The sequence below is a fragment of the Nicotiana tabacum genome, chromosome 5 (assembly GCF_000715075.1).
Source record: "Nicotiana tabacum cultivar K326 chromosome 5, ASM71507v2, whole genome shotgun sequence".
Taxonomy (NCBI): domain Eukaryota; kingdom Viridiplantae; phylum Streptophyta; class Magnoliopsida; order Solanales; family Solanaceae; genus Nicotiana; species Nicotiana tabacum.
In genome coordinates, this window is record NC_134084.1 from 31,420,325 (window position 1) to 31,492,413 (window position 72,089).

The 72,089-nt window shown below is 38.3% G+C and overlaps 2 protein-coding genes and 1 non-coding gene across 3 annotated transcripts; 1 reads left to right on the forward strand and 2 right to left on the reverse strand.

Annotated features, from left to right (window-relative positions):
* Positions 1 to 12,449: 12,449 nt before the first annotated feature.
* Positions 12,450 to 12,577, forward strand: LOC142181376 (U6atac minor spliceosomal RNA). The gene has a single exon (XR_012710044.1). It is a non-coding gene; the product is annotated as a U6atac minor spliceosomal RNA (small nuclear RNA).
* A 649-nt stretch (positions 12,578 to 13,226) lies between these two features.
* LOC107828661 (large ribosomal subunit protein eL20) lies at positions 13,227 to 15,760 on the reverse strand. The gene is made up of 4 exons (XM_016656021.2): positions 15,601 to 15,760; positions 15,379 to 15,494; positions 14,849 to 14,912; positions 13,227 to 13,796 (listed from the first exon to the last, which is right to left on the reverse strand). Exons 1-4 carry the CDS (start codon positions 15,613 to 15,615, stop codon positions 13,455 to 13,457), a joined length of 537 nt encoding a protein of 178 aa, XP_016511507.1. The 5' UTR covers positions 15,616 to 15,760; the 3' UTR covers positions 13,227 to 13,454.
* A 27,788-nt stretch (positions 15,761 to 43,548) lies between these two features.
* LOC142180739 (uncharacterized) lies at positions 43,549 to 55,140 on the reverse strand. The gene is made up of 4 exons (XM_075252805.1): positions 54,965 to 55,140; positions 54,849 to 54,863; positions 54,300 to 54,736; positions 43,549 to 43,697 (listed from the first exon to the last, which is right to left on the reverse strand). Exons 1-4 carry the CDS (start codon positions 55,138 to 55,140, stop codon positions 43,549 to 43,551), a joined length of 777 nt encoding a protein of 258 aa, XP_075108906.1.
* Positions 55,141 to 72,089: the final 16,949 nt, after the last annotated feature.

Below are 72,089 nucleotides of genomic sequence, written 5' to 3' on the forward strand. Positions count from 1 at the left end.
AAAATGACAAAAGGACTAAACAAAGAGATGACTGGAAATAATAAAAGACCGGATTTTGCATTAGACTGCCGGTGAAATGGTTTGAATAACAAAACAAACAAAACAAAGCGGAATAAAATCCTAAAACAAACTGGACAAAATTTAAACAAACGCTATGACAAAACGGAAAATTAAGACAGTCTGACACAAGACAATATCCGAATTATAACCCTAAAAGTCCGAACAACAGAATGACCACAAAATAAGCCACCAAATGCCTCTTTCTTGCTAACCAAGGAACGGAGCGTCCTCCCACTTTATCAAAACTGGCATCTTAGCCACTGAGCTTTGCATCAGTATTGTCAAGACCATGGCCAGCTTCAATATCATCAACCTCCGTCAACAAGTTCCCAATAGGATTTGAGTGCTTCTGTTATCAGGCCTGATCCCCGCAGAGTGTGCATCATGAGATGCAAGTAAAGGATTCTGGGTGTCATTGTCCGGCTTACCACAAACCAACCACCTTAACTTTCTTTGCAAAACCAACAGGTTGGAACGGACTCAGTCAGTCCTCATTATTAACAACATCTTTTTCTTTTTCTTTTTTTTCGATGTTTTTCTTTTTCTTTTTTTCCATTTTTTTCTTTTCTCTTTTTCTCTTTTTTTTCTTTCTTTTTTTTCGATTTTTGTTCTTTCTTTTTCGATTTTTTCATTTTTTTGATTTTTTTATTTTTTTTGTTATGGTCGAATCTTATGGAGATTGCCTACGTATCATGACTCCGCATGAATCAGACCTTGCGTAGTTCGGACCAATAAAGATAAACAATACTCAACATTTTTTTTTATTTTCATATTAAAACAAACTGGGTTTCAAAGGTTTAAAGATGACCTACAAACTTGAAAATCAAACAACCCGCATATTCTAATCAAAAGATTTACAAACTCAAAAACAAATGCTAGCTTCCTTTCCCCGTTTTTCAAATGCAACCAAACGGCTATTTTTGCAAATGTGGCCCCTTCCAAATTTCACATGAATTTTGAGGCCGAGGAGGATTATTTTATGGCACTTTACAAACTTGTTCGTTCTTTTACGAAAATAGCCTTTCGACAACTGAAAGATACTCTAAGGCTATTTCGGCAAAAACGGTTTAAGACGCGGCTGAAGCTGGCTTGGCTTATTTTTGACAAAACCCAAAGGTATTCACCTGACCGCTGACTTTTTTTCCAAACTACAATAAAAACGTGGTGTTGCAAACACGGCCCTTCAGCGCCTCGGGGACGAAGATTTATAAGGCTGTGTGGGTCCATATCTCAAAATGACCCAAAGGTGGCTGTTTATGCCAAATCAGCCTTCCGGCGTCCCTTTCGGGAACATTTGGCTATTTATGACAAAACAGCATCACCTGACTTATTTATAACTCTTTTTTATCTTTTTTCAAATTAGAAAAGTCAATATTGCAAACACGGCATTTCAACGTCTCGGGGACGAAGATTTTTAGGCTGTGGGGGTCAACTGGACCAAGTCTTAAAAATGACCCAAAGGTAGCTGTTTATGCAAAGTCAGCCTTCCGGCGTCCCTTTCGGGAACATTCGGCTATTTATGACAAAACAGTATCACCTGACTTATTTATAACAAAATTAAAATTTGACATATATTTTTCTTTTTATTATTATTTATTTGATTTTGGCTATTTTAGCAAAAGGTGGGGTTGGACCCGATGAGGGTTGCCTACGTATCTCACATCCGGTGAGAATCAAACCCGCGTAGTTCGGGCAGATCATGAATAAGTAAATGAACTAACATTTTTTTTTAATTGGAATTTATGAAAGAACTGCTTCAGAAGAAGAAAGGAAGTATTTTTTTTTTGATTGATTTTCTTTTTTGAAAGAAAGACTTGTAAGAATTCCTTTTCTTTTGATTTGAATTTTGAGAATTGCAAAAGTAAAAGGAAGATATTTTTTGTCTGAATTTTCATTTGTTTTCTCTTATTCTAAAGAAGAAAGAAAATATTTTTTTTTGGAATTTTACCTTCAATAAAAGAAATCCTTCTAAAAATATATATATATATTTTGAATTTTGCATTTTCTTTTCAATTTATAAAGAAGAATCAAAATATTTTCGGATTTTCTTTTTTTAAAACGAAAATATTTTTTATTTTTATTTTTATATTTTTTTTTAAAAAAAAAACAATTAAAAAGACTTTCTAAAGAAATCAATAATGGAAAATAAAGATATATATATATATATATATCTATTTTTTGCAAGACATATCTTTTTGAAATTTTACTTTGAATTTTTTGGTAAGACAAATATTCTTTGCAACAAATAAAGATATATACATTTTGGAAGTAAAGAAAAATACTTTTTGGATTATATATATATATATATATATATATATATATATATATATATATATATATATATATATTAGAACAAATAATAAAATCACGTTCAACGCACGACTCATTTTATTGGCCTTTTCATAAACAAATAAAAAATCTATTTTAAACATAAGACTCTTTTTCATTTTCATTTTCATGACAAACTATTTTTCTATGTTTTTTTTTTAGAAAAAAAAACAAACAGAACAACGACCTTTTTTTTCTTCTATTTTTCCTTTGCTTTTAACAAAACAGACTAATAAGACATTGTTTTCATTTTCTCAAAATTTCGGCTGAGTTTTGATAGTATTTGGGTATTGTTTTTTCAAAAATAAACAATCAATTCCCTAACCGCTATTTCTTTTTTTTTTTCAATTTCACGATATTCATAATATTCAAACACCGGTCAGTGAGACAAAATAAATGCACGAAAAACAAATAGGATGCATCAGGATGGTCTTTTTATATCAGGTTGCTAGTCCTAGACGGACCCAGCCCTTGTGTTGAGTCCCCTAAGTCAAATGCAACGTGATGCAAATAAGCGTTCCTACTAGGGATCCGGCATGAAGTCACGTTATTCTATGTTCAAAAACCTGGGTCGGTGTTCTAGACAGTGTACCCGAGCGGACAACTCGAGCTGAGGAAGGAGCTCCTTTCCGGGAACCAAAAGGCCAGCCGGCTTAGAAACTTTCCGAGCCTCTTTTATTTAGGGTATGACACTAACAGAATAGGGAGTCTCAACCAGTAAGCACATCCCCGGAGGTAAGAAGAGAAAGGTTTCGGCACAATTTATATATAGTTCAGATATTATCAAAGCGGTAAAAGCATCATTTAGCACATTGAGCCCAAACATATAATAAAATCAGATAATAAATAAAGCCAAATAATAACAATTATTCTAAGCTCGAATTCTTAACCCTGAACCAGTGGTTCTGGGTTTTATCCCCAGCGGAGTCGCCAGAGCTGTCACACCTCCTTTTTACATACCCGAGAGGGTACAAGGGAGTTTTTTCCAATTAAAGGACAATCGAAACGAGATTGGTTTGTTTATTTCAGAGTCGCCACTTGGGAGATTTAGGGTGTCCCAAGTCACCAATTTTAATCCCGAATCGAGGAAAAGAATGACTCCATACTACAGTCTGCGTACCAGAAATCCGGATACGGAATTCTGTTAACCCGGGAGAAGGTGTTAGGCATTCCCGAGTTCCGTGGTTCTAGCACGGTCGCTCAACTGCTATATTCGGCTTGATTATCTGATTTTATACATATTGAACCTATGTGCAAAATTTAACTTTGAGCCGCTTTATTATTATTGTTTTTAAAAGAAATATGAACATCGCTTAAAACACGTCTTTGGACTGCGTCACATGAAATGCACCCACAATCCGGAACACGTTTTATTTGATGTTTTGGAATTTGGATACGGGTCGCATGAAATGCACACCCAGGCTTAAGAAAGTAAAATATTAAACACGCGCCTAAAGAGACTATCGCGTTATTATTTTGGGAAGACCGTGAAATTCGCTAAACGGTCCCTCCGAATTCTAATTAAACCATACATTTTGTGAGGGCCCCGCAATCTATACGTTTTATTTGGCGAGGCTCGTCTCATTTTTATTTTAAAGGATAAACCTACAATGACTATATTTTCTATTAAGTTTGTCTCTAAAATAAAAAAGAAATCTCTTAATTATTTACATGCTAAAAAAAACGTAACTTATTAGTTATTAGTTTACGGCTAATGCGAATGGAAAATTGCGATCGAATTTGTACAAAGAAAAACTGCTTTCATTTTATATTCTGTTATTCAATAATACTAGAACATGAGATTGACCATAATATCAAAACAGATTAATTATTCTCCGATTAATTTAAACTAACATTATTAGATGAAGAAAGTATACATATGCAACCTCATTATTCATTAATCATTCAACTACATCTTTATACGAAGAAAGAAAAATTATATTCAACCACAAATCTAAACAGGAAGAATTCAACAGGAACAAAGCCTGATTAATATTTCATTTTTGCTTCAAGCCGAGATTGTACAAATGTGTACCTGGAAACAGCAATACAAGAACAAACGAAGTAGGAGTAAGCAGCAATAATACCACAGCAAACAGCAGATTCAGCAACACCGCAAAACCAGTAACAACCAGTAGAATAACCCAGCAACGGATTGAAAAATCAGCAATGCAAAAGTGCAATCGCAGTCAAAGCAGAAGAGAGAAAAGATACAAGATGCAGTAGTTCCGGATTTTTGAATAACACTCGAAGAAAAGCAAACGAAAATTATTCGAGTGAAAGTTCAAATTGCATTTCTCTTCTACTCTCAAAATGTTTCAAGTCTATCCTCTCTCAAGTGTAAAAATCTCTCAATAATAATCTCTAAGTCTTCCAATAATGTTCCCCCTAAAAAAAACTCTCCAAAATGAATTCTGCCCCATGTATATTCAGTGTATCAAAAATGTATATCGGGTGTATACTTCTCACTCCGCCCCCTCTTTTTTTCTTCTCTCTATCTAGTTTTTCCTCTTTTTTTTCCACCCCTTATTCCTAAATTTTCTCTTATATTTATAGCAAAATTTTCGAAATTTTCAGATTTGTTTTTATTATTTTATTATTTTTTTAATTAAAAGAAATCCCACTTACAAATTGCTTTTATTTTTTAAGAAAAAGAAATCCCACCTTTATTTACTTTTATTTTTAAAATTCCAACTTTAATTACTTTATCTTATTTAAAATCCCACTTTTTATTTTTTTAAAAGAGAATCTCACTTTATTTAACTTTTCTTTAAGAAACAAACCACTATCTTTTCTTTTTCTTTTAAAAATGCTACTTTCAATTACTTTAAATTTTTTAAATTTTCAGATACCTTTATATTTATTTTTTAATTCCAACCTTATTTTACTTTTAAATTTTTTAAAACTTTTTACTTTTTTTTTTTAAATTTTCTACATTCTTTTACTTTTTTTTATTTTTTTATTTTTTATTTTTTTAAAATCATTTCCGAAATTACTATATATATATATATTTTTTAAAATAAAAATAATAAATAAAATAAAATATTTTCGGATTTTTTTATATATATAAAAAAAACAAAAAATAAAACTATTAATAGTGATAATTCACTTTTTATTTTTTATTTTTTTGGTTTTGTTTTGTGTTGGACAAAAATGAAGAAGGGGTGTTGGGTTAATGGAGCGGACCGGATCGACCCGGTTTGAAACGGACCGGGTCATGGGGAAAGTTGGGCAATTATTTGGGCGTGTGGTTTGAAATTGAAGAAGTGGCCCAATCCGATTTTTCTTTGTATTTTTGTTCTCTTTTCTTCTTTTATTTTTCTAAAACTAAATTATAAAAGTAGTTAAATTATTATTAAGAACTAAATTAAGTTATAAAAGCGCAAATTAACTTCCAATAACAATTAACGCACAATTAAGTAATAATTAAGCATAAAATTGTTCATTTGGACATTAAATGCTAAAAATGCAAAAGATGCCTATTTTTGTATTTTTTATTAATTTAACAAATAAACATGCATAGACAAACATACAAATAGTTACACAAAATATCACAAAAATTGCACACCAAGAAAAATTATTTTATTTTTGAATTATTTGGGAGTAATTCTCATATAGGGCAAAAATCACGTGCTTACAGGTACTACAAAAGAAGAAAAAAACAATATTTTTTGAATTTTGAATTTTCCCTTTTTATTTTTTATTTTTGAACAAATACTTTTTTTTTGATTTTGAAAGTGATTAAAAGAGAATTTGTTGTATTATATATGTTGTTTTTTTTGTGTTGTTTTTAATAAATCAAACTAAAAGACAAATTTTGCTTTCATTTTTTTTAAGAAAATTTCGGCGAGGTTTTGACACTACTTGGACATTGGTTTTATTTTTCTAAAATAAGTAATTATCTCCCTACGCTGCTATTTTTCTTTTCGTTTTTGATTTTTTTTTTCAGAAATCGGTCAGCATGCAGATCTGAAGCAAATAAATGCGCAAAACAAACGGGATGCAGCAGGATGGTCTTTTCATTTCGGGTTGCTTGTCCTAGACGAACTCAACCCCTATGTTGAGTCCCCTATGTCAATTGCAACATGATGCAAATAAGCGTTCCTACTAGGGATCCGGCATGAGGTTTTGTTATACTAGGTTTATAACCTGGGTATTTGTTCTAGACTGTGTACCCGAGCGGACAACTCGAGTTGAGGAGGGGGCTACGTATCGAGGACCCGCGAGATCGTCCGGCTTTGTAACTTGTCCGGCCTCTTTCTTATTTCAGGGTACGACACTAACAGAATAGGGAGTCTTGACCAGCAAGCTCCTCCCCAGAGGTAAGAAGAGAAGGGTTTTGGCACAGTTTATATACAGTTCAGATAATATCAAAGCGGTAAAAGACAACATTTAGCACGTTATGCCCAAACATGTAATAAAGATTAGATAATAAAGCCAAATATAACAATTATTCTAAGCTCGAATTCTGAACCCTGAACTAACGTTCTGGGTTCCAATCCCCAGCAGAGTCGCCAGAGCTGTCACACCTCCTTTTTGCGCGCCCGCCCTGAATGGTAAAATGCGCGAGGGAGTTTTTCCAATTTAAGTGACAATATTTGAAATGGGATTATTTATTTATTTCAGAGTCGCCACTCGGGAAAGGTTTGGCTTTTGGTGTCCCAAGTCACCAGTTTATCTTGAATCCCAATTCGAGGAAAATATTTGACTTTCCAAATGAAGTCTGCGAACCAGAAATTCTAAGTAAGGAATTCTGTTGACCCGAGGGAAAGTGTTAGGCACCCCCGAATCCCGTGGCTCTAGCACGGTCGCTTAAATTGTTATAATGGCTAAATATCTGATTTTAAATACATGTTATAACTTGTGTGCTTTTATTAGATTTAAACCGCTTTTATTATTATTTATCTTTTATGGAATTGCAACGTCGTGAAAATGCATTTCGAACCACGTCACAATCAATGCGCCCGTGGTTGTTAATACATTCCGACTCCGTTGAGATTTGAATTTGGATCACATAAATGCGCACCCGAATTGAAGAATGTAATTTAATTAAAAATAGCGCCTAAAAAGTCTAACTCGTTATTATCTTTGAGGAAGGCCGTAAAAAATTGCTAAACGGCCCATCCCAAATTCTAAGTATTTTATTATGACCAATTATCGAGGGCCCCGCGATTTGCATTTTTATTTGGCGAGGCTCGTCTCATTTTTTTTTTTGAAAGGATAAACCTACAGCGACTACATTTTCTATTATGTTTGTCTCTAAAATGAAAGAAAGAAAATACAGGATAATTAAATTACATGCTTGGCCAACTCCAGCCTCTTATTAATTATCAGATTAATTATTTATGAGGCGGAAATTGTTTCATGCCTTATTCCATGAGCGAACATGCTTTTAATTTAATAAAGAAATTGCATACAAGATTAATAAAATGCTAAACTCACGCTAAACATTCTTCAAGTTGAATTTAAACTAACTTATTTAAACTAGATTAATGGAATTAACTACTAGAGGATGCTACTAATGGGATTCGAACATTGTGCTATAAACTGCCTAATGGAATCTGATTTTGACAGAGTTAACTCACATGATTAAAAGCTATATTGCGTTTGGCCAGGTTAAAAGCAATCTGCCCTATATGTACAAAACATGACTAGAGATGAAGTCTAATTATCAATATACTAACTACTTGTACATTCCACAAATTACATAACTATATCATGTATACAACTAAACAAACTATATGTCACAGTATTAAACAAACTAAGTTTCAATTAAGTACAAACCACCTAATGCATTTTCTATTGAGCTACAAACTAAAGAATTACACAAATCTAACAACATTTTATAAAACTGCAAGTACAAACGGCAAATGATTAAACTCCTTCGCATCTTTCATTTCATGCTCAACTTTACTGTTACATCAGTGTGAAATGCTAGTGTGTACCTGGATGTTAGACACAAGAGGAGAAGGGAGTGATTAGTGCAGCAACAGTGTTAAGAAACAAACAGCAACAGCAGCAGTTTCAAGCAGTGAAATAAACAGAATGACACCCAGTGAAAGAATTCAGCTACAACCGATGGAAACAGTGCTCAAAATCCAAGCCAAAACAAACTTCGGAAAACTCAGTTGAGGCCCAAGCAGAAAAGGTTTTGGGCACTCGAAGAAAGGGCCCCAAGTTCCGACTAGCACAAACAGTTAATGCTGATTTCAAAACAAAGAAAGGTGAAGAAAAGCAGAATTTTCAGCTTCTTCTTTGTTCTCAAGTTTCTTTTGGTTCCAAAAAAAACCTTCTCTTTCTGTTTTTAAAACTCCTGATCTCTCAAAATGTTATATCAAACTCTCTACTGTTTTTTCCTACAGTTCCCCTTTGATGTTCTGCCCTCTTCCCCTTTTATTTTCTGATTCTTAAAACTCTTTCTTGTCTGAATGTTATCAAAACTCTCTGCCCAAAACCCCCTCTATTCTTTTTGATTCTTTATGTTGCTGAAATTAAAGGGAGATAGATTTTTAGAGAGGTTTTTGATGGCTGAAACTCCCAGTTTTTCAAGGGTGTCCTCCTCTCTTTAAACTTTTCAGGTCTGCCCAGGGCTTAAAATAAGCCTTAAAGGCTGTCATCTCCACTTATGATTGTCTAGGCATGGGGTTTCTTCTACTTTAAACTGCTGAAATTCAGAAAGGCAGTGGATACCCTGTTGTACAGCAGGTTCCACTACCATTCTGATGTGCATCTTCAGCCTTTTATTATTAAACTCACCTTACACCTGACTTCTCATCTGTAAAGATGTCAGCCAGGGTGTATTTGCACTATAGACTACTCTAATGGTTCAACCCATACTCAAACTGGCAGTCCACTTAACTTAAGCTCTGAAATTTTCATTAAAATTGCAGCTATAACCAATCCATAAGTGGTTCTTGATTCAAACTGAACAAACTACAAGTAGTTATACTCAATTCGTAATTGGATTCAAACAAAGCTTCGGCAGAAATCAAACAAACGTGCGTCAAATTATTAACATTCAAAGCTGAAACTAACTGACGATATATATATCGAATCGACTATGTGAATTACAATACGCACAATCAATAGCAGATAACCAAACTTGAACAGGCACAGATATGATTTTATGTTGATAGGCACGGGGATTTGTGGAAACTTAACTGATCGACGGGACTTATTCGACTCGATTACACAAACTGTAATTATACGTGATAAACACACAGAAACAAATTCGATCAAATAAAGATCAGGGTGAGATGGACAGAATAGTCGACACAATTGGAAACAAGTCAAACTGACATTCCAACATACGAACAAACATTAACAAAACAAACAACATGGAACTAACATAGAAAAGAAAAAGAAATACCTTAAATAATTGAAAATCAGATGACCATGTCTTGGATTTTGAATCGAACCTCTTTTGGGGTTGAACGGACTTTAATCGAAGTGGATTAAGGTCTATTAGACCCCAGCCTTCTCGTTTAATCGGACAAAACCCTCAGATTCCGGATTTCTAGGGTTCTTGGACCTGATTTGGGACTTGGGGTTTTCTGGTTAGATTCGGACAAAACCAAGCTTGGTTTGGTCACAAGGGAGGTCAGGTGGATACCTGGTATGGATTTGGGGGGGTTTGACATAGGTTGGGGTCCGGCTCGAATCTTCAAACGAAGATTCGAGACGGTGGGGGAAGGTTCGAGACCTATGGTTGGTAGATCCGTGTTTAGGGGGTCGAGGTGTACTAGAGGTGTTAGTCTGGTGGTCACCGGCGTTGTTGCCGTCGGGTTTACGGTGAGGGAAAAAGGGGGCGGCGCTAGGGTTCTAAGGGGTTTGGGTTCAGTGAGGGAGACGAAGATAGGGAGGGGGGGTCTGTCTTAGGGCGTGGGGTGAGAGGGGAAGACTTATATACGGGATGGGTGGTTCGATCTTGGCCGTTGGATCATTGATGATCAACGGTCTTGATCTTTCCACTTAAGGGAACGACGTCGTTTGGTCTCAGAGGAGACTGGGTCGGTTTTTGACGGGAATGGGTCAGGCTAATGAGGTGTGTTGGAGACCGTAGGATTGAACAAGATGGACGGCCCCGATTGAATATCCTTATACGGCGTCGTTTGGTTTAAAATGGGAGTTGAACTGGACCGTTAGATATGTTTGATCAACGGTCCAGATCTGATAGTCCTTAAACGACGTCGTTTGGTGTGGCCATAGAGATCAGGGAACCGGACTGGGTCATGAAATGATTTGGGCCTGATTTTTGGTCTCAAATTTGAGCCCAAAATCCGGATTTCTTCAATTTAAACTCTTTTCTTTTCCTTCTTTTAATTTCTAATTTAAACAAAATTCCTAACTAAATTGTAAAATCAAAATAAAACTATACAAATATTAATTAATACTTAAACAACAATTATCACACACATTAAACATTTAATTAAAATAACATCACTCAATGACAACAAATAGAATAAAAGATGCATATTTTTGTGATTTTTCCTTTTAAAACCAAATTATGGTTTGATTAATTCCTAATAGTAGAACGATACCCTAAACTTACACGCGACATATATTTTTTGTATTTTTATTTGACAAAACTAAACAATCACAGACAAAACTACAAATAACTACCAAAAAGCCACGTAAATTCCAAAAATTTGTACAACAAAACCATTTGTTTTATTTTTCGATTTCTTTTTGGAGCAGTTGTCGCGTAAACAAAAATCACGTGCTCACATATATAGTCGAGTTTTTTTTCTCGGTTTGACTCGGATTATCGGTTTAGTGCGGTTTGTCGGTTTCTTTTGTACACCCCTAATAGTGGTCTATCGGAAACAGCCTCTCTATCTTCACAAGGTAGAGGTAAGGTCTGCGTACACACTATCCTCCCCGCACTCCGCCTGTGGGAGACTCCACCTGTGTGTGGGATTATACTGGGCTCGTTATTATTGCTCCCATAATTTGTAGTCTCACAAAGGTTAATATGCTCATAATGAAGTCCTAGCCATATCCTTATGTGTATATTCTACATTTTTTTCAACCAGAGCACATGAAAGTATATTGTGGATAAGTAACAAGGAGACTCGCACTTAAAACTTTTATTCTTTTTGATATCATGTTGAATTGGATGAACCACCACATGTAATTTTTCCTATCACAGGTTAATCTTGCGAGTTTGCTATAAGCTTGTTTTGTTGGTGGATGAATAGTGATCACGATAACGATGATTGTTTCGTTCCTTACTTGGTATTTGATTCTTCTTTTGTAGAAGGAAACAAAAAAGTAAATTTGGTGGTAATAAAAGTTTAGAAAGGAAGAGCTTATTCTAGTATCACTTCAGAGTTTTGGTGCTCAAGTATCAAAGATAGAAGTCTAACTAAGAAAGCAAATATGGCTCTACTAGAACTATGAGTTAGTCTATGTATGTATGGTGGGAGGAGGGATACATTCAAACCCCAATGAAGTACAAACTCTGCTATTTAAGTAGAAGGGCGAGCCTATGCTTTCTGATCATCATCGTCAATCCAGAATTTAAACTTTTATGTGTTTGATCTTTAAAGTTTTTAGCATTAAACCTATTTGAAATGTTATGCGGTAATATGTATTATTTGTTGTAATTTTAGTGAATTTTACACATAAGTTTATGTTCCGCGTCAAAAGTTAAAGGTTCGATTATACCCATAGCTTTAATGCTACATTCGCCCCTGATTGTCGTTGCAATGTTTGATTAGCGGTATTCATTAGTCATTACCTTCATTTCTTCATGTATATTGTATTTTCCTCCATTTAAATGCACTGACTTCATGTTTTTGTGATTTTACAGTTGTTAACAGGCTTATAAATGATCCATATATTGTCATATTGTAGTCTGTACTCCGTAGAGAAGCCTAAAACTGGGAAATATAAAGTAGTAGCTTGTTTCTAATAGTATTTGATAGCCCTCCAAATTTTTTATTCTTTATTACCCAAAAGAATCTGAAAAAAGTAGGAAGTGAAAGGCAGACCTTGCGAGCTATCCCACATCGGTGGTTTAGATTTGAACTATGGGTTTACATATGTCCCTCGAAACTGTGTTCGCGGAAAGGAGAGACGGTTGGCATTTCCCCTGACAGGGACGGCAACGGTCTTCGGACTTTACCTGTTATCGAACACATCCGGTTAAGGCTTCCCACTTCCCTGGATCTTACTTTTGCTCTTCCCTTCGATTAACCATGTCCAAACTCCTTTAGCTTTCTCTTTGCTGTTACTTTTTACAGAAAAGGGCCCGATATGCCACTAAGCTATGCGAAATTGTACACTTGCCCGTCGTTAAAAAGTGGACTCAGTCATGCCCTTGTCGTGCATAAGTTGAGTCACATATGCTTTACTGGCATATCTTTTTATTTCAATTTTCCACGTTTTACTATTTGTTCCCCCTTCAATCATCTTATTACCTTCAGCTTTCTCAGTCAAATCGACAAATTTGTTACACAGTTTGATCAAAACCATATTGATGAAAATAATTCTCAGTTCTGATAAATGTGACTCTCATGATCATCAAATTTCAGAGGAAGTTAAAATGTGTAGAAACATTACCGAAAAGGCTTAATTTTATTAACTCTCTTCATTGAGTTTAACGGAAAAATGTCTTAGGTAAACAACTAAATATTCAAGGTGAATAATATTAAAGTTGCCATAATATAATAGCTACGGTATCACCAACGCGACAAAAATAACAAATTTATGAAAATATGTAAAATAATTTTCGACAGACAAAAATAGTTGTGAATATTTTTGGGAGGGTGATGGAACCAAGATGGCTCAAGTGTCATGGCTCCTGTGCTGCAGCAACATAAAACTAAGAATTGTGCAACATAAAAGACATTGGGATGTATAGCTAGGATTCCAACTGTCCAAGCAAACAAAATACCAAACTCGAAACAGAATATAGAAGTCTGATATCTAATAGTCATTTGATCACAACAAAAGTGTTTTCTCCTCCCCTGTCCAAGTGAATGTGGAATCCACTAGTCCAGAGCACCAAAATTGCAGTAATTTGAAATTGCCACTCAATCGAAGTAATGAACAAAGATGTTTTACATAAACAAGTTAGGCCTGGTAGCCTTGTAGGTCGTCTTGAGTTTCCTTGAAGGTGGCCTGACTTTCTTGAACACCAATGGGAACTTGATTTTGGAATCATGGAACTGCTTCGTGCTCTCCCGCTTGCAAAGCTTAGCTGGAATAGTGGCAGTCTTGATGATCTGGATGCAGTGATGGCGGACCCTGTGGCGAGAAGCCATCTCAGTGTACATCTGTTCAACGCCACCATTCAATGTGGTGTCACGGTACTCCTTGTACATGTTGTGATATCCAGTTCTGCTTTGGTAACGCAGCCAAATACCATAGTTCTTGATTTTTGTTGGGTTCTTCTCAAAAATCTACATAAAAAAAACAGAAATCTCAATAACAAGGTTCAACACCAATGTCAACGGATAAAACAAAACCAGAAAAGCACACAACCACACAGCAAAAAAAATGTAGAATGAACATATATGAAAAAAAAGAAAATAGACGATTCTTAGCAGCCACTACAAGTTCATAAAGATTATTGCTACGTCCGAATTGGGAAGTAAACCATCTTTTTTCAGGAGAGACTAAAGGAATGGATCTTGTGGCAATACCATGAAAACTAAACCATTTTGTTCTCTAGAAAACACTGTGAGAAGTAGCTTATCAATAATAAAAGAACTACCATGAGAAGTAAACCATTTTGAATATCGCTCCAAATTACAGACAGAATTAGGGAAAGAAATTTGTATCTCCAGGAATAGGTGCTACTAATAAGCAAATCCAGTGGCTCTTTAAAAAGTTTGCAAAATATTCTTTTTCTTTGCATTTTGCAATTTTACCATATTTACCTCTTTTGATTTACACCTTCTCCTATTATTTTTTATGATGATTTTGCCTCTTGACCTATTACTTCTTTTTAAAACTACAAAGAGCTCATATTGAAATGGTAAATAGAAATGAGATGATTTAGTGCATACATGGAAGTTGAAGATGATAACTAGATATCTTTTTCGAAAAACTGAGAAACACCCTGTCAAATTACAGATAGCCTAGAACATAACACCATTGGACCACATGCTAAGACTACCATTAACAAGACCATACAAACTTTAATAGACAGACAAATGGGCAATTTTACCTAGGCAATCCCCACAAACCAGATTACTTAGAACCTACTATTCATGCTTCACGACGGATTAACAAAAACTTTTACTTTGGACAACCAGCACAAAAAAATAACCATAAACTCTTATATCAAGTAACGGTACAAACTAACCAAAAACTCCAAGAGTAATAACTTGGGACTGGAAAATCAAATAAGCAACAGCATCGAAATTTGCTATCATTACATCCCAATGATACATTCTATCACAAACACCTCTAAAACCCCGTAAATTTTAAGAAATGCATATGATCATACCTCATTAATAGCTAGCATCTGACCGTTGCTCTTCTTCACCTTCTTTAGCTTCCTCAAGTAATACCTTTTTTAGCCAAATCAAAAACAACAATCATTCCTTACACACATACACACTCCGTATCTTCCATTTTATATGACATTATTACTAGTTATAACTTACGAACTATAACTCCCTCTTTCCCAATTTATGTGGCATACTTTTATTTATAGTCTATCCCAAAGAGAATAACATACTTGTTTCAAAACAACTTAAACTTAAACTTCCTATTTTATTCTTAATGAGATAATTTATAACAACAGAATGTCTGTCTTTTTTCCGGCAACAAGTTTCAAAAGTATTTACTTCTTTCTGTCCAGTCAAACATTGCCTTATAAATTTGGACGAAAGGGAGTACTTTTTTTGGCGACGGGACGATCTTATCATACATTTTTAAAAAAAAGTATAATTACATAAAGTTGTGCCTGATAGACCTTTTATACAGTTTCAAAATACACACACACATTAATAAGGGAGAGAGAGAAGTGAATACCAGAACTTGGACTTGGCACGGACCTCATTGGTAGCCCAGAGCTTCATACGGTAAATTTTTGGGTGCTCATCGTTTTCTGTAGGCAGAGCTCTACCTACAACCTGGTACTGATGGAACTACAAAACAACAATAATAACAACAAATCCGATTTATTTACTATTACAACAAATTCATGAGATTCAATAGAAAAAGAAACACAATTAGTGAATCTGTGATACTAACTTTGTAGGTCACCATTTCTGGGTCTCTGTCTCTCCCGCTGCTTTGTGTCTGAAATATTTGGGAGGCGTCGTCAGTCGGGAAAAGAGAAGTGAAGAAAAACTCGGGGGTTTTTATGTTTAAGGGCTTCCTATGAAACCCTAGTCCTAGGGTTGCAGAATGGGCTGTCTACACTAGACAGACACATATTCTTTTTATTGGGCTTTAAAATAGGGGATCTTACGGCCCAAAAGAATAGTTTTCATCGTATTGACACAAAAGGGGCTTTTTGGGGCTGGTCTTGAATTTTTATCCCCAAAATTGATAACATTGCAAGAATAGCCCTATATGTACAGAAACTAGTCTAACAAAATAAAACTATCAAGGAATTTTTACATTCCTATGCCATATAGGAAATTATATTACCCTCAATGTTTAAGGTTTGATATAATTACATTTAGTATACCTAATTACCAATTCTATACCATTATGTGTTTTAACGGTACATTAATTGTACCGTATATGACTCCTAAATTAATGACACCGTATATTCCTCCAAATATCTCCCCCCCCCCATGTTTCTCTCTCCCAAACTCACACCCTCACCCACGTATCACCTCACACTCACATTTCAAACCATTATTCTCTCTGCTAAAACTAGAGAAATATATGTGACCCCCTACCATTAACGTCCAAATTCAAGTTTTTTCTTCTACAACCAATCAAAATTGAAGTCAAATCTTCAAAGTTCATACACACATTTACCTTCAGCTTCAAATTTTCTCAATGAAGAAGAACAAATCTTCAAAGCACAGGCCTAAAAAAGCTCTAGAAGCTGATATACCTTCTTTCGATTTGGGTGTATTATCACCACATTCACCTAAAAAGCAAGGGAAATCTACACATGCAATTGTAGATATGAAGCATAGTCTTTCTCCGCGTCAAATCAGGGCTGAAGGTAGAACTAAACAAAAATATGATTTTGATGTTGGAGAATCTTCGAGGCCAATCAAACAAGCGGAAATGAAACAAAAAGAGATAGTGTTCGATGATGATTTTGTAGAAGATGTGCCCATCAGTAAACCTGGAAAGAAAGCGAAGGTGGCTCCCAGTTCAAAAACTCCCAAAAAAAAAAAAGAAAAATTCAAAAAAATCCCCTAGTGTTAAATCTCCTAAAAATGTTCGAAAATAGTCATTGGTGAAGGTAAGAATTTAGTAATTTCTTCACTAGTTATTTCGCTTGTTTTAGTTGTTAAAAATCTACATAATATGTGTTGTTTTTGCTTTGTAGATTTTTTGTAAAAATGTTGTATATAAATTGCAAATGTATCTATGTTTTTTAAGCACTAAATTAATGTGAGATTATTTGTCTTAATTTTGAAGATTAATTATAGATTTGTTGATCTGTTTAAAATTGTTGATATTTTGTATATTTGTTGACGTTATTTGGTAGATAAAATGCAAATGTATCTATGTTTTTAATCACTGTATTAATGTTAGATTATATTTTTTGAATTTTGCAGAATGGACAATTTTTTGCATTCCATAATGTTGATTATGGGGTGCTTAGATTTCAGACATTATGTGATCCTAGCATTCCTAGCCAAATTAAAGCGCTTTTGTCTCCAAATGGTTTGAAGCTATTCAAGAAGACGTGTTTTGGTTATTTACTGTCATTTCCCAATTTATGCATGCAAAATTAAGCTATTCATCTTCTTATGAAGTATGAATTGAATTCATCTAATGCTTCCTATTTTTCAGCTGAGTTAAAAGGTGAGGGGTTAAATTTTGGATTGAGAGAGTTTGCAGTAATAACTGGTCTTAGATGTCATACCGAGATGACAGACTTTGGTTACACTCCTAATTATGTCAGTAAGATAATGAGCAGTTACTTTCCAAACAAGGTAAAATTGGAGAAGACATACCTAAAACAGATAGTAACCAACAAAAGTTGGGTAAATAATGAGGATGCAGTAAAGTTATGTATTAAATATCTCATAGAATTCTTTATTTGTCCTTTAGAGAGAGATCATATTCGGTTGGTAGATCATTTTTGGTTTTATTTGGTGGAATCCGATCAGTACGAGATATTTCCATGGGGTATTCAGTCTTATAGACAGTTGATTGAATTAGTTAGTCACAGGCTAAATCCTTTCGTTCATTCTTATCTCATTTGAGGATTCCCACTAGCCATGCAAGTATGGTTGTATGAGTGTTGCTCCTCCGTCAACATTTATATCTATAAGGATTTCTAATTCAATCCCTTGCATACTTAACTGGTCAGCTAGTAAGGGTCAGATTTGGTTAGCTGCAATTGAAGACAGAATGATCAAGCTTGAATGGATGAAGGTAAATGGTTTTTATTTATAATTATACAATTTACCTACAAATAACTACAATTTGTATACATATTCTGCCTTAATCAAGCTAATTTTTTTTCATCATTCAGCTCACCAACATAAATGAATCACCTGAAGAGCTTTCAGTGATGTCTTTGCCTGATAAAGTTGAGTACATAATTGAAGATGTTGAACATATTTCTGAGGATCCCAAAGTTGATGCTCCTCCATTGGAACCCAAAGAATCAATTGGAAAAGAGGAAAAAGAGTCTATTCTTCGTAAAATAAAAAAGTTAAAAAGAGGTCTTGAGAAGGTAACATGTATTCCTAAATAGCATTGTGATGTATATATAATAGTGATCTGTTTTTTAATGTATGTTAAGACATATTTCTGAAGTTAACTATGTATTTATTTTAATTATGTAGGTCGATAAAAAGCTTAAAGATTTTAGGAAAGATGTATTTGAAGAACTAAGTAGCCTTCGAGACCTAATAAAGGAGTCAGTCAAGACTGTTTTGCAGGTGATAAACAGTCCAAATGATCAAGTTGATGCAAAGGTAACATTTGAATTTTAATCATATTAACAAAACTATTTATGTAACCTCTAAAATATATATCCTAAGATCCTAACTAATATAAAACGTTCAGTTTGCTGGAAGTTCAACCAAAAATACTGACCAACCAATGTCACACCTCCTTTTTGCGCGCCCCGGCCCCGAAGGGTTAAATGCGCGAGGGGAGTTTTTCCAATTTAAGTGACAATATTCGAAATGAGATTATTTATTTAATTCAGAGTCGCCACTTGGGAAAGGTTTGGCTTTTGGTGTCCCAAGTCACCGGTTTATCTTGAATCCCAAATCGAGGAAATTTTCGACTTTTCCAAATGAAGTCTGCGAACCAGAAATTCTAAGTAAGGAATTTTGTTGACCCGAGGGAAGGTGTTAGGCACCCTCGAATCACGTGGTTCTAGCACGGTCGCCTAAATTGTTATAATGGCTAAATATCTGATTTAAATACATGTTATGACCTACGTGCTTTTATTAAGTTTAAACCGCTTTTATCATTATCATTTATTTTTATAGAATTGCAACGTCGTGAAAATGCATCTCGAACCACGTCACAATCAATGCGCCCGTGATCGTCAAAACATTTTGACTCCGTTGAGATTTGGATTTGGGTCACATCAATGTGCACCCGAATTTAAGAATATAATTTACTTAAATCGTGCCTAAAAAAAGGCGTTATTATTTTGAGGAAGGCCATGAAATTCATTAAACGGCCTGTCCTGAATTCTAAATATTTATTATGGTTAATTATTGAGGGCCCCACAATTTACGTTTTTATTTGGCGAGGCTCGTCTCATTATTTTAGAAGGAACATCCTAAAGCGACTACATTTCTAATGTGTTTATCTCTAAAAATAGAAGAAAAGATGCATGCTAATTCAATTATATGCTTTGGCCAAATCCAGATTTTGGTTAATCGTCTGATTAATTATTTACAGAGTGAAGAAACGTTGTACCTCATGAAACATGCTTTTAATTTGATAGAAGAATTATATACAAGATTGATGAAATGCTACGACTACTACAAGAGCTCCTTAACTTTAACTTATTTAGACAAGATTAATTAAAACCACTTATTAGAAGATGCGACTAATGATTTTTGAAACTCATCCTATAAACTGCCTAATGAAGCTGAAACTCGAGAATCTGAAACTGTATTATCTTTAGCTAGATTTAAACGGCCATTTGCCCTTACATATTCAAAGCATGCTGACAGAGCGAGTTTAAGTTAACAATCGTGTTAAATAGCTGCACATTTCATGAATTGTATTTACATCTTGTATACTACTAAACGAGTCAAATGTCGCAGTTTTAGATTAGCATAAGCTTTAATTAAGTACAACCTTACTAATGTATCTCTATTAGGCTAACAGACTAGAAACTTACACATCTTAACAACATTTATATATAAAAAAAAAATCGTAGACAATGCAACAGATGATTATAACTCCTTCAGATCTTTCGATTCAACTTTCATTGCAACATCAGACAGATTCGAAATGTGTACCTGAGGAAATGCTTACAATGAAGAAAGCAGGGGAGTCAGTTGAGCAGCAGTGTAAACGAAACAACAGTAACAGATGAACAACAGCAGGACAAATTCCCAGTGCAAAAATGCAATTTAGAGCCAATGAAAGATGGCAGAATGTAGCAAATTCCCAGCAATATGGAATCAGAATTTAACCAGAATGGATCCAGAACTGAACTGATACTACACACAACTAGTAATCTCAAACAAGACTCAGGATAAATCAATATGGAACAGGCAAATCCAGACTAGTTGAGAATCAAGACAAAGATGAAAAATGCAGTTCCTTTTTTCTGTGTTAGGCCTCTCTCTATCTATTTCTGTCCGTGTGTTTTCAGACAACTCCCTTTTTCTATTTTCTTATCAATCCCCCTTATATCAGTGTATTCCCCTCCCTTTATTATCAATGTCTATCTGTGTGTGTGTCTATATGTGTATATGTATGTATTTTGCTCTCTCTTCCCAGATCTATCTGATGTCTCCTCTTATGTCTGTCTCCTTTCTTTTATAAGCCTAAACCTCAACCCTTTAACAGCCTGTTAGACCAAAAGAACACCCTCCCATGTGCTGCCCCTTTTCAGTTTCCACTTAGCTAATTAAGTATTAACCCCCATCACATTTTGGCAGGCTTCACTTTTAGTAAGGTTTATTATTTCTGAAACTAAAGCAAAGTATGGGCAGCAGAATATATCTGACAGCATATGCTGTCAAACCATTTTTAAATCAAAAGCCCTTTATGCAGGAACCAGGCTGTGCACAAATGCACCTGTGGTGCACAAATGCACATGCTGTGCACAAGTGCACATGCCCTCCAATTCAGAACTTAAACAAAACATTCCTTTTACATTTCTGATTCAAATTAACAACTATAAGTAAACAAACTCAGTTCCTAATTGATTCAAACAAATGCTTAGCAGAAGTAAGTCGATTTGTTATTGTTCGGACAACTGAAACTAATTGACGACATATGTCGACTCGACTATATTAATCATAACATGTACAATCGTAGCCAAAATCAGACATTTAAAAGTATCAAGCACATGATTTGAATTGTACTGACTAAGCAGAATTGTACTCGAGGAATCAGTTAATCAGTTCAAATTTGACATTCAGCTAATTGCACAACACATACATACATACACATTATCAGAACAGTAGAAGAAGGACTCAATCAAACACCGAGGTTCAGGCAAGGTGGAAAGGACACAGTTGGTAAAATTCAAAAACACAAATTTCACAAAAACATGAACAACCTTTTAAACAACACATGGACTAAAGAAAAATAAAGAGAAAACAAAACTTACCTTAAAACTTTGAAAGAAGGAACAAAAAATCAGCTTGTGTTTGAACAGACTCTTTTTAAGGTTGAACGGACTTTAATCGAAGTGTTTCTCAGATGAGAAACACTTCGATTAAGGTCCATTAGACCCTAACCTCTTGGCTTAACAGGCACGGACCAGGCTTGGGGTTTTTAGGTTTTGTGGAAGGTAGATTTGGAACTTGGGCTTCCAGGGTTAGATTCGGACCAAACCAAGCATGGTTTGGTCACGAGGGGGGTCCGGGGGTTGTCTGGTATGAATCTAGGGCAGATCGGTGTAGATCGAGTTTTGCTCGAATCTTCAAATGAAGATTCGAGGACCTGGAGGATGATTCGAACTAAACGGTCAACAGGTCCATGTTCAGGGGGGTGAGATGGTCCTATGGTGTTAAGGTGAAGGCCACCGGCGTTCATGCCGCCGGCTTTCATGGTGAAGAATACAGGGGCGGCTTAGGGTTTGGAGGGGAATGGGATGAGGACGAAGGCGGGGTCTTGGATAGGGGGCAGGGTATGGTAGGGGGCTTATATATGGAATGGGTGGGTTGATCTCAGCCGTCGGATCAATCGAAATCAATGGCTTGGATCTGAAGATTTAGGATAAACGGTGTCGTTTCATCTAAAGGGGTTTTGGGTTGGTCCGGGTGGAAATGGGTCGGGTTCATCAATGGGTTATGGGGAAGTGATCTTGGTCGTTGATCAATCTGAGATCAACGGCCCAGATCAGACCAGGTTAAAACGGTGTCGTTTGGAAGCTCTGGGTATCAGCTGGTCTGGACCGGGGCAGGCTCACTCTCTGGGCTTGATTTGGGCCTCAAATTTAATAAAAATGAGCCCAAGCAGATTTTTTAAACAAATTCTGCATTCTCTTTTATATTTTCTTATATATATTTTTATTTTATTTTTTAAAACAAACCCAAGTAAATCAAATTAAAATTAAATAGACACTTAATACAAATATTTACACACATATCAAAATATTTGAAGCAGGTAAAATCAAACAAAACAAAAATCACGGACCAAGATGCCTATTTATGATTTTCTATTTAACAACCGGATTACGGTTTAAATTACGCATGACACATACATTTTTTGTATTTTGTTTTAATAAAATAAAATGGGCAAAAGTCATAAATACTTAACAAAGTGCCATGTAAAAATCCAAAAATTGTACAGCAGGACCAATTGTTATTATTTTTTATTTCTTTTGGAGCGATTGTCGCGCGAAACAAAAATCACGTGCTCACAGCTGCCCCTCTTTGTTCGGAAACACGAAGAGTTTTCGTGCAAAGATAAAGTGAGCGTGTATGAGCGATTTTTGCCTATGGACTACTCCGTGTGAAGCATGTTTTTGAAAGATCTGACCGAATCTTGCTTCAAAGATTTCCTACATATCCTGGGCTAAACAGGAATCAGGTCAATGTAGTTCGGGAAAATTTTGGCAGCTGGGACTACCATGGGATTGCAATGCTTGCTGTTACTGCTGTTGCTGTTGTCACTGCTGCGTCACTGACCGCCTTATTACAACCAAAGGAAAATTGAAACTGAACTAAACACTTATATGCATGTCAACTGCTAGTTACAAGATTCCTATCTATGATTCTTTTGCGACCTGATCTTGGGTCTTAGCTGATTCTGCTTGTAGACTCCGATCTGAATCTTGATGCTTGCAAGTCGGAGGCGCCTATTTATTTCTGCGATACTGAATATGACGGAGGTTGGTAGAACTCGGGACCTTGATCAAATCTTGGAGCGATCCGCCTTCCATTTTCTCTGGTGTCTCGGGACATCTTTTTTTCTTTTTCTTCTTAGATTCTGAGTTGAGACTCATCTTGTGGGTCGTTTCGATCCGTGTGGCTCGAGGTTAGACCTGCGGGAAAAACAAATGAACGAAATTTTCTGCCCCAGTTTCACTAGGAAAATTTCGTGAATTATTCGCCAGGAAGTTCATAAAATTAATGAAAGAGGATATGCATGCTCAGTTCAGGGTTGGAGCCCTAATATCGACTAGCTGGGGAAAGGTTCAGTTTAGAGTTGAAACTCTAATACTGACCAACTGGGGAAAAGTTTAGTTTAGGGTTTAAAACCCTAATGCTGATTAAAGGAAAAAGTTCAGTTCAGGGTTTAAAACCCTAATGCTGACTAAAGGAAAGGGTTCAGTTTAGGGTTTAAAACCCTAATGCTGACATGCATGGAAAAATCTCAGTTTAGGGTTTAAAACCCTAATGCTAGCTGAAAGGAAAAAGAAAATTCAGTTTAGTGTTTAAAACCCTAATGCTGACTAAAGGAAAAAGCTCAGTTTAGGGTTTAAAACCCTAATGCTGGCTGAATGGAAAAAGTTCAGTTTAGGGTTTAAGACCCTAATGCTGACTAAAGGGAAAATTCAGTTTAGGGTTTAAAACCCTAATGCTGACTGCATGGAAAAAGCTCAGTTTAGGGTTTAAAACCCTAATGCTGGCTGAATGGAAAAAAATTCAGTTTAGGGTTTAAAACCCTAATGCTGACTAAAGGAAAAATTCAGTTTAGGGTTTAAAACCCTAATGCTGATTAAAGGAAAAATTCAGTTTAGGGTTTAAAACCCTAATGCTGATTGCATGGAAAAGCTCAGTTTAGGGTTTAAAACCCTAATACATGCTGAATGGAAAAAAATTCAGTTCAGGGTTTAAAACCCTAATGCTGACTAAAGGAAAAATTCAGTTCAGGGTTTAAAACCCTAATGCTGATTAAAGGAAAAATTCAGTTTAGGGTTTAAAACCCTTATGCTGATTGCATGGAAAAGCTCAGTTTAGGGTTTAAAACCCTAATGCTGGCTGAATGGAAAATTCAGTTTAGGGTTTAAAACTCTAATGCTGACTGCATAGAAGAGCTCAGTTTAGGGTTTAAAACCCTAATGCTGGCTAAAGAAAAAATTCAGTTTAGGGTTTAAAACCCTAATGCTGACTAGCTGGGGGCAAAATTCGAGAACAAACAACTGACCTCTTTTTTTTTTGTTTTGAATTTTCTTGTTTTAGTAAAAACAAAAGGGAGTTTCGCGGAAACTTACCTTTCGAGTGAGTTCCTTATTGCCAAGATATTTCTTGTACCCATGTACCTTCTTTTTTGGGCGACACCTGCTTCTTGCACGGTTGTCTTGGATTAAACCTGTTTCAACTTTTCAAACAAAGAACAATTGTTAGTTCGGAAATGACGGTCGGTTTGGTGACCTTGATCGTTCCCGGTTGCTTTGTTGCGTCTTCATTTATGTTGCGAAGCCCCGCCATTGATTTGATTCATATGTCGAAACCCTTTAGACCGCTCAAGCTTGCATTTTCAGGTTCTGTGATGATTTGCCTCGTAAGGCCCCTTTTTTTCTTTTTTTTTTGTGTCCCGTTTTGCTTGGAGGTTCTCAACGGGGATTTTATTGGGGGTATTCTGTGGGGATTTGTACAAAAGGAAGTCCTATGGGGGAATATTTACAAAGTGTATTCTTTGTGTGGATCTTTGTACAATGGGGCACGCTGGGTAATTGTTTCGCAGTGGGCTTTCTAGGCTTGGTTGGGGTAAGATCTTCGGGGAATTTTTACAAAGGGACTCGCTGGGGATGTGCTGGGGAAATTCCAATGGGGATTTTTTTTTTTATATTGGGGAGACTCTGTGGGAGATTGTACAAGGAGAGACTCTGTGGGGATTTGTACAGAGGGAGACTCTGTGGGGATTCGTCCGAAGGCGGACTTGCTGGGGGAGATTTCTCTCTTTCCTCTTTACTTTAAACACCATCAAACATCATGATTCATCAGGCTTGGGCAATCGTACCAACGAAATGAGGCGTTTTCCTTCATGAGACGGGATTCCGTGCAAACAAACCTGCCACCTGCCCTTTCCGGTGTATCCTGAACTTGGGGTTAAAACATAAAAGGGATTCGAAGAGAAACAAAGAAAGGAGAAAACAAATTTCAAGAAGGGAGTGTCCCTTTTGGGACGAGAAAGACTTATCTGAGGAAGATAACACTGGCTTTAAATGACATGACATGCTCTTTGGACTGGACGCCTGACCTTCCATGAACTTGCGTTTCCCTGAACCAGAACGGATCTGTGATTCCAAACCGGTGGAGCTTTGCCGAGACCTTCTTGGGGTGGAGTCATTCTTTTTCGCCCAACAGCGCCCTTTGCGGGTTTTCGCCAGCTGACCTCTCTCATTTCTCTTCCTGTCATCGCTTGATAGCACTCTTTGCGAGTTTTTACTAAACAAGCTCTCTCATTTTGGTTTCTCTACTCCCGTCGCCTCGTGGTGCCCGAAGGTTTTCACCGACGAGACTCTCTCATTTTTTCTTTCTCGATTCAGAGTGTGCCGGTCTTCCATTTGTGACGCTTATTGGTTTCCCACTATCTTTGGTAATTGATCTGAAAGCTTGTGCTTGGTAAAGAGAGGCAGATGATACTAACTTCCAAACTGCTCGACGTGCCCCGGTTTCAATTTCAGGGTGAATGAGATTTTATTGTTGGTGTGACTGAACCTCAGGGAGAGGCTGCCTACGTATCCTTTCGGAATCAAGTCAAACGTAGTTCAGGCCTCAATCAAATTTTTTTTTTTGTAGAGAGGATTGGGTAGTGTTTGGGAGTAGTGAGGAATAAAACCTTCGTCATTTTCAAATGTGTCAGGACCACTGGAGTATGATTTAGACGTAGTATCTCTTGACTGCATCTGCATTTACTGCTGTGTCGGGGTCATTTCCTTCGATATCACCTAAATACAACGCTCCTCTTGGCAATATCTTCCTTATGATGTATGGGCCTTTCCAATTTGGAGCGAACTTCCCTTTTGCTTCCTCATGATGCGGCAGAATACGCCTCAGTACCAGCTGACCTATTTCGAAATTCCTGGGTCTGACCTTTTTGTTGTAAGCACGGGCCATCCTTCGTTGGTACAACTGTCCGTGACAAACCGCGGCCATTCGCTTTTCATCAATCAAAGTCAATTGCTCTAACCGAGTCTTGACCCACTCGCTGTCTTCGATTTCTGCTTCGACAATGGTTCGAAGCGAAGGAATTTCTACCTCTGCCGGTATTACAGCCTCGGTCCCATAAACCAAAAGATAAGGAGTCGCTCCTGCTGATGTGCGTATCGTAGTGCGATACCCCAACAATGCAAAAGGTAACTGCTCATGCCACTGTCGGGAACTTTGGATCGTTTTCCTCAAAATCTTCTTGATGTTTTTGTTTGCCGCTTCCACAGCACCATTGGCTTTCGGCCGATAAGGAGTAGAATTCCTATGCGTTATCTTGAACTGCTCGCATACATCTCCCATCAAGTGACTGTTCAAGTTTGCTGCATTATCTGTAATGATAGTCGCAGGAATACCGAAACGACAGATAAGATTTGCGTGTACAAAATCCACTACAGCTTTTTTAGTGACCGACTTGAGAGTGACAGCTTCTACCCATTTTGTGAAGTAATCGATGGCAACCAGTATAAACCTGTGTCCATTCGAAGCCTTCGGTTCGATTGGTCCAATGACGTCCATGCCCCAGGCGACAAATGGCCAAGGTGCAAACATGGGATGCAGCTCTGTGGGAGGTGCATGAATCAAATCACCGTGCACCTGACATTGATGACACTTCCGAACGAAGCTAAAGCAATCCTTTTCCATGGTCATCCAGTAATAACCTGCTCGAAGGATTTTCTTTGCTAAGACATACCCGTTCATGTGAGGTCCGCACACACCTGTGTGTACTTCATGCATGATCTTTCTTGCCTCCTCGATATCGACACATCTTAGAAGATTGAGGTCCGGGGTCCTTTTATACAACAATTCACCGCTTAGAAAGAAACCACTTGCATGTCGCCTAATGGTCCTCTTTTGATCTCCAGTAGCGTGCTCGGGGTATTCTTGTGTCTTTAGGAACCTCTTGATGTCATGGTACCACGGCTGCGTATTTGATCCTGCCTCGATTATATTGCAGTAACCGTGTCTTTCCTTGATTTGGATTTCTAAAGGATCGACGTGGGCGTTGCCCGGGTAGGGTAGCATTGAAGCCAAAGTAGCAAGCGCATCTGCCAGTTCATTGTGACACCTCGGGATATACCTGAACTCTATTGAGGTAAAGCGCTTGCTGAGGTCCTCCACATGCTGTCGGTAAGGGATAAGTTTGACATCCCGAGTTTCCCATTCGCCTTGAGCTTGCCGGATAATCAGGTCAGAATCTCCCATAATAAGTAAGTCTTCGACATCCTGATCGATCGCCATATGCATGCCCATGATGTAGGCTTCATATTCAGCTATATTATTTGTGCAAAAAAAACGAAGTCTAGCTGTGGCGAGATAATGCTGACCAGAAGGCGAGATCAAAACTGCCCCAATCCCTACACCCTTGGCGTTCACGGCTCCATCAAAGAACATCTTCCAAACATGAGCTTCCTCCGAGACCACTTCTACGGTGTTTACTTCTTCATCTGGAAAGTAGGTATCCAATGGCTGGTATTCCTCATCGACCGGATTTTCGGCCAAATGATCTGCTAACGCCTGGGCTTTCATTGCCGTGCGAGTGACATAGACTATGTCGAATTCCGTAAGCAAGATTTGCCATTTAGCCAGTCTCCCAGTAGGCATTGGTTTCTGAAATATATACTTCAAAGGATCCAACCTGCTTATGAGGAACGTAGTGTGGGCTTGGAGATAATGTCTCAGCTTTTGAGCAACCCATGTGAGAGCGCAGCATGTCCTTTCCAGCAGAGTGTATTTGGCCTCGTAGCCGGTGAATTTCTTGCTCAAGTAGTAGATTGCTTGCTCTTTCTTTCCGGTTACGTCGTGTTGCCCGAGGACGCAGCCGAAAGAGTTCTCCAAGACTGTCAGATACAAGAAAAGTGGCCTCCCCGGTTCTGGAGGGACCAAGACTAGGGGATTCGAAAGGTATTCTTTGACTTTATCAAAGGCTTCTTGACACTCAGTTGACCATTTAATCGCCGCATCTTTCCTTAACAGCTTGAATATGGGTTCACACGTGCTTGTCAGCTGGGCAATAAACCGACTGATGTAGTTCAACCTGCCCAACAGACTCATCACGTCTTTCTTTGTTCTCGGGGGAGGTAGATCTCTAATGGATTTTATCTTAGTTGGATCTAGCTCGATACCTCTCCTGCTTACGATGAAGCCCAAAAGTTTGCCTGACGGAACTCCGAAAGCGCATTTGGCTGAGTTCAGCTTCAAGTCATACTTCCTTAATCTCTCGAAGAATTTCCTCAAGTCTTGGATGTGATTATCCTGCGTCCTGGACTTGACTATCACATCGTCCACGTACACCTCTATTTCCTGATGCATCATGTCATGGAAAATGGCAGGCATGGCCCTCATGTAAGTAGCCCCAGCATTCTTCAAACCAAACGGCATGACCCGGTAACAGTAGGTGCCCCAAGGCGTGGTGAAGGCAGTTTTCTCGGCGTCCTCTTCATCCATCAATACCTGATGATACCCAGCGTAACAATCTACAAAAGACTGTATCTCGTGTTTGGCACAATTATCAACGAGGATGTGGATGTTGGGCAGCGGGAAATTATCTTTAGGACTTGCTCTGTTCAGATCTCGGTAATCTACACATACCCAAGTTTTCCCGTCCTTTTTTGGTACTGGAACCACATTCGCCAACCATGTTATATATTGGACTACCCGAATCACTCCCGTTTTCAGTTGTTTGGTGATCTCCTCTTTAATCTTGTCATTGACCTCAATTTTGAACTTTCGTTGCTTTTGTTGAACTGGAGGACAATCAGGATGAATCGACAATTTATGAACCACTAGATCAACACTTAGTCCCGGCATGTCATCATATGACCAAGCAAACTCGTCTTTAAATTCAAAAAGAAGTTGAATTATCGCCTCTCGCATTTTCTTGTCCGTGTGAATGCTTATCTTGGTCTCCCGGATTTCTTCCGGGGTTCCTAAATTTACCGGTTCAGTGTCATTTAGATTTGGCTTAGGTTTATTCTCGAAATATTCCAACTCTCGGTTTATCTCCCTAAAAGCCTCTTCCGCATCATATTCTGGTTCTGGGTTCATTAATTCGCAGTTAAATACTCATTGTGATCTGGGCGTGAAGTCCGCAAGCATGTCATATTTAAAGCCGCATTATTATGACTGAAAAGAAAGATAAAATAACAAAAATCAGAACAAAAGAAAGAATGGGAAAGCAATGATGATTTTTTTTATTTTTCTTTGGAGAGTTGGAAGACAACAATGTTTACAACTTAGGAATTCAAAACAACAATTGAAAAGAAGAAAACGTTCAAGTTATGTCCTGGAGATAACTTGTGACACAGGAAAGGTGGCAGGACAGGTCTACCCGGACTTCCGTCTAGTCGGGAATGGCGTAGCCTCCCAGTTTTGAAGTTTGGCGTTCGGCCCCATGTACATCATCTCAGCAATGCTTGTGCCTTCGCCTGATTGAACCATGTGGACCTCGTAGAGCATCTTTCTCATCGCCCCACATATCTCCTTGATTTCCTCAGCTGTGAAGACCTCATCATCTTCTTCTTCAGCATACCTTGGCCTGATGAAAGTTGCATATAAATCCGGCAGTGGTCGAGGTAACTTCCAACCCTCATTTTTCCTTTTCTTTGCCCACTCTTCGTCTGCTGGAGTAGGTTTGAAACCTAGTCCAAAAGGTTTCTTGGCGACTAGCAAGGTAATGGGTTCTGTTATTCCCTGAAGGGTTCGTCCAAGCCCCTTCCCTAGCCTAAATCCGTGCCGGATCATCTCTTTGGCCACCATGACCGAGGCGTTAGACAAGAAAGGTTGGGGGCAGGGTATTCCCTCTTCGTGCTGCTCTGCCAGTACAATCTCAAAAGCTTGATAGACCGTATGTTCGCTCCCTTCTCTCGGTTCCAGATATGGGGTGGATGGGTCCCGATAAATAGCATGCTCATCTTCCCCATGGACCACGATCTCTCTGTCTTCGTACTCGAACTTCACCATCTGGTGAAAAGTGGAAGGCACGGCTCCTGCCGCATGGATCCAAGGTCTGCCAAGGAGAAAATTGTAGGATGTATCCATGTCGAGCACCTGGAAGGTTACTTGAAATTCGAATGGTCCTATGACCAATAACAGGTCTATTTCTCCCATGGTATCTCTCTTGATGCCGTCGAAAGCCCTTACGCAGACATTGTTGGGTCGGATTCTTCCGGTCCCAATTTCCATTCTTTGTAGCGTGGAGAGCGGGCAAATGTCAACGCCTGAGCCTCCATCCAACATTACCCGCTTGACATAATAGTCTTAGCATTTAACTGTTAGATGCAAAGCCTTGTTGTGTGCCACTCCTTCCGGGGGTAGATCGTTCTTGCTGAAAGAGATTTGGTTGACGGCGAAGAATCTATCTGTCATCCGCTCTAATTGCTCAACCGAGGTTTCAACTGGCACATATGCTTCATTCAGGGTCTTCAGTAAGATCTTTTGATGCTCGGCCGACCTCATCAATAATGATAGCATGGACACTTGCTCGGGGTACTTGCGCAGTTGATCTATCACTTCGTAATCCGGCATTTTCATTTGTTGGAAGAACACTTCCGCTTCTTCAACACTTACGGGCTTCTTTGGCGGGAAGCGCCTTTGTGTGGCGTTGTTCAGTTCTTGGGTATTTGAATACCTTCCAATGAAAGTATTTTCTGGAAGTTCTCCCATGACCTCTTTACCTTTGTACATTACCAAAGTCTTTTGATAATTCCACGGCACTGTGGACGGGTTGGTCATTGGCTTTTGTGGCGCGCGTCCGATAACCACTGGCTCATTCAGCCGAGGTGGTTGAATCGTCCTCCGGACCACATAGGCCCCTTTCGGCACGTACATAGGTTTTGTCTTTTTGATTGCGAAGTTCTGCATCTTCTCAGCTCGACCTCGTGGTATGTAAAGAACTCCATCCCCTACCGGTACCACTTTCTTCTCCACCTTCTTTTCAAGTTCTTTCTTTATAGCCTTGGCCTCCTCCCCCTTTCCTGGTTTCTGGTCTATTTCGGGCCTCTTCCCCATGTCGACAATGGCAATTATGGCTTTCAGAGCAGGGTCGAATTCCTTGTCTTCGCAAATCATTCCTATCAGCGGCCCATTATTGTGAGCAGGCAATGGATTGTTAGTCACATTTGGGATCTCTTCGTCCCTTAGCACTATTTTCCCTTGCTCTATCAAATTCTCGACCACTCTTTTCAACGACCAGCAATCATTTGTATCATGTCCCTCGGCCCCTGAATGATAGGCGCATCTGACTCCAACTTTGTAAGAAGGTGACGTCGGGTTTTGCCTTGTTTGAGGGATCGGTTGCAAGAAACCCAATTGGACTAGCTTAGGGAACAAAGTAGAGTATTGCTCACTGATGGGCGTGAAAGTCCGCCGTCGAGGTGGCTCCTGAGGGCGAAAGTTATTCTGCGGGGGTTGTGGGTTATAGTGGTTGCAGTAAGGAGGCTGATTTCTGGGAGGTGGAGCTGGTCCTCAGTTGGCTTGTTGTGGTGGATGGGCATAAGGTTGGGCATTCATGACCATATAAGGTTGATGAGCATATGCCAAATTGAAGTGGGGGAAATAGTGTTGTGGGGTTCTTTCCGGGAAACGGGGCCTGGGATGACGATACTCCCTTGCTTCCGAGGCTGCCATAGTTGTTTCTTCTTTCTTCTTCCCTCTGGTCATTCCTCCGGACCCGCTTTGGACGGCCTGGGAGGTTGCCCTTATGGCTGCTTGACTCAGAATCCTACCTGTTTTCAGACCATTTTCTACCATCTCTCCAATCTTGATCGCTTCCGCGAATGGCTTACCCATGGCTGACATCATGTTTTGGAAGTATCAGACTCTTGAGCCTGGAGAAAGGTAGTGACCATTTCCACTTCATCCATGGGAGGCTTTACTCTTGACGCCTGTTCGCGCCACTTAATAGCATATTCTCTAAAGCTTTCTGAAGGTTTCTTCTTCAAATTCGACAGAGAATTTCGGTCTGGCGCAATGTCGATGTTATACTGGAATTGTTTCACAAAATCTCTAGCGAGATCATCCCATATATGCCATCGGGACATTTCCTGGTCCATAAACCATTCCGAGGCTATCCCTACTAGACTTTCCCCAAAATATGCCATTAGCAGTTCTTCTTTTCCACCGGCTCCCCACAATTGGTTGCAGTATTTCTTAAGATGTGCAATAGGGTCACCGTGCCCATCGTATTTCTCGAACTTCGGGGTCTTGAAACCCGCTGGCAGGTGCACGTGAGGGAACATGCACAGGTCGGCGTAAGAGACGCTCTTCTGTCCGCTCAATCCTTGCATATTCTTCAAACTTTGTTCAAGGCTTCTCATTCTCTTGGCAATCTCATTTTGTTCTGCAATTCTGGGGTTCTGATCCTACCCGGGTGCAAGTTCGCACTGAGGCGGTAGAGGATTAGTGCTGGTAGCGAACCTAGTTGGTTCTATTGAGAACGATGGTGCTTCGAATGTAAAAGAGGATGAGTCAAAGCTTGGTTTGTACGTGGTAGGCTGTGCCGTAATCGGGCAAGGCGATGCAGTAAAGATGTTCATGCTTGCATCAGTGGATGACATTCGGGGATGAGGCTTAGAAGGCGATCCAGCAGAGAAGGCTGAGGTGGCTGGGTACCCGAATGGGGTAGCAGGATAATTTATGGGTACATTAGAAGTCCCACTTGACCTGAAGAATAATTCAGGGAATCCGGGGACGACACTTGGCGGCTCTTTCCCATTATTCCAATCGTCCAGCATTTCCAACATGCGGAGCCGTAGGATTCTATTTTCCTCCGCAGTTGCGGATTCAGGTGTGAGGACGGCTGAGATCGAGCTTTCCTCGGAAACAGGGATTGTTTGCAATGGAATTTCTGAAGACATTTCCACACTTCCTTTTGACCTGGTGAAGTAAGTGTGAGTACTGCTTCTGGTCCTAACAACAAGTAGTTGAACACTTCTCCTTGACCTCGTGAAGTATGAGTGCGAGGCCAGACTTTCACCAAACCAACCGTCTTTCCAAAAAACCCTGGAATACTCATCGACAAACGCACGGTTAATTTGCAGCAAATAACAGATAGTTAATCTCACGTTGGGCATGATGCACCTATACAGTTAAGTGGATTACTATATGTTTGCTACGAGAGCATGCGTCATTCCGACATTTTTCCTCTTATTAGTTTTTCCCCTTCTTTTTTTCTTTTTTTTTTCTTTTTTTTTGTTTTTCTTTTATTTTTTTTATTTTGCTGTAAAAGAAATGCGACCGGATCCGATGAGGATTGCCTACGTATCACGATGCCTACGTGAATCAGATCATTACGTAGTTCGAAAAATACAAATGAGCGTAAAAGAAGTAACCTCTTTATTGTTGAAATGGTCTATTACAAACTACATTTTGCAAAAGAAAAAGCGAACTTTGAAAATAAACCTAGACTCAAAATAGACTAAAAATCACCCTGATGGGAAAACAAGCAGAAGATGCTAAGATACAGATTTGACCTATGAGTGCATTATGGTTTTGAAAATTGGTGTCCGCGGGGCATCGTTCGGCCTCACCGCGGTCCTAGGCGTGAGATCCCTCTCAAGTTGCTCCAGCTCATGCATAGTCTGCTTGACATAACCCATTACTGCCGAGAGGACGGTAACGCTGGACATGTTCTCACATCGTAGACATCGTCTGGTGATGGCATGGGCAATGGCCTTGATCCTATCTCTGGTTTGCTTTTTCTCTACGAGTAGGCGTTTTATCTGATCGCTACATATCTTGAATACTTGAGCATCCTGTATATGCTGATGCTTCAGTCGCCGTACTTCCAACTTTATCTGGGCTATTGAGTCGTACCAGTATCTGCTCTCAATTTGGAAATCCTTGGCCTGATTAGCTGCTTTGATCTCAAGTGTAGCCATCTCTCTCTTCATTAGCAACAGTCTTCTCGTGGTCGCCTTCCAATTAATTCAGGTATCGGCGATGCTCATCTGCTCTTGTATCCCACTGTGCCCTGAGCTCTGCTATGACGTTTTCAGATTTCTCCAAACCATCTTGCCATTCCCTGATTTCACTTTTTAGCCTTTTTATCAGCTGCTCGTCTGATCGACGCCTTGGCTGTTTATCCGCATCCAACCTTATCTGTTTTATCTGGGCTCTGAGCATTTCGTTTTCCTGAATTAACCTGTTCCGCTCTCCCAGATTGGTAGCAACTTGTATGTTGTGCTCGTATGTCAAGCTTCCCACTTGTTACTTTAACCTGCTGATTTCGGCGCAATAGCCTCTTTCCTTCGCTAACCAATCCCACTGTCTTTGCGAAGATTCGGTGAAATTCCGGATGTGGGGTCTCTTAGCTGGCCTTTCATGCTCAAGTTCCCTTCTATACCATGCAAGGTAACCTGGCGCCGTCTCTCCTTTGGCTCGATCCCGCACGCAAGTATCTGATTTCAAATATTGACACTCACTCCAGATTTGGCGAATCTTCGCTTCTGGGAATTGTCCGTTAGGACTTATCTCAACTGCTTGAGTGCTAAGATCTTCCTCATGAGGTACTGTCTGGCATCTTCCGAACTGTCTCAAAACTCGGCAGGGTGCGTAAGGTTAAATGTTCTTAAGCCCCATCAGTAAGAAATGAGTTTTAGTTGCAGACATATATAGGATCTCATCTACAGGCAACCATCCCAACGTCCATTGTACTTGGCTGGCAGTAAGAGCTTGAAAGAACGAGGTCCATGCCAGGACTCCTTTGGGCAAACTAATCTCTTTGGTTCTCGTGTAAGATTCTTCTATGCAGGTCTTTTCCGGGGAACCATGGCTCAAAATCTCGGAATGATGGCAGAGGTGCTCGGTCATCCATATCTGTAGGAGCAAGTTACAACCTTCGAAGAAATCTCCCCCAGCTTTACAAGCTGTAAGAGCTCGAAAGATGTCAGATACCACCATAGACGCGAGAGTACTGTCACTTTGCGTGAGTAAAGTGCTGACGACCCCGGATATCTTCAAATCAATGTTTCCGTCTTTCCTTGGAAATACCAGAAGGCCCAGGAACATCATCATGAACGCTACCCGTCTATGCTTGTCCCACTTCTGACGAACTCCTTTGCTGCACAGTTTGTTGATTGGATTATTGAATCCCCCTCATGACCGTACCTATCATATATGAAGCATGGAGTACAAAATCCGGCTGCCAGATCCGGGTTGTGGACTGTTCTAGGTATCTTCAATAAATCTAGGAACCGATGTACCGTGACGACTCTTGGGGCGACCAAGTACTTTTCCCTCAAGGGAAGTTCAGTATTCCCGATGTATCCGGCCATTTCTTCCAAAGTCGGGGTGAGTTCAAAATCAGAGAAATGGAAAACATTGTGCGCCGGGTCCCAATAGGTAACCAAAGCTCTTATGATATCTCCCCGATGCTGGATTTCCAACAAACCCACAAGACCTTTCAGATATTTCTTAACCTCGTTTTGTCCTTCAACACCTAGATCATTCCACCATAGCCGTAACTTGACAGGGATTTTGGTCATTATTGAAAAATGTTCATTTTGCATCGTGCTCATCCTGCACATTTATTAAGGTGATTTTAACAAAAAAATGACCTGACTCAAAATATTTTACAGAGGGGATCAAGTTTTGAACACGGCCTTTAAACACTTCGGGGACGAAGATTTTAAGGCTGTGTGGGTCAACTGGACAAAAATGCTAAACAAGACCCAAAGGTGGCTGTTTATGCAAAGTCAGCCTTCCGGCGTCCCTTTTCGGAATCATTCGGCTATTTATGACAAAACAGCGTCACCTGACTTATTTATGACTCTTTTAAAATTTGACACATCTCTTATTTATTTATTTTTTTATAGATTTTGGCTATTTTAGCAAAATGGGGTTGAACCCGACGAGGGTTGCCTACGTATCTCACATCCGGTGAGAATCAAACCGGCGTAGTTCGGGCATACCGTAAATAGAAAAAATCAAATAAACCTAGAAATCAAGAATACGTATTTTTATTATATTTTTTCTTTTGCAAAGAGATAAAGACTAAAGAAAATATTATTATATTTTTTTAGGAAATATTTGAACTATTAGTCTGAATTTATAAAAGGGGTACTACGAAAGAGACAACATTTTTTTTTTGAATTATGAATTTCCGTTTTTTTTTTACTTTTAAATAAATACCTTTTTTTTTTTTGATTTTGGAAGTGATAAAAAAAAGAAAAATTTTTATATTTTTTTTTAATAACTCAAACTAAGAAGACAAATTTTGTTTTTATTCTTTTTTAGAAAAAATCCGGCGAGGTTTTGACACTACTTGGACATTGGGTTTATTTTTCCAAAATAAGTAATTATCTCCCTACGCTGCTATTTTCTTTTTCTTTTAGAAACCGGTCGGCATGCGGAACCGAAGCAAATAAATGCACAACACAGATAGGAATGCAGCATGATGGTCTTTTCATTTCAGGTTGCTATTCCTAGACGGACCCAACCCCTGTGTTGAGTCCCCTAAGTCAAATGCAACATGATGCAAATAAGCGTTCCTACTAGGGATCCAGCATGAAGTCAAGTTATTCTAGGTTCGTAACCTGGGTATTTGTTCTAGACTGTGTACCCGAGCGGACAACTCGAGTCGAGGAGGGGCTACGTACCGGGGACCCGCGAGATCGTCCGGCTTTGTAACTTGTCCGACCTCTTTCTTATTTCAGGTATTGACACTAACAGAATAGGGAGTCTCGACCAGCGAGCTTCTCCCCGGAGGTAAGAAGAGAAGGGTTTCGGCACAATTTATATACAGTTCAGATAATATCAAAGCGGTAAAAGACAACATTTAGCACGTTATGCAAAAACATGTAATAAAGATCAGATAATAAAGCCAAATATAACAATTATTCTAAGCTCGAATTCTTGAACCCTGAACCAGTGGTTCTGGGTTAATTGTTCCCCAGCAGAGTCGCCAGAGCTGTCACACCTCCTTTTTGCGCGCCCCGGCCCCGAAGGGTTAAATGCGCGAGGGGAGTTTTTCCAATTTAAGTGACAATATTCGAAATGGGATTATTTATTTAATTCAGAGTCGCCACTTGGGAAAAGTTTGGCTTTTGGTGTCCAAGGTCACCGGTTTATCTTGAATCCCAAATCGAGGAAATTTTTGACTTTTCCAAATGAAGTCTGCGAACCAGAAATTCTAAGTAAGGAATTCTGTTGACCCGAGGGAAGGTGTTAGGCAACCTCGAATCCCGTGGTTCTAGCACGGTCGCCTAAATTGTTATAATGGCTAAATATCTGATTTAAATACATGTTATGACCTACGTGCTTTTATTAAGTTTAAACCGCTTTTATCATTATCATTTATTTTTATAGAATTGCAACGTCGTGAAAATGCATCTCGAACCACGTCACAATCAATGCGCCCGTGATCGTCAACACATTTTGACTCCGTTGAGATTTGGATTTGGGTCACATCAATGTGCACCCGAATTTAAGAATATAATTTACTTAAACCGTGCCTAAAAAAAGGCGTTATTATTTTGAGGAAGTCCATGAAATTCACTAAACGGCCTGTCCTGAATTCTAAATATTTATTATGGTTAATTATTGAGGGCCCCACAATTTACGTTTTTATTTGGCGAGGCTCGTCTCATTATTTTAGAAGGAACATCCTAAAGCGACTACATTTCTAATGTGTTTATCTCTAAAAATAGAAGAAAAGATGCATGCTAATTCAATTATATGCTTTGGCCAAATCCAGATTTTGGTTAATCGTCTGATTAATTATTTACAGAGTGAAGAAACGTTGTACCTCATGAAACATGCTTTTAATTTGATAGAAGAATTATATACAAGATTGATGAAATGCTACGACTACTACAAGAGCTCCTTAACTTTAACTTATTTAGACAAGATTAATTAAAACCACTTATTAGAAGATGCGACTAATGATATTTGAAACTCATCCTATAAACTGCCTAATGAAGCTGAAACTCGAGAATCTGAAACTGTATTATCTTTAGCTAGATTTAAACGGCCATTTGCCCTTACATATTCAAAGCATGCTGACGGAGCGAGTTTAAGTTAACAATCGTGTTAAATAGCTGCACATTTCATGAATTGTATTTACATCTTGTATACTACTAAACGAGTCAAATGTCGCAGTTTTAGATTGGCATAAGCTTTAATTAAGTACAACCTTACTAATGTATCTCTATTAGGCTAACAGACTAGAAACTTACACATCTTAACAACATTTATATATATAAAAAAAATTCGTAGACAATGCAACAGATGATTATAACTCCGTCAGATCTTTCGATTCAACTTTCATTGCAACATCAGACAGATTCGAAATGTGTACCTGAGGAAATGCTTACAATGAAGAAAGCAGGGGAGTCAGTTGAGCAGCAGTGTAAACGAAACAGCAGTAACAGATGAACAACAGCAGGACAAATTCCCAGTGCAAAAATGCAATTTAGAGCCAATAAAAGATGGCAGAATGTAGCAAATTCCCAGCAATATGGAATCAGAATTTAACCAGAATGGATCCAGAACTGAACTGATACTACACACAACTAGTAATATCAAACAAGACTCAGGATAAATTAATATGGAACAGGCAAATCCAGACTAGTTGAGAATCAAGACAAAGATGAAAAATGCAGTTCCTTTTTTCTGTGTTAGGCCTCTCTCTATCTATTTCTGTCTGTGTGTTTTCAGACAACTCCCTTTTTCTGTTTTCTTATCAATCCCCCTTATATCAGTGTATTCCCCTCCCTTTATTATCAATGTCTATCTGTGTGTGTGTCTATGTGTGTATATGTATGTATTTTGCTCTCTCTTCCCAGATCTATCTGATGTCTCCTCTTATGTCTGTCTCCTTCTTTTATAAGCCTAAACCTCAGCTCTTTAACAGCCTGTTAGACCAAAAGAACACCCTCCCATGTGCTGCCCCTTTTCAGTTTCCACTTAGCTAATTAAGTATTAACCCCCATCACATTTCCTTGGCAGGCTTCACTTTTAGTAAGGTTTATTATTTCTGAAACTAAAGCAAAGTATGGGCAGCAGAATATATCTGACAGCATATGCTGTCAAACCATTTTTAAATCAAAAGCCCTTTATGCAGGAACCAGGCTGTGCACAAATGCACCTGTGGTGCACAAATGCACATGCTGTGCACAAGTGCACATGCCCTCCAATTCAGAACTTAAACAAAACATTCCTTTTACATTTCTGATTCAAATTAACAACTATAAGTAAACAAACTCAGTTCCTAATTGATTCAAACAAATGCTTAGCAGAAGTAAGTCGATTTGTTATTGTTCGGACAACTGAAACTAATTGACGACATATGTCGACTCGACTATATTAATCATAACATGTACAATCGTAGCCAAAATCAGACATTTAAAAGTATCAAGCACATGATTTGAATTGTACTGACTAAGCAGAATTGTACTCGAGGAATCAGTTAATCAGTTCAAATTTGACATTCAGCTAATTGCACAACACATACATACATACACATTATCAGAACAGTAGAAGAAGGACTCAATCAAACACCGAGGTTCAGGCAAGGTGGAAAGGACACAGTTGGTAAAATTCAAAAACACAAATTTCACAAAAACATGAACAGCCTTTTAAACAACACATGGACTAAAGAAAAATAAAGAGAAAACAAAACTTACCTTAAAACTTTGAAAGAAGGAACAGAAAATCAGCTTGTGTTTGAACAAACTCTTTTTAAGGTTGAACGGACTTTAATCGAAGTGTTTCTCAGATGAGAAACACTTCGATTAAGGTCCATTAGACCCTAACCTCTTGGCTTAACAGGCACGGACCAGGCTTGGGGTTTTTAGGTTTTGTGGAAGGTAGATTTGGAACTTGGGCTTCCAGGGTTAGATTCGGACCAAACCAAGCATGGTTTGGTCACGAGGGGGGTCCGGGGGTTGTCTGGTATGAATCTAGGGCAGATCGGTGTAGATCGAGTTTTGCTCGAATCTTCAAATGAAGATTCGAGGACCTGGAGGATGATTCGAACTAAACGGTCAACAGGTCCATGTTCAGGGGGGTGAGATGGTCCTATGGTGTTAAGGTGAAGGCCACCGGCGTTCATGCCGCCGACTTTCATGGTGAAGAATACAGGGGCGGCTTAGGGTTTGGAGGGGAATGGGATGAGGACGAAGGCGGGGTCTTGGATAGGGGGCAGGGTATGGTAGGGGGCTTATATATGGAATGGGTGGGTTGATCTCAGCCGTCGGATCAATCGAAATCAATGGCTTGGATCTGAAGATTTAGGATAAACGGTGTCGTTTCATCTAAAGGGGTTTTGGGTTGGTCCGGGTGGAAATGGGTCGGGTTCATCAATGGGTTATGGGGAAGTGATCTTGGTCGTTGATCAATCTGAGATCAACGGCCCAGATCAGACCAGGTTAAAACGGTGTCGTTTGGAAGCTCTGGGTATCAGCTGGTCTGGATCGGGGCAGGCTCACTCTCTGGGCTTGATTTGGGCCTCAAACTTAATAAAAATGAGCCCAAGCAGATTTTTTAAACAAATTCTGCATTCTCTTTTATATTTTCTTATATATATTTTTATTTTATTTTTTAAAACAAACCCAAGTAAATCAAATTAAAATTAAATAGACACTTAATACAAATATTTACACACATATCAAAATATTTGAAGCAGGTAAAATCAAACAAAACAAAAATCACGGACCAAGATGCCTATTTATGATTTTCTATTTAACAACCGGATTACGGTTTAAATTACGCATGACACATACATTTTTTGTATTTTGTTTTAATAAAATAAAATGGGCAAAAGTCATAAATACTTAACAAAGTGCCATGTAAAAATCCAAAAATTGTACAGCAGGACCAATTGTTATTATTTTTTATTTCTTTTGGAGCGATTGTCGCGCGAAACAAAAATCACGTGCTCACAACCAAAAGACAAGAACAATAAGCAATTTTAGTTCAATAGTGGTGAACCAGTGCAGGTCAGCCCCAGCAAAACATGTATCTACAATATATCTCTAGTTTATCTACAATTATGTACAGAATACCTACAAGTTATCTACAACATAACTACAGATTTATACACAATATATACAAATAAATCCAGCATATTGGCACAACTCTACAGATTTATGTAGATCTTATAACACACCTACATATCTTCTTAAACTGTCAAGCCATACTATCCAGTATGATTTAACATTTTTAATGAAAAAAATAGAACATGTTGAAGGTGCACTTGGTGAAGAAAATCATCCAGCACGTGTTGATTTATATACATATTTTGAAGGGGCAGTTGATGAAGAGAATGCAGGTATGAAATTGTATTCAGAGATATTTTCTTTATATTTTAATATTTTTACCATTCTATTAAGTTAGATATACATGGTGTTACAGAGAGGGAAGATATGCATGCACAATCTCCAATTCACGGAGTGACAGTAGCAACTCAAAGAGAACAGTAGAATCAGGAAGATGACAATGTAGGCGAAGAGGCAGAGTATGTGAATGTAGGTAATTTAGAAGACTCCGAAGGTGAGAAGAAGGAGGTTACGCTTGATAATTTCGAGCTACCTGATAACTTCTCCCAGTTGGTTAAGTTCGACAAGCTTATACAAGATGAAACAACACCCGTGCATCAAGGTAGAACAAGGCAGTCGGGAAAGCATGTCCGATCACCATTTCTCCCTTATACAGTTCTGGTGGCAGCACCTCGGTTGGACCTTAAATTTTTCACCTCAAGCACCCATTTACTAGTGTTATTGGTCAAAATGTAGACCCTAAGTTGTTGGATCAATTCCACAAGTGGTTATACCACGGTCTGCAACAATTTTATTTTAATTTCTATTTGTTTATATAGGAGGAAGGCTCCGTGTTCTATAAAGGACAACCAAATTAAGTCATGGTTGGATCTTGGAGTGGAAAAGGTTGACAAGAAGGAGTGGTTCTTTTCCCTGGCACACCCAGGACAAGTCCTCAATGACTCGGTAAGATTCAATGTATTTGATTTGTAGATAATTTGTACTTTGATTGTAGATGCTTTGTATTCTGATTGTAGATGAATTATAGTTATTTTGTAGTTTTGTTTAAATTATTTGAAGATAACTTGTAGTATAAATGCAATCTATTTTTGTTGTAGCACATTAATGTTATAATGTATTACTTGAGGAAAAGAGGCAAGTATGGCCCCCACAACAAGACCAGGTTTACTACAACAGATTGTTTGTTCAAGACTAGGATTGATCAAATCTATGAAAAGTTCCAAAATTCTCCTCAAGAAAAGAAGTCTTATGTTGTCAAACCCAATATATATTGGGGTATAGACTACTCGCAAATGTTGTATGGGATGAAGTTGATTATGTCATCATGCCCGTCAACATTGTAGAAAATTCCACTGGGTGTTGATTATTTTTGACATTGCATAAAGGAAATTTTATGCGTATGATTCCATGGTCTCTTCACGCAATCACCCTATTGTTGAATCTTGTGTCGACAAGTTTTTTGTTATTATCCCTTTGTATTTGTCATGCATCGGTTTTTATGGGAAGCGTAAAGACATCAACTTCAAGAATACAAAGGCATACATTGAGAAAGTTGTTACCAACCCTCTTAACATTCAATGGATCGTCGGAGAGATACTACAGCAAAAAGAAGGATCACTGTAACAAAAATCTTCTTTCTTTCTATACATTTAACCCTTTTTTCTGATGGTTTGGTAAATATTGACATTTTTTTATATTTTGTAGTGATTGTGGTGTATTTGTTGCTGCCTTTGCAGAGTATGTTAGTCTTGGAGAGTTATCAATTCCGGCAGAAGACCTTTCTGATATTGACCAACACCGTAGACGCTATGGAACTCTACTTTGAGACTATGCTAGAAAGAAGCAGGAGCATGGGGCAATTAGTGATAGTGAAGTGACAGGCAAATTGGCAAGGAGAAAAGGTGCACCAGCTTTGAATGAGAAAATACGAGTCCAGAGGAAGAAGAAGTAGTTGTAATGTTTTGTATGGAACATGTAGTACAATTGTTTAGTTGATGCTAATTTAGAAGAAAGATGGTAGACAAGTTTTTGAACAATTTTTGTTGTTTTAATTGTAGCAGACTTGCGCTACAATTATAGTAGCCTTAGTTTTTTTTTCTTATCCAGTATAGTAGTTCAAATGGAAACATTCTGTTAGTTTTATATCTATTAATTGTAGATATTCTATCTATTAGTTGTAGATACTCTGCAAAGTTGTAGATACTCTGTAAATATCTAGTTGTAGATACTCTGCAAAGTTGTATCTATATATTGTAGATACTCTCATTCCGATCTGAAACAACACACATATTTGGTCTTTCACCATATGCGTGTTTGAATTGCTCAAAAAACCACTTCCATGATGCGTCATTCTCTGAATCAACAACATCATATGCCAATGGTAATATGGTACCTACATTATATGACAAAAAGCAATTAATTGGCTGCAGGAAAAATGCAGAAGAAGACATATATATACAAACTACAACTTTTCTATAATAAATCTGCAAGTACTACAAAAAACATATAAGCTACAATATTTCTACAATAAAACTTCAATACCTGTTGCATCCATTGTACCTGTTAGCATTATTCCCCTGTATGCTGGCTTTATGTCACGACCCTAACCCGGACCCGGTCGTGATGTCGCCTCTCGTGAAGACAAGACCAGTCGTCACTTCCCATTTTCCAATTATTAACAGTTAAGCATTTAAGAAATGGTCTAAACATGATAAAATAAATCAGAAAATAACAACGATAACATAAATACGCGGAAGAACACCCATGCACAACCCTAACCGGGGTGTCACTAGTCATGAGCATCTATAAGTCATAATACAATTTCGGTAAATCCATAACTAGTACAACTGTCTGAAAGGAAATAGGAGCGATAAAGGAGTAGAGACACGGGGCTGCAGATGTCAATAGCTACCTAGTAATCTCTGAAAGCCCGCCTAAAGCTGAAGGAATCAGCACTCGGGAGCAGAACCAGCCACGCCTGAATCTGCGCACAGGGTGCAAGGAGTAAGTGAGTACTCCAACTCAGTGAGTAACAAATGTAAATAACGATTGAAAGTAAGAAAACACGTAAGGCACAAGGCATTCTATAATGAAACAGTAAAACCATTTAAAACCAGTAAAACAGTGGAAAGTCAAGTAAAATCCTCTTTCAACACATAAACAAGAAATTGACAGGTAATTAAGGTAAAGTAAACAAATAGAAGTTCACCCATCGGGCAACATCTCAGAATAATAACAACCCCTCGAACTCAATCTCACATCACAATGGGTACCCGCACTCACTGGGGTGTGCAGACTCCTGGAGGGGCCTCTTACGGCCCAAGCGCAATAACAAGCCATCTCGTGGCATAAAACTAGGCCCTCGGCCCTATATCAATCAAGCCACCTCGTGGCATGCATATCTCAGGCCCTAGGCCTCAAATCAGTATCAGTGTTTCCTCACATCATAAGCCCTCAGCCTTACTCAGTCAAAAATCCTCACAAGCCCCTCGGGCAATAGTAAAACAATGTCTCTCAGCCCAAACATCATTTGAAATGTCATTTAAGTATGAAAACTGAGTAAACATGGCTGAGCAGTAAAATAGTGGAAAATAACATGACTGAGTTCAAGTATAAAGTTAAAGTAGTGAGGAAATATCAATAAAAATTCCCGAAGGATTCAAATAGTTGGCACTAGGCCCAAATATGGCATTCAGCCCAAATAATGATGATAGCAAATAGTTTTTAATCAAACACGCAGTAAAATCATCAATCGGGACGTACCAAGTCACAATCCCCAATAGTGCACGACCCCACGCTCGTTATCAAGCGTGTGCCTCACCTCAGTATAGCACTACGATATGCAATCCAGGATTTCAAACCCTCAGAACATCATTTACAATCATTACTCACCTCGAACCAGCTAAATCTCTAGCTCGCGACGCCTTTTCCCCTCGAATCGGCCTCCACTCGCGTCGAATCTATCCAAAATCAGAACGAGTACGTCAAAATATGCTAAGGGAATGAATCCCAAGCGAAAACAATCAATAAAGGGCACAAATCCCGAAATTACCAAAACCCGCCCCCCGGGACCACGTCTCTAAATTCAGAAATTTTTACACCAATAGATTCCTTATCTTCCCACGAGTTCATACATACCAAGAACATCAAAATTCATCCACAATTGACCCTTCAAATCCCAAATATTTGGTCTCCAATTTCAAGCCCTAGTTCTTCAATTTTAGGATTAGATTCCATGATTTTCTAGGTGAAATTCACATAATAATCGAGTTTTTAGTCTAAGAATCTTACCTCCAAGTGATTCCCCTCAAACCCCTCTTCAATCTCTTTCAAAAATCTCCAAAAACGACCAACTATGGAGGAAATGAGCCCCAAAATCGCGGACAAGACGAGTTAAAAACATTTTTCCCAGGCCTTAATTTCCTTCTTCGCGAACGCGGTCAATGCCTCGCGTTCGTGAAGCACAAAATAATGTTGACCATAATCCTCTTACGCGAATGCGATATAACCTACGTGAACGCGATGCTTTTCCCAGATGAACCTTCACGAACGCGATGGGTTATTTTCCACTTAAGCTTGACCTTTCAATTCCTTTTATGCGAACGTGACTACACGCCCGCGAACGCGATGCACAACCTCGCAGCCCTTCGCGAATGCATCACCTGCTTTGCGAACGCAAAGGCTAAACTTCCACCTCCCTCAGCAGACTCTTCGCGAATGCGAGGGTCCTCTCGCGAATGCGAAGACCAAAATGTCTGCAACTACTGGAACTCAAAATCTACAATTTTTCACACTTTAAAATGATCCGGTTGACCACCCGAAACTCACCCGAGGCCCCCCGATACCTCAACCAAAGGCACCAATATATCCTAAAACCTTATTCAAACTTGTTTCAATCATCAAAACACCTCGAACAACATCAAATCACCCAAAACACATCGGATTCAAGCCTAAGTTTCTAAAATCTTCCAAATTACGCTTTTGATAAAAAACCCAACCAAACCATGCCCGAATGACCTGAAATTTTGCACACACATCCCAAATGACACAACGGAACTACTGCAACTCTCGGAATTCCATTTCGATCCCTATATCAAAATCTCGCCTACTATCACGACCCGGAATTCCCACCCTCGGGAGTTGTGATGGCGCCTACTAATGTGAGTTAGGCAAGCCAACCCTTAACTATCTACTACTTTTTTCATATTACTTCTTTTAAAACAAGCATAGGGCGACAATATAAATAAAGCGGAAGTTAGGAAATGGGCGGAAGTCAACATTTATAAAGCTTAGAGCTACGTCTATTACCACTTTTAAACTTCAATACCCTAAAATCTGGTGTCACAGTACCACAGACTGTCTAAGAGTCACTACATACAAAGTCTAAAGAAAAGACATAGTACTATTCCTGAGCAAGAGATAAAGGAAACGAGAAATTGAGATAGAGGGAGACGCCACGACCCGCGAATGTCTGCAGGTCTACCTTGGGTCTCCAAATGGACTGAAGGAAGCCCTCCAACTACTGTCCGAAAGCTGCTCCGGGATCTGCACACAGTGCAGAGTGTAGTATCAGCACAATTGACCCCATGTGCTGGTAAGTGCCTGGCCTAACCCCATCGAAGTAGTGACGAGGCTAGGACTAGACTCCAGATAAACCTGTGCAGTTATATAATATATGGCGGAAACGTAAACAGATAATAAACAATTAAAGCTGGGGAAGGGGAACATGCTTCGGGGGTAGCTGACAAAGCAAAATAACAAGAGATAACAAGGAAGCTAACAATATAACTTCTAACACAGATAAAGAAAAGTGAAGACAACTTTCACTTTCAGTTTCCATCTTGTTGCAGACGTGCAACCCGATCCCATTTCTCATATCTTGTGGTAGGCGTACCACCCGCTCCCATTTTATAATATCTTGTGTTAGGTGTACCACCCGCTCCCATTTCATAATATCTTGTGGTAGGCGTACCACTCGCTCCCATTTCATAATTCTTGTGGTAGGCGTACCACCTGCTCCCATTTCATAATATCTTGTGGTAGGCGTACCACCCGCTCCCATTTCATAATATCACGTGGTAGGCGGACCACCCGCCCCCATTTCATAATATATCGTGGTAGGCGTACCACCCGCCCCCATTTTATAATATCTTGCAATTTCAAGAAATCTCGGCAAGGGAAAATAATCAATATAATGACTTCCCGGCAAGAGAACACAACAATGTAAAAATTTTCTCGGCAAGGGAACAACAATATTGAAATAGTCATCCCGACAAAGGAGAATCAGCTATAACGAATATCAACTTAGCTTGTACTCAGTTCAATTATTGAAAATGCTCAATCATAGAAGATCATTAAGTAAAGCTCCCAAGTGTCATTTAAGAATACACCAACTTTCAATTTAAGGCTCACGGTCATGTTTGACACCAACGTATAGATACTCGTCACCATGCCTATACGTCGTACTCAGCAAGAAGCAAGTAGTAAATATGACTCAACTCCTAATCCCTCAAGCTAAGGTTAGACCAAACACTTACCTCGATGTCTTGAACACCACTCAAGTCTCAATTATAACTTTACCCCTCGATTCAACCACCAATCCGCTCGAATTTAGTCACAAGTAACTTAATTACATCAATAAGTGCTAAATGAGTCAACCCCAATGCATGAAAATGATTTTTCTAAAGTTTTACCCAAAAGTCAAAAATTACCCCCGGGCCCACGTGGTCGAAACCCGAGGTTCGGACCAAAACTCGATTACCTATTCCCCCACGAATCCAAATATATAATTTGTTTTGAAATCAGATCTCAAATTGAGGTCCAAATCCCCAATTTTAGAAAAACCTAGGTTCTACCCAAAACACCCAATTTTCCCCATGAAAATCTTTGATTTGAAGTTGAAATCATGTTAAAAGATGTTAAGGAGTGAAGAAAATGAGTTAGAAATCACTTACCAACGTTTTGGAGAAGAAAGGTTGTTTGAAAAATAGTCTCTTATGTTTTTGGGGTTTTGAAAAGTGAAAAATAACTGAAATTACCGTTTGTTTATACCCCTCTCAGACCCCCTATGCGGACCGCACCAAATGGACCGCGACCGCACAAGCCTCCCTGAAGACCTGCAGTTCAGCACCCTGTGCGGACCGCACAAAGGCGATTGCAGCCGCACAACCTCCACCGCGCTCCGCACAAAGGCGACCGCGACCGCGCTAGCCCCTCCGTGGTCACACGCGATTTCTCGCGGACCGCACTAAAGGGTTCAGAGACCTGTAACTTCCTGAACCTGCAACATCTGACTTTCTAAGCCTAAGGCATCCCGGAACCTACTCGAAACTCACCCGAGACCTCGAAACTCCAACCCAAGTATAGACACAAACTCAAAACATCCTACGAACATATTCGTGTAATCAAATTACCAAAATAACATCACGAGCATCGAATTAAACCTCGAAATCAATGAAATTTCTCAAAACTCTTTTAAACATCAAATTTCTCAATTAAGGTTCGGATCGCGTCAAACGACGTCCGTTTTTAGCCAAATTTCACAGGAATGACTCAAATCATATATAAGACCTGTACCGGACGCCGGAACCAAAATACGAACCCGATACCATCACCTTTTATTCAGTTTTCATTTCAAATTTCCTTAAAAATATTTCTGAAAACAATTTCACTTTAAAATTTATTTCTCGGGCTCGGGACCTTGGAATTCGATTTCGGGCATACGCCCAAGTCCCATATTTTCCTACGGACCCTCCGGGACCATCAAATCACGGGTCCAAGTCCGTTTACCCAAAACATTGACCGAAGTCAAATTAGCTCATTTTATAACCAAATTTTATTATTTTTCATAGAACTTCATATTTAATCTTTCTGGCTTCGTGTCCGGACTATGCACGCAACTCGAGGTGGTTCTATATGAGGTTTTCAAGGCCTCAGAGACACATAAATCAACTGAAAGCAAGTGATGGCCCATTGGGTCGTCACATTCTCCACCTCTAAAACAATTATTCGTCCTCGAACGGACAAAAGAAGGAAGTACCTGAGTCGGGGAAAAGATGAGGATAACGGCTACACATATTGGACTCGGACTCCCAGGTCGATGCCTCAGGAGGCTGACCTCTCCACTGAACACGAACAGAAGGAAAATTCTTCGATCTCAATTGACGGACCTGCCGGTCTAGAATAGCCACCGGCTCCTCCTCATAAGACAAGTCCTTGTCCAACTGGACAGTGCTGTAATCTAACACGTGGGATGGATCGCCGTGATACTTCCGAAGCATGGACACATAAAATACTGGATGTACGACTGATAAGCTAGGCGACAATGCAAGTCTATAAGCCACCTCTCCCACTTGATCAAGAATCTCAAATGGACCAATGAACCTAGGGATAAGCTTGCCCTTCTTCCCGAATCTCATCACGCCCTTCATAGACGACACTCGGAGAAATATCCGCTCACCAACCATAAAAGCCACATCTCGAACCTTGTGGTCTGCATAACTCTTTTGCCTGGACTGAGCCGTACGAAACCTATTATGAATGATCCTGACCTTGTCCAAGGTCTCCTGAACCAGATCTGTACCCAAAAATCGAGCCTCCCCCGGCTCAAACCATCCAACCGGAGATCGACATCGCCTACCATACAAAGCCTCATAAGGAGCCATCTGGATACTCGACTGGTAGCTATTATTGTAGGCAAACTCTGCTAAAGGCAAAAACTGATCCCACGAGCCTCCAAAGTCAATGACACAGGCTCGAAGCATATCTTCCAAAATCTAAATAGTCCGTTCGGACTGCCTGCCCGTCTGAGGATGAAATGCTGTAATCAACTCAATCTAAGTGCCCAACTCTCGCTAAACTGCTCTACAGAAACGTGAGGTAAACTGCGTACCTCGGTCCAAAATGATAGATACAGGTATATAGAACCTCATGTTCCTAGATACAGGTTTACGTGAGGTAAACTGTGTACCTCATGTCCAAAATCGACCCCATTGGTCTCAACAATGCCCATGTTCCTAAGAACCTCATGACAGCTATATAGAAAATCATGGGGATCCTCAAAAGAAGCACTGCTGAAAGTAGTGGTGAAGAGCTTGGTGAACTTATCTAGCCTCCACAAAGCATCGACAGACATCGTCGCTCCATCATCGATCTGAGCTGTGACACCCAGCTGAACTGCTCCAACTGGCTGAACCGTTGGAGTCTGAATCGGTGGAGCTACCTGCTCCGGAGTGCGTGTAGCAGGAGTCTGAGCCCATCCTCTAGCCTGAGAGATGGCTGGTGCTACAGGAAGCAAGCCTTCCCGAGTGACACTCTCCATGAGGCCCACTAATCGGACCAGAGAATCCTGATGAACTAGGGTAGTAATAAACCTCTCTAGGACCTGAGCTGGGCCCACCAAAACTACTGGGGCCGGAACCTCCTCCTCAAAATCAACCTGAGGCTCCGCCACTAGTGTTGCTACTCGGGGTTGAACTCTGCCCCTACCTTGGCCTCTAGCACGACCTTGCCCTCGCCCTCTGCCCCTAGTGGAAGCAGCTATTGGGGGCTCGGGCTGCTGAGCAGTAGATGAGGAAGCACGTGTTCTCGCCATCTGCGAAAGAATGGAGTAGAAATTCAATTAGTATTGGGAAATAGAACCGCACGATAAGAAAGAACAAATGTGAAGTTTTCCTAACTCTGTAGCCTCTGGGGGATAAATACAGACGTCTCCGTACCGATCCCTCAGATTCTACTAAGTTTGTCTGTGAACTGTGAGACTCATGTAACCTAGAGCTCTGATACCAACTTGTCACGACCTGGAATTCCCACCCTCGGGAGTCGTGATGGCGCCTACTAATATGAGCTAGGCAAGCCAACCCTTAACTATCTACTACCTTTTCATATTACTTCTTTTAAAACAAACATAAGGCGACAATATAAATAAAGCGGAAGTTAGGAAATAGGCGGAATTCAACATTTATAAAGCTTAGAGCTACGTCTATTACCACTTTTAAATTTCAATACCCCAAAATCTGGTGTCACAGTACCACAGGCTGTCTAAGAGTCACTACATACAATGTCTGAAGAAAATACATAGTACTGTTCCTGAGCAAGAGATAAAGGAAACAAGAAATAGAGATAGAGGGAGACGTCAGGGCCCGCGAACGTCTGCAGGTCTACCTTGGGTCTTCGGATGGACTGAAGGAAGCCCTCAAACTACTGTCTGAAAGCTGCTCCGGGATCTGCACACAGTGCAGAGTGTAGTATCATCACAACCGACCCCATGTGCTGGTAAGTGCCTGGCCTAACCCCGGTGAAGTAGTGACGAGGCTAGGACTAGACTCCAGATAAACCTGTGTAGTTATATAATATATGGCGGAAACGTAAACAGATAATAAACAATTAAAGCTGGGGAAGGGGAACATGCTTCGGGGGTAGCTGACAAAGCAAAATAACAAGAGATAACAAGGAAGCTAACAATATAACTTCTAACATAGATAAAGAAAAGTAAAGACAACTTTCACTTTCAATTTCCATCTTGTTGCAGGCATGCAACCCGATCCCATTTCTCATATCTTGTGGTAGGCGTACCACCCGCTCCCATTTCATAATATCTTGTGATAGGCGTACCACTCGCTCCCATTTTATAATATCTTGTGGTAGACGTACCACCCGCTCCCATTTCATAATATCTTGTGGTAGGCGTACCACCCGCTCCCATTTCATAATATCTTATGGTAGGCGTACCACCCGCTCCCATTTCATACTATCTTGCAATTTCAAGGAATCCCGGCAAGGGAAAATAATCAATTAAATGACTTCCCGGCAAGGGAACACAACAATGTAATAATTTTCCCGGCAAAGGAACAACAATATTGAAATAGTCATCCCAGCAAGGGAGAATCAGCTATAACCAATCTCAACTTAGCTTGTACTCAGTTCAATTATTGAAAATGCTCAATCAAAGAAGATCATTAAGTAAAGCACCCAAGTGTCATTTAAGAATACAACAACTTTCAATTTAAGACTCACGGTCATGGTTGACACAAACGTATAGATACTCATCACCATGCCTATATGTCGTACTCAACAAGAAGCAAGTAGAAAATATGACTCAACTCCTAATCCCTCAAGCTAGGGCTAGACCAAACACTTACATCGATGCCTTGAATACCACTCAAGTCTCCATTATAGCTTTACCCCTCGATTCCACCACTAATCCGCTCGAATCTAGTCACAAGTTACCTAATTACATCAATAAATGCTAAATAAATCAACCCCAATGCATGAAAATGAGTTTTCTAAAGTTTTACCCAAAAGTCAAAAATCACCCCCGGGCCCACGTGGTCGAAACCCGAGGTTCGAACCAAAACCCGATTACCCATTCCCCCACGAATCCAAATATATAATTTGTTTTGAAATCGGACCTCAAATTGAGGTCCAAATCCCCAATTTTAGAAAAACTTAGGTTCTACCCAAAACACCCAATTTCCCCCATGAAAATCTTTGATTTGAAGTTGAAATCATGTTAAAAGATGTTAAGGAGTGAATAAAATGAGTTATAAATCACTTACCAACGTTTTGGAGAAGAAAGGTTGTTCGAAAAATTGCCTCTTATATTTTTGGGGTTTTGAAAAGTGAAAAATAACTGAAATTCCCGTTTATTTATACCCCTCTCAGACCCCCTGTGCGGACCGCATCAAATAGACCGCGGCTGCACAGGCCTCCCTGATGACCTGCAGTTCAGCACCCTGTGTAGACCGCAGAAAGGCGATTGCGGCCGCATAGCCTCCACCACGCTCCGCACAAAGGCGACCGCGGCCGCGCTGGCCCGTCCGCGGTCGCATGCAATTTCTCGCGGACACTAAAGGGTTCAGAGACCTGCAATTTCCTGGACCTGCAACATCTGACTTTCTAAGCCTAAGGCATCCCAGAACCTACTCGAAACTCACCCGAGCACTCGAAATTCCAACCCAAGTATACACACCCTCAAAATATCCTACGGACATATTCGTGTAATCAAATTACCAAAATAACATCACGAGCTTCGAATTAAACCTTGAGATCAATGAAATTTCTCAAAACTCTTTTAAACATCAAATTTCTCAATTAAGGTCCGGATCGCGTCAAACGACGTCCATTTTTAACCAAATTTCACAGGAATGACTCAAATCATATATAAGACTTGTACCGGGCACCAGAACCAAAATACGGGCCCGATACTATCACCTTCTAATTAGTTTTCATTTTAAATTTCCTTAAACAAATTTCTGAAAACAATTTCACTTAAAAATTCATTTCTCGGGTTTGGGACCTCGGAATTCGATTCCGGGCATACGCCCAAGTCCCATATTTTCCTACGGACCATCCGGGACCGTCAAATCACGGGTCCGGGTCCGTTTACCCAAAACGTTGACCGAAGTCAAATTAGCTCATTTTATAACCAAATTTTATTATTTTTCAAAGAATTTCATATTTAAGCTTTCCGGCTACGCGCTCGGATTGCGCATGCAACTCGAGGTGAATCTAAATGAGGTTTTCAAGGCCTTGGAGACACAGAAATCAACTGAAAGCAAGTGATGACCCCTTGGGTCGTCACACCTATCGACCGAAATCGCCAAAATATCAACTTCACCAATTCAAACCTAAACCTACTCCGAACCTCCAAAGCTCATTCCGTTCACACTCCTAAGTCACAAATCATCTCCCGAAGCTAACCGAACCATCGGTATTCACTTTCGGGCCTTCTAACACATAAGTCAACATCCGGTTGACTTTTCTAACTTAAGATCCCTCAAAAGAGACTAAGTGTCTCAAACCTTACCTAATTCCTTTCGGATTCGATCCGACCAACCCGACATCACATAACTCGGATAAACAAAGCATAAAGAAGCAGAAAAGGGGAAAGCGGAGTGGTAACTCATGAAACGACTGGCCGAATTATCACACTTTAAGAAGGTCCCATCAACTACTACAACTGGCCTACAGTATTCCCAACCACTAATTGACGTACAAATCGCAACAAATACATACAAAAAGCAGTCATCATCCGTCTTCTTTAATTTAACTACAGACCCCGGATAAGTCTTCTCTAAAATATACAAATAACTAGGCAATTTGCTGTAGGAGTCAGCAGGATGACCTCTCAAAAACTGTAAAGCATTTTCCTTTGCTCTCCAAGCTTGCATGTAGGTTAGATTCACGCCGTGTTCAGACAACATGTCAAATTGTATGTCTTTTGGTGTGTAAATTGTCTTAGGATCAGAATATTTTGGAATAACCATGCTACCAACTACCATGGCAGTAGGTTTGCATTGTATGAATGTATTGTCCATTAAAGAGCATGTGTGTTGGCTGTTGAAATCTCTGACCTTGAACATTGCAGAATCATTTATGCTAGTTGCCTTGAAGTGCCATGTACAACTTTCACCAACACATATCAGCCAGTAGCTACAAAGTAAATACAATTTAAGCACTGGTTTAAAATGTAGATTTAAAAAGAAAAAAAAAATTGTTTTAGCTTAAACGATCACATTATACAATCTATATACAACATAACTACAATTCATCTACAATTCTGATAAACATTATCACAAGAAAAAACTGAAGAAGTAAAAAATTACAAATAAACTACAAAATTAAAAAAATAATGATCTTTGACCATTCATATGTTAATACCTTCTAGCACTAGATATTTTAACCCTGAATTGGAACTTGTGCATGACAGAATAGTGCTTCATTGCAGTTGCAATTATTTTCTTGTCTTGGTATACTTGTCCTACTTCAATAGAACTTGGTGTACTATCTGTTATTATTATACTTTCATATTCCTCTATAACGGGAGATGTTGGCATATCAAGTAACTTTAGTGTTCCAGACGAACTTGCATGAAAATAAATATAAATACTGTTATGAATAGTTTGTAGAAATTTTGTAGATAATTTGTAGAAAGGTTGAAATTCTGTATTTCATATTAATTTTTCAAATGATATGTAGATTTATTGTAGAATAAATGTGTAGAAATTTTGTAGATATTATGAAAATCCATACTGATATATATTTACTCTGACATGTAGTTTATTTGTAGATAAAATGTAGATAAAGTGTAGTACATTGACATACAACCAGAATTTGATAGAAAAATTAACATCACACACCTGCAGCTGTGTTCTCATTGGTGATACTCAATTCCATATTGAAATCGCGAACAGTTATACATAGCGGATATGATCCTAAATTTTTGTTTTCTTTTTTCGTCTCCATGTATACACGAACACCTATATCGTTCCTAATTTTCATTGGAGGACAATGCTCGTTGACAATGTATTTGATTTCTATAATTTTTTCGGATGTATCGATCATTAATTGCTGTACTATTGTAGAAATCAATAGACTATAACTCGCATCCTCATCGACTACAATGCCATCGACCTAAAATTCTCTAAATCTGCCATAGCTATCCCAATTCCCATTCAGTTATAGCTTAATTGAGATTTTCGACATAATTGTGTTTGTTGCAGAAGTATTGTAAAAGATTTAGTCGTTTTTGATTTGTGAGATCAGAAAAAAGGTTGAAATAGAGTATATCGCAAAAACAGAGTATGGAAAATTTCAAATGAAATCGACGATAATTATGAATGTGCGTGATTTGCGTTATAAAAGATCTGGAAGAATATTTAATTCCCCAATTTTAGCGCGCCTAAATAAGAAAACCTACAACTACAATGATTCCTTATTTAATGAATTGTCTATATTTCGTAGAAATACCATTAGTATGGTGGGTAATATGCAAACTATGAACATATTTGGTAATATAGTTTCCTATATAGTATAGGACCGAAAATTTTCCAACTAAAAATACCCTTAGGTTGACAGATCCCTATTGGGATTAGTACAAAAACTCGAATTGCTGGTATGAAAAATGTGTTGATCACTCTACAATTTTATTTTTCTTTATTTAATTTTTTGTTTTATCTTCCTTCATTGCTTTTTATTATTGTTGTTTGTAAGGTTGTTTGAATAGCCCTGAACTTTTCAAATGTTACTATAAAAAAGGAAATGAAAAAATAAGGATTCCTCCATCCTTACTAAAGTGAATAAGAATGCAAATAGCAAAATCTATCCCTAACACACAACTGAAAAATGCGCCTATAGCAACAGCCGAAAAATCGTTGCAACAGACAGGTGAACCGTTGCCATAGAGTTATTGGAACGGCTTGGCGACCGTTACATACGCTACCAAGCGAATAGGTCTAGAGTAATGGTTTTTGCAACGATTATCCAAACCGTTGCTGGAGGGTTATCTATTGCAACGGTTTTTCCTTTGCCTGAAGCAACGAGCATTTCTTTCCAGTTGCAACGGTTAAAAACCGTTACCATAGCGTTTACAGCAACGGTTGGCAGCCGTTACCATACAATTTATTGCAACGATTATGTAAACTATTGCAACGTTTATTTACAGATATTCTAACGGTTTTATTACACTACTGTAACAGTTTTATTTCTTTTGCAACGATTTTAACTACCTATTGTATAAGGTTTTCGCACATTTTGTAACGATTTGTAAGACCTATTGGAACGGTTTACAAGACCTATTGGAATGGTTCTAACTACCTATTGTATCAGTTTGTCACATATTTTGGAATGATTTGTAAGACCTATTTGAACGGTTTGCAAGACCTATTGGAACGGTTCTATTAGACTCTTATACCCTGACTATAAATGAATATTTTTTATATATAATAATTTGTAATAACCTGAAATTTATATAAATAAAAAGATAAAATACTTCATAATCTACATTGTCTCCATAAAACCAAAATGTTTTAACCCAATCACATAAGTTTTACATTTCAACACTTCAAGAGTTAGAGTAAGTTTCAAATATTGATAACAAAAGATTCCTAGAACATGGACAACAATTCAAAGTTCTTAAGTAATGTCTAGATCTTCACAATCTCCATCTTCCCTTTCTTCAATTGCTCCACTTACAAAAGAGGATAAATAAAGTAATTATCCTTCAAGGGTTGATTTATCATTATAAGAATGGGTATGGTCCATAAACAATGCATAAAGTACAAAGTTGAACAACTAAAGCAAGAAAATCAAGCGAAGAAAGATATTTGGGAACTTTGTTCAACAAATTAATCATTCTACTATTGTTTCAGATATATGATAGGACTATTTTCTTACAGAACCAACCAAGTGGACTTCTTTATCCAAGTTCAATAACAAACTACACAAAATAACATTAAAAACCTCAAAGACAAGAAAAAAAGAAGAAGACAAAATGCATAAAAGTCCTAGTCTAAAATGCAAACGAGTCTTAATATAACATAGGAACAATAAGAAGTCAAGAAATGTGCATAATACAACAATTTTGATATTCTTCCATCACCGAGAAATCCATCTTGAGCTTCATGATCCCTTCCTACAACATTTTCTTAGGGCAACAGTAGATCCATATATGATAGGACATTAGTCAAAACTAACCAAATAACAATTAAATTGGACTACCACATCACAAATGGAGCTATAAAAATAGTAAGGAATTAGAAATGTAGAAACTAAACTTTAAAAACCCAATACTTTTACATTTACCATTTCTTAGACAAGTTCCACAATCAAGTGGACTTCTTTATCCAAGTTCAGTAACAAATTACACAAAATCTCAAAGACAAAAACTTTTATTGAACCCAATTACACTTGTACCTTAAGGCATCGCTACAAGCAGAAAGATCAGTCCATTTAAAGAGGAAAAAAAGAAGACAAAATGCATAAAAGTCCTATTCTAAAATGCAAATGAGTCTTCCAGAAAACAGACAAAACCACTGATCCTTCCCATAATGTAGGTATCGTGCAAAATCAAATAAATCTAAACAACAATTAAAACAAATCAAGAACAAGTTACACTTAGCAGAAGCTATAAAGAAAATTTGAACCCCATATAGTTGTAGACAAATTGAGATTTAAAAACAAGCAATAAAAACAAGAAAACAAACCAACCCCTCTTGTGTATATGCACGCAGTAAATAAAAATCAAAAGCAAAGAGAAGAAGTGAGAAAGGAGTAGAAGTAATCTGAATACATAAGCCTTGACAATGTAACCTGTAATAACTTACTGCCTGACAATACATAAGCCTTGACAATGTAAGCCTTGCAGCTGTAATAATCTCATACTCAGGATTCTTGAATAACTACTCTCGCTTAACATTGAAACCAAATACAAGACCAAGAAACCCACCATGTCCTATTTCAAGAGGCCAACATACTGGACCAATCAATGACAAGAACAGACATACTGGACCAAACAACCCACCATGTTGAACTAACTAAACTATCATTTTCTCCATGTCTCATCACATCCCAAAAATAAGGTTGCAGAGCCAAGATAGACGTACTGATCTTGATTGTTACTCCCAGCAGATAGACGATTGATTAGTTGCACAATAGCTTGGTGTGCAGAGGAAGCTGTAGACATGTGATTTTTGACCCTCCCCAAGATTTTTTATATATTAGCGTAAAATATTTAATTTAGGCCTAATATAACTATTTTAATTAATTTTGATTCTTTTACTTTATTTTATTACAAGAAAATAAAAATTATAAAAAATAGGTTCATTAATGTTTTGTAGTTATTTTTAATCCTAAAAAATACAAAAAATAGTATCGTATTTTTATCTTAATATGATATTTGAAAATACTAAAAATAGGTTTGTTTTAACGGTTAGTTTTATTTTAATATTATTTCAATAGTAAGATTAGTTAATAAATGAGAAGCATATTTTAAATCTCGTTCGCAAGGAAAGAATAAAACTTGGGCTCGAGCGACCCATTTTTAAGCTTAATTTTTGGACCTAACTCATAATTCTCAAGCCTATAAGTTCTAGGACCATACCCCTTAACCTAAAAACTCCTCTATATAACCAAAACTAGTCTTAAAATAACCCTAGACTACACTTAGCACAATCAGCCGTTTTTCTACATTAAGGGATCTTTCATTTTTCTCCAAGAAAAACAAGAGCTTAGCCGCACACCCATGGCTTCTTCTTCTTCTTCTTGAACAAGAGAGCATGGAACCAAACACAAAACCCTAGCGCCTGCAGTACACTGAAAAGAGAGGCTCAGCCGCAACAATGCAAAAACAGACCCTGGTATATGAGCTGTATCTTCCTTACATCTAAGCAGCAATGAGAGGACCCAAAAACCTTTCTTCTTCTTCTTGAACAAAAACGACAGAAAATTTGGAGCTAGAAGTGAAGAAAACGCAGCAACAGTAACATAGGAGCTAGAGAATTTTCCAGATTTTCTTGAACGAAAAAGAACATAGCCGACCTCTCTTCTTCATCTTCTTGGCAAGAACCCTAGGAACTCACCCTCACCCAAACGAGAAGTGAAACCAGCTGTAGAAAAGACCTCAAAATAGTCACGAAATCCCACGAACACGCTCATCTTCTCTGATGGAATTTGACGAGTATTAGCCGAGGTGTCGTACAAGTTTGTCGATGATGGTTCCGATCTCAGTTCATTCGAAAAAATCTCTCTGTATTTTGGTTTAGAGTGTTTGCTGCTAGAACGAGGCAGTCCGAGTCGAGGTTCTAGCCGCCGGTCCAAGGTGCGGTTTGTGGTCCTGTTCGATTACTGTTCGTGCTTGTTTTCATGGCTGTTTCACTTTCGTTTGGATTCTGGAGGCAAACTTTGTATACATTTATTCTTCTACTATGATTAAGGAAAAATCGGCTTCAACGGGTTCATTGCCTCAACCTCCTATTTATTTTAATCTAGTTGTTATAACTGATTTTAAAAAGTAATTAAAAGATGTGTTGAATCAATAGTGAGAGTTAGTGTTTATTACTTTGTTTGCTCATATGATTGTGGCTGCCTGTTTTTCCCTTTACCCCTTTTGTGGAATTGTTTAGTGTTTGGAATGAATTTAAGACATGATCGAGTTTGTAGCTCTATGGCATTTGCCGAGTCTTAAATGCCATAGAGCTACAAACTCGATCATGTCTTAAATTCACTCCAAACACTAAACAATTCCACAAAAGGGGTAAAAGAAAAAACAGGCAGCCACAATCGTATGAGCAAACAAAGTAATAAACATTAACTCTCACTATTGATTCAACACATCTTTTAATTACTTTTTAAAATCAGTTATAACAACTAGATTAAAATAAATAGGAGGTTGAGACAATGAACCTGTTGAAGCCGATTTTTCCTTAATCATAGTAGAAGAATAAATGTATACAAAGTTTGCCTCCAGAATCCAAACGAAAGTGAAACAGCCATGAAAACAAGCACGAACAGCAATCGAACAGGACCACAAACCGCACCTTGGACCGGCTGCTAGAACCTCGACTCGGACTGCCTCGCTCTAGCAGCAAACACTCTAAACCAAAATACAGAGAGATTTTTTCGAATGAACTGAGATCGGAACCATCATCGACAAACTTGTACGACACCTCGGCTAATACTCGTCGAATTCCATCAGAGAAGATGAGCGTGTTCGTGGGATTTCGTGACTGTTTCGAGGTCTTTTCTACAGCTGGTTTCGCTTCTCGTTTGGGTGAGGGTGAATTCCTAGGGTTCTTGCCAAGAAGATGAAGAAGAGAGGTTGGCAATGTTCTTTTTCGTTCAAGAAAATCTGGAAAATGCTCTAGCTCCTCGGTTACTGTTGCTGCGTTTTCTTCACTTCTAGCTCCAGATTTTCTGTTGTTTTTGTTCAAGAAGAAGAAGAAAGGTTTTTGGGTCCTCTCATGGCTGCTTAGATGTAAGGAAGATACAACTCATATACCGGGGTCTGTTTTTGCATTGTTGCGGCTGAGCCTCTCTTTTCAGTGTACTGCAGGCGCTAGGGTTTTGTGTTTGGTTCCATGCTCTCTTGTTCAAGAAGAAGAAGAAGAAGCCATGGGTGTGCTTCTAAGCTCTTGTTTTTCTTGGAGAAAAATGAAAGATCCCTTAATGTAGAAAAACGGCTGATTGTGCTAAGTGTAGTCTAGGGTTATTTTAAGACTAGTTTTGGTTATATAGAGGGGTTTTTAGGTTAAGAGGTATGGGCCTAGAACTTATGGGCTTGATAATTATGAGTTAGGTCCAAAAATTAAGCTTAAAAATGGGTCGCTCGAGCACAAGTTTTATTCTTTCCTTGCGAACGAGATTAAAAATATGCTTCTCATTTATTAACTAATCTTACTATTGAAATAATTATTAAAATAAAACTAACCGTTAAAACAAACCTATTTTTAGTATTTTCAAATATCATATTAAGATAAAAATACGATACTATTTTTTGTATTTTTTAGGATTAAAAATAACTACAAAACATTAATGAACCTATTTTTTATAATTTTTATTTTCTTGTAATAAAATAAAGTAAAAGAATCAAAATTAATTAAAATAGTTATATTAGGCCTAAATTAAATATTTTACGCTAATATATAAAAAATCTTGGGGAGGGTCAAAAATCACATGTCTACAGAAGCTTCTCCAGGTGAACGAGCATAGAAAGCTAGCATGCTGGGATCAACCCGTAAATCTGGATTCAGATGCTTAAGTTGTGAAATGATGTTAACTGCAACTTGTAGTTCCATGACATCTTTTTGTGCATTGAACTTTTCCTGCAATCTTTGCTGCATCCTTTCTTCCATTTCCTCTAATTTTGCTGCAAATCAGCCAATGAATACAGAGTTAAGTGATTTCTAATTAAACATAAACTAGACATTTTCAGCAAATCATGAGACAATACTTAGTTTTACCTTGTAGGCATCAGAGTTCCAATAATTAAGAAGATCCCTAAATTGAGATTCAGGAACATCAACCGGCCTTTTCTCCATTCGAAGCTCATCATTCTCATAGGCTTTATAATGGTCGTTAAATAATTGATTCTTATACTTTCTCCAAGCATTTTGAATTGAATAAAAAACCCACTTTTTTGAAGCATCAGGAATGTCATATTTTCCCTACAAATTTGGTACAGTTAGGTTAGTGTAACAAAATAAAATATCTACACAGAATATTGCAAACTTCAAACCTTGATATATTTCCACATATCTTCTTTTGTTTGAACTTTCCTCCAATTAAATACATTAAGAGGACAAAAGGCTGTATTCCTTGCCAATGTGCCGAGGAAGCTACCCAACTCTGCTACAACATCATCAGTAGGACCTATAGGTTGATTGTTCTCATTTAGCACAATTAGCTTGCGCTCTTTCCTACCATGAACACTTGGCATAAAAGTTTTTCCTCTTTTTCTGTTTTCGGTAGAAGGACCTACATTAATATTAAGTAGGAATAATCACCAAAAGTCAATATTGTTTGTTAATTTAACAAAATAAAATTTATATGTTCTTGCATTGTTCCTCGGATTGTTCGTTTGTTTCATGATTGAAAGAATCCTCAAATTGTTCATGTACCGTTTGTGAAGTCCGAGTGGTGGCATCCAGTGACTTTTGCTGCAATTGTTCACGTAATACTTGTGATGCAAAAGAGGTAGAGTTCAGTGACTTTTGCTACACCTGCTCATGTATAATTTGTGCTAGAGGAGAAACAGAAGACAGAGGCAGTTGCAACAATTGTTCTTGCACTTGAGCTCCTAATTGCAGAAGTTGTTTTTAAATTGAATTCAACTGATGCTTGTCATTTGTCCTTGTAGCTTGAACAATTCCTTTTGTTTTCAATGATGAAACTTTTTGGTTCAGCAAAGATGCAAGTGATCCGGCTGCAACACAATTTATAGCCTTTTATTTTTACTTGAGTGCCCTTCCTGACTCATGACTATTCAAATTTCTATCAAAATCAAAAATTAAATAAGAAGTAAGTTATCAAAGCATTAACAATATTGCATTGTATACACCTCACAAGTCTATATTACCTTGATCTTTTCTGTAATCAGTCAGCCTTTCACATAAAAAAATAGTTTCAATTTACTAAAGAAAGAATATAATCAATTATTTTCTCTGAACAAAGTTAGAGAGACTATCATTACTTTGTGAAAGAATAGAATCAATTAGTTAGACATCACAGCTTTATATGCAAACCTGATAGAATCAATCAATTAGTTAGACTATCATTACTTGTTGAAAGAATAGAAAAGTTAAGGCACATATCATATCAATGACGCATTATTTGACTTCTACATCATGCTTGAACATTTGGAGTTGACATCTATTTAGTTGTCGGAGTTGGAATTATTTAATTCCTGATATAGAATTAAGATGCAACCAACCTGATAGAAATTCCTGAAAGCTGCCAAATCAAAAAGTGTCTGTTTTGATGACATATATTTCAGATTCCAAACTTTTTCGCCAAGCCTATTAGACATGCAAGATTCAGAAGTAGAAGTGAATCTCAGGTTACTCCAGTTATTGATACGACATAGAGTTCAGGTTAAACTTAGAAACAGTACGTGCAACTTAGAGTTGTATCAAAAGCCATGATTACTTTGCATACACTATAAATAATCAAAGAACTAAGCATTTATATTTCCATTATCTTACATACTTTATGCATAGAATAATTCGATAAGCAAGTTCTCACCAGCAAAGTTGTCCCAACAGATTCAAATCAAGCTTAAAATTTTGCACTTAAGTTTACTGTAATCTTATCCATTGCAAAATTTATTCCATCATCGATGCAATTGCTCAAATCAAGAAATAATTTTAAGTTATGTAACTTAAGTGCATTTGATGTATAAAGATAGTATCATACTTTAGCTGCCAAATATGTTGTGCACTTAAAACGTTTTGACAAGAGACTCTCTTTCAGTATCGTTCTATGCGATTAGTTATGAGCAATCACTTAGAAAAGGAACTACTTAGTGTTCAAGATGATCCTCATGTTAAAATTGCTCTTTGAACCATGCACTTAAAGTATTGGAGAATGGAGTTGCAACCTTGCCACCACTGAGCTACTGCTCAAATCCTTGTTAAATTCTACTTCAAGTTCACAAGCCACCCATGTTTGTTTTTATTAAAAAAATAAAAAAAATTAAAAGGATGAGGAAAATGGATTATATTCTGAAACTGCTAAAACAAAGACACTAACTTGAATGCTGCAATTTGTATGTCTGACTAAATAACTATTTAAACTTTTAAATCAGTATCATTTCCACAGAGATGAGAGATGGATAATTTTTATTTCCATCCTAGTTCAAAAGATTTTTCACTCTACTGCAAGCTTTTAAAACTATATGGTTTTCAAAAGATTTTTCAGTCTACTGCAAGATTTTTCATTTCCACTTGAATTTGGTTTTTAAATGAGATTCTAATAACTATATCAAACATACAAGCGTTTAAAATATTACAACACATAGTACTTTCAACCAGAAAAATCAGTACCTCTTCATAACTCTGAATAGAGTTGTACCTTTTGATAAATCAAAATAATAAATAAATTACATTGATCATAATAATTATATCAAGATTAGAAGTATAAGCTCATTTAATGAATTAGAGAAAATGTTTTATATGTATTCAGTTCAAACACATCTTTTTTCCACTTGGTCCATTCAATATACACTAAGTATACTAGCACAAGAAGTTGGAGTAAAACCACTCCCATAATCAAGACAAATTATACTATAATCTTCTATAAAAATCATCAAGATATTTTGTCCAATAACATATTTGATTGTGAATATACTTTACTAATTATGAGAACCGACAATTTAATCTTCTATGCATGAGCTAAGACTCCATACACTAAATTGTCTACTATATAACTAAAAGGACACACATGTAACAAATGATTTATTTAAAATAGTACTTTATTGAATTGAATAAATTAGATAAACAATTGTTCCATAAGGAATAAAATAAAATACTATGCCTAAACCGCATGGTTAATAATATATTCCAACAAATGTAACCTGCTATGATTGAGTGGGAGACGGAGAAGAAAGAAATTACAATACAAATGAACATAAACGTGAGGAAGAGTAGTATCTCATTTTGTTTTGCATTTCTTTTTCACATGAATCAACCGCAATTATCACCTCTTTCTTCCACAAAATTAAACTAGGTAGACATTGGTCTGACTCGTCTCTTGCCTTTGTTCTTACAAAACCAACCACGATCATGTCATGATGGAGAAATATTAAGTTTGAAATTTAAACTCTCAAAGATTAGGGTAATATGGGATTGTTTTGGCCATAGGTGAAGCTACAGTTGAGTACAATGGCAGTTAGCTTCATTCTAGAAAGGATGTTTTTTTTCTCTTCAAAATGAGTATTAAAGTTGATGCTAAAGAAAGTTTGAGGAAGCTTATGGAGACGTAATTGGTATTCCATTGTTGGGAATAAATTCCACAGAAATAATATTCACGGTACTAAAAGCAGAATAATAATGTAGCACCAAGATACGGTAATTTACAAGAATAAAAGAATAACGACACCAAGATTTTTACGTGAAAAATCCTTCTTGAATAAGGGGAAAAAACTACGGCCCCGAGAGGAGCAACTGATATCACTATAACACGGAATTTTACACTTTGTAGGTCCGAGAAAAATTCATCCAAAGACCACTACAACACTCAAAAGAAATAACCCTCTTTTGATATTCCCACCTCACTACAATATCGCTCACTCTCTATTTTTCTCACAGACTATTTTCTTATACCCTATCCATGAAACCTCACTCTTTCTGTCTAACTCTCAGATATATTTTCCCTCTGAGATTGAGTGTATAGAAATGAGATTATAGACAGAGCCTCTCTCTCTCACGCCTACTATATTTAACATTTTTCTTCTGCATAACCTACCACATTTGACACAGCCTACAATGTTGACAATGCAAAAGTAAAATTGGCTGCCAATTTAGAAAAAAGAAGACAAAGGAAGAAAGTTATCTTCCTTAAATTATGGGATAGACCCCACAAATCTCCCCCTCCAGTCCCATTCACCTGAAAGAGGTAACACCAGAGATTCTAGTTTGGGCGCATGCTGATGACCTTCTTCTTTATAGGATCCCACAATCCGCATCCTAACTCTTCATCTTCATATCTAATGAATATGTAGGGAACAGATTTATCATCCAGCTTTGTTTTCTGCTCCTTTGATACATGTGCCAAAGCTCTGCAACCGAACACCTTCAGGTGTGAGTATGACACCTCTTTGTTGGTCCAAACTCTCTCCAGGATGTCAAGCTCCAACGGAACCTTGGTTAGCATACCCACGGGATTTTCACTAGTGTGAATCTATTTGACCTATAAAGATTCGTTCTCTACCTACTCACGAATCTAATGACATCTGACATCGATATGCTTTGTTCTTGCATGGTACATGGAGTTCTTGCTCAAGTCTATTGCACTTTGACTGACACAGTAGACGATATTCTCCTTTTGATGCAATTCCAGCTCTTGAAGAAACTGCTTGAGCCATACCATCTCCTTGCCAGCTTCTATAGCGGCAATGTACTCTGCTTCAGTGTTGAAAGTGCAACACACTTCTGCAACTTAGACTGCAATGATATAGTTCCCCTGAAAATGTAAACAAATATCCAGTAGTGGATTTTCTGTTATCAATGTCACCTGCCATATTAGCATCAATATAGACCTTCAAGATTAGATATGATCCTCCAAAGCACAAACAATCTCCCACAATACCTCTTAGGTACCTGAGTATCCACTTGACTGCTTCCCAATGTTCCTTTTCAGGATTTTCAAGAAACCTGCTGGCAACACCAACTGCGTGAGCAATATCAGGTCTAGTGCATACTATTGCATATATCAAGCTTCCGACAGCTGAATAATAAGGAACTCTAGCCATGTTCCCTTTCTCCTCTACTATTGTAGGACATATCTTCTTTCTCAACTTTAGATGACTAGCAAGAGGTGTGCTGACTGGCTTAGCATTTTTCATGTTGAAGCGTTCCAGTACACGTTCAATGTACTTCTCTTGAGATAGCCACAACTTTCTGCTTATTAGCTCTCGAACTATCTTCATCCCCAGAATTTATTGTGTTGGGCCCAAGACCTTCATATAAAATGACTTGGACAGATCTCCCTTCAACTTTGCGATCAACCCCTTGTCTTTTCCTACAATTAACATGTCATCCACGTATAACAACAATATAATAAAGTTATTCTTAGAAAATCTTTTGAAGTATACACATGGATCAGAATAGGTCTTTATGTATGTTTGACTTTTCATGAATGAGTCAAACTTCATGTACCACTGCCTTGGTGCCTACTTCAATCCATAAAGGCTCTTATTCAATTTGCACACCATGTGTTTCTTTCCAGCTACTTCAAATCCTTCTGGTTGCTCCATATAAATCTCCTCTTCCAAATCTCCATAAAGAAATGCAGTCTTCACATCCAACTGCGCCACTTCAAGATCTAGGCTAGCTTCTAAGCTCAAAATTGTTCGAATAGAAGTCATTTTGACAACATATGAGAAAATTTCATCAAAATCAATACCTTTCTTCTATTCGAAGCCTTTAACCACCAATCGAGCTTTGTATCTGACCAGCTTGGCATTTCCATCTTTCTTTAGTTTAAAGACCCATTTGCATTTGAGTGGTTTTTTACCCTTTGGAAGTTCAACTATCTTGTACGTACCATTTTTCTATAGAGATTCCATCTCTTCTCTCATTGATTTCATCCACTGGTTCTTTTCTGGATGGGACAACACCTTCTTAAGAATTTCTGGCTCTCCTTCATCACCGATGAGGACATACTCTGTTGAAGGTTACCTACATGACTCTACCCGTGGCCTCTCTGATCTCCTCAGAGGTTGAGGTTGTTCTTCTTCTTGAGTGGGGTGCTCCACTTCCTCGACACCTTCATCAAGTTGCTCCCCCTGCTCTGCAACCTCGTCGGTCCTACGTTCTGCACTTGTGGGATTGTTATAAGTAGATGGATTAGTAACAAGGTTAAGAATTATACCATTCTTAGCATTCTCTGACATATCAGCAGCAATTCCAACTTCACTTTCTCGAAAGACTACATCTCTGCTTCTGATGACCTTCTTCTTTACAGGATCCCACAATCTGTATCCAAACTTTTCATCTTCATATCCAGAATATGTAGGGAACAGATTTATCATCCAGCTTTGTTCTTTGCACCTTTGATACATGTGCCAAAACTCTGCAACCGAACACCTTTAGGTGTAAGTAAGACACATCATTGTTGGTCCAAACTCTCTCCGGGATGTCAAGTGCCAACGGAACTGATAGATTTCTATTGATAAGGTAACAGGCTGTCTGAACTGCTTCACCCCAAAATGACTTAGGCAGTTTAGCCATTCTGAGCATGCTTCTCACTTTCTCCACAATGATGCGGTTCATCTTCTCGGCTAAGCCATTAAGTAGTGGGATTCCAGGAACTGTCTTTTCATGTCTGATCCCATGACTTGAACAATACTCTTCAAATTCCCTTGAAGTGTACTCACCTCCATTGTCACTTCGGATACGTTTTAGCTTTCGACCCGTCTCCTTTTCTACTAGAGCATGAAACTTCTAGAGAACTTGAAACACCTGATCTTTGGTTTTCAAAATATAAACCCATAATTTTCATGAAGCATCATCAATAAAAGTAACAAAATACTTGTTACCGCCCATCGATTCAATTTTCATTGGACCACAAACATCAAAATATACCAAATCAAGTATATTCATTTTTCTTTAAGACGATGTCTGAAATGAGACTCTATGTTGCTTACCGAATAAACAGTAGTCACAAGATTTTACCGTTGTACCTTTGGCATAATAAATGAGTGATTTCTTGGCAAGAATCTTTAATACCTTTTCACTCATATGACCCATTCTTTTGTGCCACAAATCTGCAATAATCTCATCTTGTGCCGCGTTCAATTCACCTTGGCATATTTCTGCATTTGTTCTGTACAACGTGCCACTAGAAACTCCCTTTCCAATCACCAATGATCCCTTGGTGAGTCTCCACTTTTGATTTGAAAAATAGTTCTCGTACCCATTTCAATCTAAAGTAATTTCCGAGATCAAGTTCATCCGCAAATCAGGTACATGTCGCACGTCCATTAGAACCAATGTGCATCCGACATTTGTCTTGATACAAATATCACCAATCCCCGTAATCTTTGAGTAACTTGTGTTACCCATTCTCACAGTGCCCAAATCTCCTGGTACATATCTGCAAAAAAGATCTTTTACACGTGTGGCATGGTAAGATGCTGCTGTGTCAACCACCCATTCCGAATCTAGACCTGACAGGTGCATGAATTCCTATTCCTCATTTATAAAGAGGACAACATTATCATTGTTTTGAACCATGGTAGTTGTGTTGTCGTCACTCTTCTGGACACTGGTTTCACCTTTGTCCTTCCTTAGATTTGGGAAGTCTCTTTTGAAGTGACCCGGTTGATCACAATTGTAGCAATTTTTGGCTCTTGATTTGGATCGGTTCTTAGACTTCCCACGAGCTCCAGATCTACCATTGTTGCTCGAACTCCTTTACTAACTCTTGCCTCTACCTTCTGTGATGAGAGTCTGTCCTTGATTTTCAGGCTTCTTTCTCATCTTCTCATTAGGTAGAAGAGCTGATGTGACATCTTTTAACTCAATAGTAGTCTTACTATGCATGATTGTTTTTGCCAAATTATCGTACGAAGATGGCAACGAGTTCAATAGCAAGATCACTTTATCTTCTTCCTCGATTTTTACTCCGAGGTTGGCGAGCTGTGTGATTAGTCTGATAAACACATTTAAATGTGACAAAAATTCGTACCTTCACCCATGTGTAAGGCATATAACTGCTTCTTCATGTACAATTTATTTGTCAACATTTTGGACATGTATTGGCTTTCCAACCTTGTCCAAATATCACGTGCGGTGTCTTCATCAATGATGTTATTTACCACATCATCTGATAAGTGCAACCTGATTGCACTAGTATCTCTTTCATCCAAGTCAGCCCAATCCTCAGCTTTCATGGTATCAACCTTTTCGGCATCATCATCTAGTACCTTGTGTAATCCTTGATGGATGAGCAAATTCCTCATCATTCTTTGCCATGTTGAGAAACCGTTATATCCATTGAATTTTGCTACCTCGTACTTTACTCCGGACATTTTTATTTTTCACCTAGTATAGTACTACTGACAATATTTTTGTGAATGAGCAAAACCTGTGCTCTGATACCAGTTGTTGGGAATAAATCCCACAGAAATAATTTTCACGGTACTAAAAGCGGAATAATAATATAGCACCGAGATACGGTAATTAACAAGAATAAAAGAGTTACAACGACACTAAGATTTTTACGTGAAAAACCCTTCTTGAATAAGAGGGAAAAAACCACGACCCCGAGAAGAGTAACTAATATCACTATAGCAAGAAATTTTATACTTTGTAGGTCCGATAAAAATCCTCCAAAGACCACTACAACACTCAAAAGAAATAACCCTCTTTTGATATTTTCACCTCACTACAATATCACTCACTCTCTATTTTTCTCACAGACTATTTTCTTATGCCCTGTCTGTGAAACCTCACTCTTTTTTTCTAACTCTCAGATATATTTTTCCTCTGAGATTGGGTGTATAGAAATGAGACCTGAAGCTCTCCATTTATAGGGAGAGCCTCTCTCTCTCATGCCTACTATATTTGATATTTTCCTTCTATAATAACCTACTACATTTGACACAGCCTATAATGTTGACAATGCAAAAGCAAAAGTGGATGCTAATTTAGAAAAAAGAAGACAAAGGAAGAAAGTTATCTTCCTTAAATTATGGGATGGACCCCACAAATCTACCTCTCCAGTCCCATTCAACTAAAAGAGGTAACACGAGAGATTCTAGTTTGAGCGCATGCTGATGACCTTCTTCTTTATAGGATCCCACAATCCGCATCCTAACTCTTCATCTTCATATCTAATGAATATGTAGGGAACAGATTTATCATCCAGCTTTGTTTTCTGCTCCTTTGATACATGTGCCAAAGCTCTGCAACCGAACACCTTCAGGTGTGAGTAGGAAACCTCCTTGTTGGTCCAAACTCTCTCCAGGATGTTAAGCTCCAATGGAACTGATAGACTCCTATTGATAATGTAACTGGCTGTCTGAACTGCTTCACCCCAAAATTACTTAGGCAGTTTAGCCATTCTGAGCATGTTTCTCACCTTCTCCACAATGGTGCGATTCATCCTCTCGGCTACGCCATTATTTTGTGGGGTTCCAGGAGCTGTCTTTTTATGTCTGATCCCATGACTTGAACAATACTCTTCAAATTCCATTGAAGTGTACTCACCTCCATTGTCACTTAGGAGATGCTTTAGCTTTCGACCCGTCTCCCTTTCTACTAGAGCATGAAACTTTTGGAAAACTTGAAATACCTGATCTTTAGTTTTCAAAATATAAACCCATAATTTTTGTGAAGCATCATCAATAGAAGTAACAAAATACATGTTACCGCCCATTGATTCAATTTCCATTGGACCACAAACATCAGAATATACCAAATCAAGTATATTCAATTTTCTTTAAGACGATGTTTGAAATGAGACTCTATGTTGCTTACCGAATAAACAGTAGTCACAAGATTTTACCGTTGTACCTTTGGCATAAGAAATGAGTGATTTCTTGGCAAGAATCTGCAATCCCTTCTCACTCATATGACCCATTCTTTTGTGCCACAAATCTGCAAAAATCTCATCTTGTGCCACGTTCAATTTACCTTGGCATATTTCTGTATTTGTTCTGTATAACGTGCCACGACCAACTCCCTTTGAAATCACCAATGATCCCCTGGTGAGTCTCCACTTTTGATTTGCAAAATAGTTCTTATACCCATTTCAGTCTAAAGCAATTTCCGAGATCAAGTTCATCCGC

Bases quoted from the DNA above. Each gene is read 5' to 3' on its own strand.
- LOC107828661 (XM_016656021.2), bottom strand. The intron at 14,913-15,378 runs GTATTCACTTCT...TGGCTAAAAAAG, and splicing joins CGTGCCAAGTCCAAGTTCTG to GTATTACTTGAGGAAGCTAA. The intron at 13,797-14,848 runs GTATGATCATAT...TTTTTTATGTAG, and splicing joins AGATGCTAGCTATTAATGAG to ATTTTTGAGAAGAACCCAAC.
- LOC142180739 (XM_075252805.1), bottom strand. From the start codon at position 55,140: ATGCCAACATCTCCCGTTATAGAGGAATATGAAAGTATAATAATAACA. The intron at 43,698-54,299 runs GTACGTCAATTA...CATATAATGTAG, and splicing joins GTATGTATTTGTTGCGATTT to GTACCATATTACCATTGGCA.